At 35.0% G+C, this 71,200-nt stretch overlaps 8 protein-coding genes across 8 annotated transcripts; 6 read left to right on the top strand and 2 right to left on the bottom strand.

Moving 5' to 3' along the window:
* The first annotated feature begins 5,117 nt into the window (after positions 1-5,117).
* On the top strand, positions 5,118-9,744 carry LOC115698355 (uncharacterized). The gene is made up of 13 exons (XM_030625547.2): positions 5,118-5,457; positions 5,587-5,677; positions 5,745-5,937; positions 6,046-6,136; positions 6,497-6,532; positions 6,641-6,739; positions 6,834-6,964; positions 7,063-7,111; positions 7,207-7,296; positions 7,375-7,428; positions 7,663-7,728; positions 9,154-9,251; positions 9,343-9,744. Exons 1-13 carry the CDS (start codon positions 5,380-5,382, stop codon positions 9,407-9,409), a joined length of 1,143 nt encoding a protein of 380 aa, XP_030481407.1. The 5' UTR covers positions 5,118-5,379; the 3' UTR covers positions 9,410-9,744.
* Positions 9,745-14,418: 4,674 nt separating this feature from the next.
* LOC115698324 (tubulin beta-1 chain) lies at positions 14,419-17,941 on the top strand. Its single transcript, XM_030625544.2, has 3 exons — positions 14,419-15,038; positions 16,656-16,925; positions 17,025-17,941. The coding sequence occupies exons 1-3, from the start codon at positions 14,639-14,641 to the stop codon at positions 17,705-17,707; spliced, it is 1,353 nt and encodes a 450-aa protein (XP_030481404.1). The 5' UTR covers positions 14,419-14,638; the 3' UTR covers positions 17,708-17,941.
* Positions 17,942-20,943: 3,002 nt separating this feature from the next.
* Positions 20,944-24,714, top strand: LOC133032375 (uncharacterized). The gene is made up of 3 exons (XM_061106299.1): positions 20,944-21,663; positions 23,571-24,023; positions 24,106-24,714. The coding sequence occupies exons 1-3, from the start codon at positions 20,944-20,946 to the stop codon at positions 24,712-24,714; spliced, it is 1,782 nt and encodes a 593-aa protein (XP_060962282.1).
* A 19-nt stretch (positions 24,715-24,733) lies between these two features.
* Positions 24,734-26,849, bottom strand: LOC115698339 (uncharacterized). The gene is made up of 4 exons (XM_030625546.2): positions 26,141-26,849; positions 25,903-26,043; positions 25,724-25,794; positions 24,734-25,337 (listed from the first exon to the last, which is right to left on the bottom strand). The coding sequence occupies exons 1-4, from the start codon at positions 26,543-26,545 to the stop codon at positions 25,049-25,051; spliced, it is 906 nt and encodes a 301-aa protein (XP_030481406.1). The 5' UTR covers positions 26,546-26,849; the 3' UTR covers positions 24,734-25,048.
* Positions 26,850-36,189: 9,340 nt separating this feature from the next.
* Positions 36,190-38,733, top strand: LOC115698313 (uncharacterized). Its single transcript, XM_030625535.2, has 5 exons — positions 36,190-36,678; positions 36,784-36,895; positions 37,461-37,522; positions 37,619-38,134; positions 38,351-38,733. Exons 1-5 carry the CDS (start codon positions 36,469-36,471, stop codon positions 38,471-38,473), a joined length of 1,023 nt encoding a protein of 340 aa, XP_030481395.1. The 5' UTR covers positions 36,190-36,468; the 3' UTR covers positions 38,474-38,733.
* A 589-nt stretch (positions 38,734-39,322) lies between these two features.
* LOC115695505 (uncharacterized) lies at positions 39,323-39,745 on the bottom strand. The gene has a single exon (XM_030622567.1). It carries the CDS (start codon positions 39,743-39,745, stop codon positions 39,323-39,325), a length of 423 nt encoding a protein of 140 aa, XP_030478427.1.
* Positions 39,746-47,346: 7,601 nt separating this feature from the next.
* On the top strand, positions 47,347-49,026 carry LOC133032374 (uncharacterized). The gene has a single exon (XM_061106297.1). It carries the CDS (start codon positions 47,347-47,349, stop codon positions 49,024-49,026), a length of 1,680 nt encoding a protein of 559 aa, XP_060962280.1.
* An 8,117-nt stretch (positions 49,027-57,143) lies between these two features.
* LOC115698296 (probable alkaline/neutral invertase F) lies at positions 57,144-62,239 on the top strand. The gene is made up of 4 exons (XM_030625514.2): positions 57,144-57,763; positions 58,402-58,833; positions 60,612-61,185; positions 61,759-62,239. Exons 1-4 carry the CDS (start codon positions 57,314-57,316, stop codon positions 62,052-62,054), a joined length of 1,752 nt encoding a protein of 583 aa, XP_030481374.2. The 5' UTR covers positions 57,144-57,313; the 3' UTR covers positions 62,055-62,239.
* The last annotated feature ends 8,961 nt before the right edge of the window (positions 62,240-71,200 follow it).

Here is a 71,200-nt window from a genome sequence, read left to right as displayed (position 1 = left end):
AAAATACATAATATTGAAGATGAAAAAGACATATTTTTGATAGAAAAATCCATGAACTTTATAGCACAAATGGGAAATCAACATACAAACATAAACACTATCTAGTTACATTTTGCTTCATCATCATCTTAATAATCTTGAAAAAAGATTAGAAGCTCATAACTAGATAAAAATTACAAAAGATAAACATACTTGACATGCTCTTCAAAGTGTAAAAATGGTAGAAAGAAAAATGGTAAAAATGAAGAGTGTGGAATGGAGAAGTGTTTTGGGTTGAAGAGGTGTTTAGGAGGTGAAGAGATGTCCCTTGAAATGGTCTTCCAACACCATATTTATAGGCAAAATTTAGAGAATTAAATTAATCAAAATAAATAAATAAAATGATTAATTTAATTAGTGTTGGGAAGAGAATGGATAAATAGAGTATGTGTAAGAGTATTGGAAAAAATAAATGTTTGTTTGGATGGAAAAATAGTGAAAAGATAGGGTAAAAATAAATTAGGAATGTTTATTTAGGTGGAATAAATTGGGAAGAGTAAATAGGTATTTATGTGTAATGTGTGGGAGAAAATATTGGCATTTTGGCATTTTCTAATCTTTTTTTGGGCTGAGAGAAAAGCAAAATAAAAATTCAATTTTTTCTTCTTCTTTTTCTTATGCAGGCGGACACTTGGCAGGTTGCGGTTGGTGGGCTGGAGCTGACGTGCGTGAGGTGGCGCTTGCTGGTTGGCTGGGAAGGCTGACGTCGGGACCCACGCGTGCAGGCTGGGGAGAAGGATTCCAGGCGTCACTTGCGCCTGCCTGGGGGTGAGTTGCACTCGCCCATCTGGGCCGTCCGATCAGTCAAAGAACGGCTCAGATTGGGTCAACTCTCTGACCGTGAGTGGGCTTCTTCTTGGGCTGATTTGATTTTGCTTTTAAAATTGCATTTTGACCCCAATTTCTTCACATCTTCTTCAAATTAATCCATACTTTATCCACCAAATACACCTAAAGATTCATAAAATTAATTAGAAAACTAAAATAAAATTAAAAATAAATACTACATAACATATTATAATAAAATAATTATAAAAACACACAAAAACATATAAAATTACAATAAAGCTAATAAATTCAAAAATAATTAAAAACTTACTAAATTAATTAAAAACTTAAGAACTAAACCAATTTTTAGTTAAAAAAAATGTGAAAAATAACTCTAATTTCTAGAGTTATCATAGAACACCAAAATGAACCCCAAACTGCAAACCAAACAGCCCAGACAGTACCCCAATCTGAAGCTGAGTTTGAAATGCATGAGGAGGAGTACAATGGTGAACCAGATGTGGAGTTGAATGAGAATGTGGAACCTCAAGATTGTGGCTGGTGGGGAAGGCACACTGAATTGGTGCATGATAATGCTGATGACAGTGATATTGGTGATGAAGTTGAAATGGGGAGTGTGCACAGTGATGAAGAGAATGAAGCAGCCACCCCTTACAAGATTCCATTTAACCCTGAGACAAACATAGAGGATGTGGAATTCAAATGTTACATGGAATTTGCAACAATTGACTTGCTAAGGAAGACTATTAGGGAACACTTCATTCACAACAACAAGGAGTACATACTATTGGCTAATGACAGACATAAATTCAGGGTGAAATGTAAGGCAGAAGGATGCCCTTGGATGTTGTATTCACATGTCAAACAAGATGGGACAACATTCAGGGTTAACAAAGTTAAGCAGCCACATGAGAATTGTGGTATTGTCCTGGATAACAAGCATATTAATGCACAGTGGCTAGCAACTCACTTCAAATACCAGTTCAGATTACATCCAAACATGGATTACAAGGCATTTCAGGAGGTCAAATTACAAAGGACACCAAATATTCTAAGTGCAGTTATTGGCAGTCTTACAGAGCTAAAGACCAAGTGAGAAAGGAACTGGAAGGCTCAGTCATTGAGCAATATGCTATGCTGGAGGACTACTTCAAGCAAGTTTTGGACACCAATCCAGGTAGCACTGCTAAGCTGAAATGTGAGATGCAAGGTGACCATAGAATCTTTCAAAGGTGTTATGTGTGTCTACATGCTTGTAAAGAAGGTTTTAAACAAGGATGCATGCCACTTATAGGGCTGGATGGGTGCTTTCTTAAAGGATACAGTAAAGGTATCTTACTTGCTGCAATTGGGATTGATGCATCAAATTCCATCTTCCCAGTAGCCTATGCCATCACTGAGAAAGAGACAACCAACAACTGGACTTGGTTTTTAGAGTTGCTGAAGGATGACTTGAATCCCATTCAGCCACAGTCATTTACTTTTATGAGTGACAGGCAGAAGGGGCTTCAAAATGCAGTGGAGACAGTTTTCAACAGTCCTGACAGTAGGTTTTGTGTCAGACTTATGCATGAAAATTTCAAAAAATAGTTTCCTGGTCTACTGCTAAAACAACTTGTCTGGAATGCTGCAAGAGCTACTATTCCTGCAGAGTTTGATAGGAGGATGGATGAGATAAAGAAAATCAATACAAGTGCATACAATTGGCTGGCAGCAAAGAACCCATCAGAATGGACAAAAGCACACTTCAAAGAGGGGGTTAAATGTGATATGTTGCTGAACAATATTTGTGAAAGTTTCAACAAAGCAATCATTGATGCAAGGGACAAACCAATAATTACTCTTCTAGAGTCTATCAGGTAACATTTTCAGTGATTTCTAAGTAATGGTAGTCATTAATTAATTGTTTTAATTTTTGCATTCTCACTTAGTCATGCTATTTTTGCAGGCACTGGTTAATGTGTCGTTTTACCAAAGAAAAAGGAGAGTTTGCCTAGATGGAGACATACTATACACACAAACATCATCAAGATTATTGCAAAGGAAACAAAAGTTGCTAAACGGTGTGGAGTGTCAAGAGCAAATGCAACTATGTTTCAGATTCAGACGAATCCAGGAGGTTGCTTCACTGTGGACTTAGAGAAGAAAACATGCACCTGTAGGAAGTTTCAGTTAACATGCATACCTTGTGGACATGCCTTAGCTGCAATTTGGATGTGCAACCATAATTCACATCTCTGTGTACACCCTTATTACAACAAAGAGGCTTTCGAAAAGAGTTATGCACACACAGTTTTCCCAATCCCAAGTCTTGACAAGTGGCCAAAAATAGGACAAAACCCAATCCTTCCTCCTGGAGAAAACATTTTGCCAGGCAGGCCCAAGAAAAAAAGAAGAATAAGTGTTGATGAGCCACCACCTCCAGCTACCACAACTGCTAGAAGAACTGGTGCAATTATGCATTGTGGAAAATGCAGGCAACTTGGACACAATAGGAGGTATTGCCCAAATGATGCAGCACCTCAGCCACAGGTATGAATTTGTCTAAAGCTTACTTTGTTGGTTTTGGTATTAGTTTTTACTTGGCAATAATGATTCAATACTTCTGTTTTTTAGGGTCCAAAAAAAAAAGGAGGCAGGCCACCCATCCAAAATCCAACCAAGGAAACTCTAAAGAGAAGGAAAAGAATGGCAAAGGAAAAAGCTAGGAAGGCTGCACAAGGTGATGGAGCTGGGCTATCTGCTCCACCAAACAATGCAGGAGGGTCTAATGCATAGGATGCACCACTTTGATGTAGTATTTTGAATTAGTATTTTGACTTAGTCTTTAGTAATGTATTAGGTATGCAAAAACAATTAGTGCACAAGATGTTGTATTTTGAATTAGTGCACTTGATGGTTTGAATTGCAGAAACAATTAACTGTTAACCCTAATTTATGTTCAATTAGGTATTTTATATTACACTGTCATGTTTGGTGCAGAAGTATGCACATAATATGAACATCTGATAATTATTTATGGAAAAGGAGATTATATTAAAGCAAAAATGACTACATTTCATACTCTTTCATTGATCAACAACAGTCACGCTTACTTATGCTTTCAGTTACACATCATTGTTCATGATTTGAAAAAATAAAATAACATACATATTACAATACATATTACAAAACATCTAATATTTCCACTCCTTTGATATTCACAGGTTTGCCTTGCATTTGGATAGCCATCCATGGTGGGAGTGGTTTCATGACAACTCTCCACACATTCAGTTTGTTCTTTGTTGTTAATATAGTTCTCCACAGATTCATGCTGTTACAAGCTTCAGATAAATTGGAAACTTCCATCTCCAAATTTCGAATCTTCCTTAGCAGTCCAGGAATGACAACCGAGGATCGTTCACACATGGGTGGGTCATACCACATCCAAAAATTACACCCTTGTTCTTGCTGCCACAACCAAAAAAAGAATTCTGACCAGAAGAAAAAAAAAGAAGAAAGAACACAAAAATTAGGGCAAATAATTAAAGCAATAGGATCTCACCTGATGGAATGGGCATCTAACGAACCTTCGTCAGGGATTCTTATTCGTCCAAAATGTTTTCATCTCTGCAACCCTAGGGGGATCACATCGGCAGAGGTGAGGCCCCGTGGACATATTCAGTAGCTTTGTTCTTCCCCTTCGACAATGGAGGATGAATCTAGGTAGGAGTACCCCAACCCTTCGAATTTATATTCTTAATCTTCTTCTTTGATTTCGACCCCCTTCTCTCGATTTCCTTTGATTTAAAACGAAAATGGGTGTGACATCTGGGTTTTGGGTTCTTATTCTGGTAAAGTGGATTTGTGTTTAATGGGGTATTTGATTTTATTTAGTTATTATTATAAATTAATTTTAATTTTCAGTTATAAACCCAAGTTTTAAATGGTACAATGCCACGTAATATGGATTTTGTTGACTGGGCACTTGGGCTACCCAGCCACATAAGCAAAAAACGGGGTCAGTTAGACGGGGGAGTGTATTTGCTAACAAAATAGTGGTCTAGGTAGTTTTACCACCAAAATTTTAGATTAGGGGGTTAGTTGCAAAAACCTGCCCACTTTAGGAGATTTTGCCGCAAATAACTCAAAAAAAAAATCAGCCTTTAGTACTCTGTAAAGATAAGATGGCAAAATCTTCATCCAAACTAGCTCACTATTGACACTTAAATGCGTTCACAACTAATTTATGAACAACTTTATCATAACCAGATTATATAAATGAGAGAAAATTTATCACAATATAATCATGTCAAAAAAAAAAAAATATATGAATTTTGTAAAATGTATTTTTTTTTTGCTGTGACTGCTTACATATCTAACCCAAATTTTTTTCCCAATCACAGACACACACACAAACAAACACACTCCCCCAAACCTTTGTCTCTCTTTCTCCTATTACTTCAATTCGAATCTGCAACGAACGAAGACTAATCGACAAGAAAAGAGTGGCTGGTTGTTCTGAGTTTCCAGTACACCGGACCTAAACCAGAACTCACTCTCCGACCAAACATGTCTTCTGAGAATGTTCATCCTTTCATCGCTGCTCAGCTCAATTACCTCGTAACTCATTTTCCTCTTTCCATTAAGGTAAACCCTCTCTTTTTTCCCCTTTCTTTAATTCAACTTCAAAGTAAACAAATCTCGTTTCATTTTCTCGGGAAAGAAAAAAGAAAATCACTGCTTCATTATGGGTCTGGGAATAATTTGATTTTACAGATTGAGCAGATGTGGTCTGGTAGCAAATACTACCCTGGAACGCTTGATCGGTTCACTCTAGCTATACCCTATTGTCTAGACTTTCTCAAATGTGAGTATTGTATAATTATATATTACTTTATCGGTTTCGTTTTCATAACGAGTTCAATTTATTTTAGGGGATATTATATTTGATGCGGAGTCTCCGTTTTCTGCTCCTGATGTAATATTTGGACCTGAGGACGAAACTTTTAATCTATTTCTTCTAATGGATGGTGATGGAGAAGGTTACTTAAAGTCTCCAAAGAACTGCTTCAGTGATTGGAATAGCAAAGACCCTACTCGGCTTATGATTCTTGTTCAACAACTCAGGTAAGGAGCTTACTGCAATGGGTTTTGGTTTCTATTTAGAGTTTTCTTGAGGACAATGTGGTTCATGGATAATACATGGCTGTTGATAATATTTACTTATTTGATTAGGGATCAATACAAGTCCTACCAGAACAGGCGTGTTGGGGAGGTTGATGATGATAGGTTGAAATTTGAAGTTGGCACAATGTTACCTAGAGAGGTAATAATTAACTAGATTTTGTGGTTCCATAATAAGTTAGGATGCTGATTGAACTAAGTCGCTAGTACGTGACACTTTTGATTGTAACTGAATAACTGATATTCATGAATTGGGGTGAATCTTATAGTGTAATACCATAAAAAATGATGTCTTCTGGTGACGTAGTGATGGTTCGTTATAGTTATTTGACATATCAAATAATCATATGTCATGTTCATTGACTGAAGCATATCTGTATCGCGAGACAATGCAGATTTATGTTAATGATATTTGGATTGTTTAATGCATATGTTAAGGATATTTGGATTAAACAATGGTTCCTATGACGGATTGTTTTAATCGCTGTTTACTTTGCATCAGGGGATCGAAATGCATACGGTATCCGGGGTTGAAAAGGTATTTTCCAAAGCAGAATGTACGTTTTCAATTTAAATGTAGGAGCTCTATAATGCTGGATATGCCTTTTCATTATGTGTGGTTTTTACACCTTTGAATGTAGCGTAGCCAGAAGAAGTCAAATTTGCAATACCTCTAATGGACATGGACATAAATAAAATGGTTCCTGGATGCCCTTGGAGACTTCCACAGAAGATATACTTACAGGTCAAAATTGTCTCCTCGATTCTCTCCCATTTCCACATTTCTTCGATGTTCCCTCTCTCATTTTTGTTAATAACAGTGTTATATGACTCTGCAGGTCATATATCCTGTTGGGAAAAAAGTTGTTTCTACTCCTTCAGCTCCTCGGGTGAAATTATTTTCCACATCTGAGTTGAAGGCACTGTTTCTCATTGAAGATGTTAAACTTCCTGTGTGGGTGGATGGAATGTAGGTCTCTCATGCCGTCATACATTATATGTGCCCAATCTATCTGACTTCTGGTTTTTATTGGCTGTTCTGTTTCTAATAATTTTCTTCTCTCACAGGTGCATGGCTGAATATCTTCCCCATTTGGAAGAATCTCTGGCGAAACAGGTCAACTGCATAAGCTATGCTTCATTTCTTTTTGGTAATAACTTGAAGCATGAATTTTTAATATGATTAGAACTTTATTTGATTTGCTTTTTAAGGTCTCGGAGGCTGTTATCTCCATTGATGTTAGAAGACAATTTATCGAGGCATTAGCTGTTGTGTTTGGAAGACCTCTAGAAGCTGATTCAGTAAGCATCTAAGCCAAGTATTATTTACAAAGTAAATATAACTTCAAGTAATCAGCCTAAGAAATACTTTTTTGACAGGTTTTCTGTAGAAGGGCAACATTCCTCGCTTGCTCTGGAGTATTTACATTCATGGTATTATATGGCATATTAGTTATTGTTTGTTTTTGTTTTATTCTGTTCACGTCCTTTGTTATTTGGAGTAGTGACAAATTCAGATTAACTTCGGAGTTAATTTTTCACTATTTTGTAATAAACGTGTGTGTTACTGGTTCGGGTTTAAGTCATTGTAAATGTCTATCTCTTTTTCTGCATATCTTTACTCTCAGGTTGCTGCTGATCACTCCTTCCTGTATTTTGTTGTTGTAGGTTCACTTTCTTATTTCAACCCAGTTTCCAAGGCAACATCCAATTCTGATACTTCAAAGTTCCCAGGTAACAATGTTCTTTTACTAATCTTGAATTGTTTATACGTGTTGCAAAAATTTTACAAATAATGGGCTAAACTAAACTGTTCATTAAATCATAAATCAAGAATTGTAATACAATACAATACCCTATAGTTTGCTCCTACAAGGTCTGAGGTTCAGCCCCTCATGGGGTATGAATAGCAATTGCTTTCTTAGTTTCTAAATATTGTAGGGCTAGGTGGAGATCTTAGTTTCAAAATAAATAACTGAATAAAAAATCATAATAATAGGTCCACCTCAACCCTTATAAATAAGAAAACTAGCCACTCATGATGTGGTTCATAATCTCAATATATTGTCAAAATTCAGAAAATAAAAAAGAAATAATGAAGAATGAACGAAAACGATTGAAAACTCGTCAATTGGCTTCAATTCACGTCTTAAATCTCAACGTTTGTTTCTTCTCTCGTCAATATTTGTGTTTTAGTCATGCCCCCCTCGCTAGCCCCTAAACACGCCCTTTGGCCGTTCCAATTTAAATTTGAGTAAATGAAAATTGTGTGGGCAATTAGATATCCCGCAATTGGTGGCACAAAAGATGACGCGTCACGGCGTAACAGGCAACATGTCACATCACAACAAATAACGTGTTGCTCGTTGCAATTCTTTAGCGTTACAAGGACCGGTGACACGTTGCCAAGTAGCTGGCAACATGTCAGCAGCAGTATTCTCAGGTCTCACCATACATTTTTGTCCCTTTTTTCATATTTTGGTGATTTGTCGCTCAAGAAGAAGCGACGTAATGCATACTTCATTGCCTTGAACATCCAATGTGACCCAAAAGTCATCCATTTAAACTATTACTACACACACGAAGGAAACACTTTAAATCCACCCTAAAATGGAAGAAAAGCCAAAACAAGAGGAAATAATTGTAAATAAATGCATCAAATACGCACTCATCAGTACACATGCAATTTTGTTACGAGCTTGCTAGTAACCTGGTTGGATGACATCCCAACCAGTTCTTTTTTCTATATTCTGCAACTATGTAGTTACCCCAGCTTTGAATGGAAGGGATTTAGTTAAGCAACATAGTTATGATCAAGTATTTAGTTAGTGGTTCTTCGGTAACATTTTTGCTTTTTGTAATATTACTTTAAAAGGTTATAGTTTCTTCACTGTTTTTGATTACTTAATCAGAAAATTGTTTTTTTTTAATTGTTACCGAACAAGCACTTAATAAATTGCTTCAACAAGTCATATTATTAGACTGAACAACTGCTATTTTTGTTTATTATAATAATATTTTCAGCTATGCTATTACAGAACTATGCTTATTAACAGTTAATTAAAAAAAAAAATTTGAATGAAAAAAAAAAAAAAAAATTAGATGGCCTGTTGTTAGATGTCTGATACTCACAATAGGTATATTAATGTGATAATGCAGCATTTCAACTCTCAAGGAGCACCAATTAAGTCACATCATCTGGTGGACTATCCTTGGAGTCCAAGATGGGAGCCGTCACTAATGGCAGCAAGGATTTTGTGAGTGCATTAACAAGCACATGTTTTTAGCTCGAACACCACTTTTTTTTTCTTTATAAAAGTTTGCTGATGTGATTTATCTTTTAATTAGTGAATATTTGGTGGACGAGGCTTTGAACTTCAAGAGATACTGCAATGAGGTTCACCTCCAGCACTAATGTAATTGGCGGGTGTTACAATCGTGTAAAGAAGCTATGGGCCGTGGAAAACTTTTGTTTGTTGTTGAATATGATTGTGTTTCAAAAAATTAGCCAGTCACTTGTGTATTTTGTCCTGGTTTTTTGATATGTTAATATTTTTAGCCTAGTAGAAAAGTTAGCAACTGAACTCGGATACTAACTTAAAATACTCTGAAGCAAAAATGCTAACTGGAAACCGATGTTTGTTAGTTTACTACCTGCTCTTTTGAGTTGAAAACTTCAAATCGAACAAGCCTTTAGGCTTTAGCCCAAAATGTTTAATTAATACATTTAAAATGTAGGGTGTTTATACATTTGGTACTTTGTGTTTATTTAAATACAAGTTAGGTATTTTGTATTTTTAATAATGCTTATTCTGTACTGTAATTTGAAATCATACATTTTTGGTACTTTAAATTCAATTTTTTTTGATAAAATTTTATCAATACAATCAAACTGTTTAATATGAATTCTGAATTCAAATTTAATTATTTGATTACATATAATTGAGAATTGTTTGGTTAAATTTATAAAATTGTTTTTATTAAATTTTACTTTAAGGTATTAAATATGTATAATTTGAAAATATAAGATACTAATTAAGTATTATTAAAAATACAAGGTACCAAATATGTTTTTCATAAAAATAAAAAATACTAAATAAGTATATTCCCTAAAATATAACATACACAAACTCACAAAATTGCAGTTTCTAAAGGCTAAAGTAGATGTGGTTGTAGATATAATTTATTGGTATTTGTCCTAATAAGAAGACTAAATTGTAGATTATTTTTTATGTCATCTTTCTGGGATAGGCGTTGTGGGAGTAAGGGCTAAGGCTAGGAAATAAGAACGTAGGGTAGTTTGGTACAGGAGGCAGTTTTATTGATGTTCATAAAACTAGGATTGTAGTTCTTGTTATCGTATTGTATTTGTGTTAATACGATAAATGTAAACACGTTAGAATTATTAAGGTGGTGTTTGGTAATACTTGCTTTTAAATTTTTTAATCACAAAAATAAAAGTAAAATTTTTATTTTTTAAAAACAAAAATACGTTCTATAATCACTTTTGTTTTTCAATTTTAAAAACAAAAAACAAAAGTGTGTTCAGTAAATTTTATTTTCATTTGTTGATTTTGTTTAAGTCAAATTTGGGGCTAGGGTCAGAAGCTGGGACCGGGGCTGGGGTCGGGGTTGGATCTAGGTCCAAATCTGGTGCTGGGGACGGGTCCAGGGGCGTGGTTTGGGTCTAGGGTTCGGGGTCTAGGATTGGGATCGGGGTCTGAGTTCGGGGCTAGGGTTTGAGGTGGGGGTCTGGGTTGGGGTCGAGGTCTATGTTCGAGTTTGGATCGGGGTCCAGGACTGGGGTCCAAGGTCGGACTCTAGGGTCCAGGGTCCTAATCCAAGTCGGGGTTGGGTTCATGGTCGGGGTTTGGGTTCGAGGTTCGGGTCCTGGTCGGGGTCTAGGGTTGGTTTCGAGTTCGGGGCCAGGTTTGGGTCTGAGGTCGGGGGTTCGGGTCCCTGTCCAGGGTTTAGGTCTAGGTCGGTTCAGGGTCTTAGGTTTGGGTCTAGGGTCGGGGCTAAGGTCCAAGTCGAGGTTGGTGTCGGATGTCTATGTCAAGGTTTGTGTCCAGTGTTTGGGTCCGAGGTTTGGGTCTAGGTTGGGGTTTGGGTCCTGGGTAGGGTGTCAGGTTGGGATTTAGGTCGGAGTTCAAGTTTGGTTCCGGGTCGGGGTCAGGTGCGTGTCCAAGTTCTAAGGTCTAGGTTGGGATCGGAGTCTAAAATATTGATTAAAAAGTGAAAACAGTTTTATAAAACATAATTTTAAAAAATATTTCACTTTTCTAATTTAAAAAACAAAATATTAATTAATTTTTTTTTACCAATCGTACTTGAAATATATCAAAATTTTAAATACAAATATAAAATGATCTTTTTAATAGGTTACATAACGCAACACAACATGTACATATTTAATAGACGTGTCATGTGACCTAAACTCAATACTATCACGATTAATGGATTATGATACAATATAAAATTGACATAATCAAACATAACTACATAAAAAAATTATGAAATTATCACACAAACAGACATAATAAATAGTTTTAATCTAGATCATGGTAAGTTAAAAAATTTAGTACAAGTTGATTCAATTTTGTTTTTGAAAGAAGTTGATTCAATTTGAAGTTGACCATTCATGATTTTATGTCATGTCAAAAATTAACAATCCGATCTTTTTTTATTCCCAAATATTATAGGGTTAGGCGGTAATTCTAGTTTCGTGTTTTTTTTTTTTTTTTTTAATTTTTTTAAACAACAATCCAATCTAAAACGTACTTGAAATTAATTGATTATGGAAATATACATTTTTTTTTAAAGGAAATAACTATGAGATGTTGTTAAATTACACGTTTGCCATGCTATGTACAAAAATCCTTTTAACGGCTATATTTTTGGAATGGAAGGCATTTTTGCCATAAGTGAGAAGTGACTAATCAAATTAAAAAAAAGTAGATATGTTGTTTTTTGGAAAGGAAATTAAAAGTAGATTGATTACATTAAATTAATGTCAAATGGATCCAATCAAGTAAACATTGGATCCTGACAATTATAGTGTTCTTCTATACCCATTTAATAGGTTCACCTACTGAACAATAGATCCACAAACAGCAAAGATTTCACATGCAAAAAAATAAAAAAAGGATAAGAAAAAGGGAAAAAGAAGGGAAGAATTTTGTTTTTGAAAAAATAAAATAAAAATTTAAAGCTTGATTGACAGCACTGCAGTCACATGCTTTTTCCGACAATGGTGTTGGTGTGATTTGATCCAAAATCATCAAACAGAAACTAAGCCCAACCCAGCCCAGCCCATATTAGAGTGGCTGGCTGTAGAGTAAAATCAAAACGGCAACGTTTCATCCAATGCCTTTATGGGTTGCGTTTGAGGTTTCTTGAAAACGAAAGATAAACAGACGTGCCCGAAATGAAGGCAAAACGTTACGTTGTGTGGGGGCACACCGTCTTAACGTGGGCACCCATGACAGCGGTTAGTTGCCTAGTTGGCGTTGATGTCCGTACTCGCTTGCTGTCACACCCAACCCAGCTCAAAAAAATAGAAAATAAAAAATTATTAATGAAATTAATTAAAAATGTGAGAAATTTATAGTATCGTAAAGTGTTTTGATATATGTTTATTTATTTTTAAATAGGTATTTATGGGAGTATTTTTTTCATAATTACATATGTCTTAATTTTTTAACATCACTTGTAATTTTTTTATATATTAAATAATTTACAATTCCAAAATAAAAATTCAATTAATTTGAGTACGGTAAAGTATTTAGAATTTTCTAAGAATACTCACAATAATTTTTCTAAAATGGAGAATAGTTAAAATTTTTAAAGAACTATACTAAAAATATACTACAATAAATGCTCTAAATTCTTTTATTTTAAAACTTTTTTAAACATATTTGATTAATTATTTTAAATTTTAATAATTATTTTTGTATGATGATATGTGTATGTTAATATGTTAATATTATATATTTAAAATTAAATAAATATATTAAAATTTAAAAAAGTGAGATTTTGGTGATATATTTTAAAGAAACTTATGTATAATGTAAGAGCACTCATAAGAGTCTCTATAATAGAGATTTTCTAATTCTTTTAGCTAAATATGATTAAAAAAATTACTTATATCAACTCCTTTAAATCATATATGTATAATAGAGATACAATAAAGCTAATGCAACTTACATGTAGAGAACGAATAATGCACTCTTTAAACTTATTTTAATAATATCTAATAATATTTTATTTATGTATATAGTATATATGTTTAAAATTTATTATTTTAATAGTGTAGAAAATAAAAATAATATTAATTCAATGATGTAGGAAAAAACATAAAAAAAATTGATGTATGATATAATATAAAAATATAGTATAAAATAGAAAAAATAGAGTTTTGATTATGTATTTTAAATAATAAAGTAGAGAGGCAATAAAATTGTGTTGTAAAATTAAAAAAAAATAAATAAATAACATTTTACTAATGTATTTTAAGTGATAGTATTGACAAGTTGTTGGAAGTGCTCCTACCAAAAACTAAGATGTAGATTTGAGATAGCAGTGTATTGAAACTTCCAAATATATATGAAAAATTCTACAATATAGTCTCTTAAATTAGGTACATGCACCCTTATTTTTTTAGTTGTATATGTTGTACTTGTAGTTATTTAAAATATTTGATAAAATTTTAAAAAATTTGGAAAAATTTAACACGCAAAAAATAGAGTTTAGAGAGTATGTTACACACGTGATATTTTTATTTTATACGAATGTGAAATAAACAGTAGGTGCCGTTTGGTAATACTTTTGTTTTTTAATTTTTTAATCACAAAATGAAAGTAAAACTTTTGTTTTTAAAAAAATTATTTTTAAAAAACAAAAATGCGTTCTGTAATCACTTTTGTTTTTCAATTTTAAAAACAAAAAACAAAAATGTGTTCTGTAAAGTTCATTTTTATTTTTATTTTTTGATTTTATTTAAGTCGGGTCTAGGTCCGGGATCGGATTCAGGTTCAAGTCAAAAGCCGGGTTCAACGCCAGGGCCGTTGGGAGGGGATTTGGGTCCGGGTCTGGTCGTAATCCAAAAGATTGATTAAGAAAAAAAACTGTTTAAAAAAATATTGAAAGTGATTTTTTTTTGTTTTTAAAATTTTGATTTCTAATTATAAAATTGAAAAGTAAAAATAGTTTTATAGAACATGTTTTTAAAAAATATTTTCACTTTTCTACTTTTAAAAACAAAAAACTGATTAAAAAAATATTACCAAACGGTACTTAAATTTCTTAAAAATTTACACTGTGTTTTAAATAACTATAACATATATTATTATAAAAATAGACTAGATTAATTTTTTTTTTTTTTATAAATGACAAAATAATAAGGGGTTGTATCAATTTAGTGGGGAGTATTATATTAATGAAATTAATTAAAAATTTAAATAAAAAGAAATGCTTTAAAAATATCCCGCTCTAGGTTAGGTTATTACAATCTTAACCTCGGCATCTCCCTCCCACCATCAAACTCTCACACTTCTTATATTTCTCTTCTCTCTTCTTCATTTCTCCGCCTCTCTTCACAGATTTTCTCTCTGAACCCTAAACCTTTGAATCGTTATCTTCGACAATGAGGGAAATCTTGCATATTCAAGGAGGTCAATGTGGTAACCAAATCGGTTCCAAGTTCTGGGAAGTAATCTGTAACGAGCATGGTGTAGACCCTACCGGGAGGTACCAGAGCGATGGTGCTGCTGATCTTCAGTTGGAGAGGATTAATGTCTACTACAATGAGGCTTCTGGAGGAAGGTACGTTCCTCGGGCTGTTCTTATGGATCTCGAACCTGGAACTATGGATAGCATCAGATCGGGTCCTTATGGACAGATCTTTCGCCCTGATAACTTCGTTTTCGGCCAGTCCGGTGCTGGAAACAATTGGGCCAAAGGTCACTACACCGAAGGCGCTGAGTTGATCGATTCGGTACTTGATGTTGTTCGTAAAGAGGCTGAAAACTGTGACTGTCTTCAAGGTAATGTTGGATCTGAGATTTTTTTTAGTTGGATCCGTTCATTTGTGTGATTATAGGAATCTAGTTTGAGTAGTTTGGCGCATTAGAATCTTATTTTTAAGAGTATCGACTTATTAAAAGGATTAGTTTAATGTGTAGATAACTTATTCGATTGGTTTGATTTGTGGAAACAAATATTTGATGTGATTTGTAAATTTTAAGTAATTAATATTTTCTCTTTACCTTTTCATATATTTTTTTGTTCTAAATTACTTGCAATTGAATATTATACTAACGCGATGCTGCATGTGACAAAATTAATCTATAGATTTGAGGCATTTTAGCAAAATTTAGACTTATAGAGTTCGCAGTTCTGTTTTTTCTGCTATGTTTTATGTAAAAAAAAAAAAACTATGAGCACCATTTATGCGTTATTTGAACTGATTTGCTTTTGTTTATAAAGAATACGTCTTTAGCTTTGTTTTGTTGGATTGGATCTTAGTCGTGACTTAAATAATTGGATGGGATAGATATAGTAATGGGTCTTCATAAGCTATATTATTGACCTTGATGAGATCGAAATGGGCAGGTTCTTTGTTTTTTGTGCCTGTTACAGAGCAGTAAATCCGATCTCAATAGATAATGTAACCTCAAAGTTAGTTGATATGTTTCTTTCTTTATGTTTGTACTACTGTTTCTTCAGCTCTTTATCAGTGTTTGATACTTGGATCTGTTATCTCACATGTGCATTGCATCTTACCACGGTAAGATTTGTTGTGTACATATTTTTCTTTTCTATAGTCCGTGTTGAATTTGTCAAAGTAGTATTAAGTAATATAAGGCCTGATGATGCGACATTAATTTATAAGACAGTACTCCATGCTACACATTTATTGTATTTTTTTTTTGACTGTGTCTTCACTCTTTAGTATAAAAATATAAGATCTAGTTACTTTAATGGTAGGTAAAAATCATTTGTTGCTTTGTCAGTGTGCTGGTATGTAAACTTGGAGACTAGGCTTAACGCTTATTTTGTTTCTGGATTTGGATTGGGGTTAGAGACACATAATCATATAATACATGCCGGCTGAGTTGTTTGCAGGCCCCATTTTTGTCTGGCGTGGTGACAGTCATCATAGAATCTTATACTATCTTTCAAGATATATAATATATTTCTTTAATTTTTACAAACAAATAAAATATTTTAATATCCGTTTTCTGTCATTATTTGATGGCCCAACCATTCCGGGTATATATATACGCACCGACATATTTTTAATATTAATATTTTAACCAATGTACATGGCAGTGAATAAAATTGATCAAACCCAGGGCCAGGATTGATTGGTCCTGTTTCGCCGGCATGTCCTCTACAGTGACTTTACTAGTTCTTTACTCATGGAAATAATTTATTTGTACTACAATTTAGTCTTTAATTGTGACGACACTGAATAATATCAACGACACAAAAAGCTCGGAACATTTTGAGATAGAAGTATATAATGTCAATTGGATAATAGAATGTAATAGCCTTTTGATTCTCAGTACATCCTTTCTTATTATGGATAGTAAAGATCGTTGCTTTTATTTATTATTATCATCATTAATGTTATTAAACCCTTTCTTGCTTTGGATCAGGTTTTCAGGTATGTCACTCACTTGGAGGAGGGACTGGTTCTGGTATGGGAACACTTCTCATATCAAAGATCAGAGAGGAATATCCAGACAGAATGATGCTCACATTCTCAGTTTTCCCTTCTCCAAAGGTCTCTGACACAGTTGTGGAACCATACAATGCCACCCTCTCGGTGCATCAACTGGTTGAAAACGCTGATGAGTGCATGGTTCTTGATAATGAAGCACTTTATGATATTTGCTTCAGGACTCTAAAACTCAGCACACCAAGTTGTAAGTATTAATTTGTGTGTACTTCTTCCATTAACTGTAACACCATTTAGCATGACAATCTTCACAGTGTCTGATTTTGCTGTTTCTCCCAATTTGCAGTTGGCGACTTGAACCATTTGATATCTGCAACTATGAGTGGTGTAACTTGCTGCCTGAGGTTCCCTGGGCAACTCAACTCGGACCTTCGTAAGCTGGCTGTTAATTTGATTCCATTCCCGCGACTTCACTTCTTCATGGTGGGGTTTGCACCTCTGACTTCTCGTGGATCCCAACAGTACATCTCCCTCACTGTGCCAGAGCTTACTCAGCAAATGTGGGATGCCAAGAACATGATGTGCGCAGCTGACCCTCGCCATGGCCGATACCTGACTGCCTCGGCTATGTTCAGGGGTAAGATGAGTACTAAAGAGGTGGATGAACAGATGATCAATGTGCAAAATAAGAACTCATCTTACTTTGTTGAGTGGATCCCAAACAACGTGAAATCAAGTGTTTGTGATATTCCACCATTGGGGCTTAAAATGGCGTCTACCTTTGTTGGTAACTCAACATCGATCCAGGAGATGTTCAGGAGGGTGAGCGAGCAGTTCACAGCTATGTTCCGTCGCAAGGCCTTTTTGCATTGGTACACAGGAGAAGGAATGGACGAGATGGAGTTCACAGAGGCAGAGAGTAACATGAATGATTTGGTCGCTGAGTATCAACAGTACCAGGACGCCACTGCTGATGAGGAAGGTGAATATGAAGAAGAAGAAGAAGGTGATGAGATCTATGAGAACTAAAATCTCGGATTTTAACTGAAGTGTCTAAGCTTTGGAGGATTGTGGATCATGTGCCAATATTTTCTTTCTCAACCACCTGCTTATATGTTTTGCTTAGATAAATATCAGCCTGTTTTTGTTTGCTCTCTACTCAGTTGTTGTTTGTTACCTTTCATTTTTAAAAGACAACCATCTGTTGCTGTTTTTGCTTTCCTCCAATTGTTTGAATAAATATTATATCATTATTCGAGGAAATGACGTGTTAGGTTCCCGTGCATTTTGCTATTAAGATGTTTTCTCTCTTTTGGGGTTTATTAATTCTTGATTAAATTTACTTTCCTTCATATTATTAGAATTGTAATATGCAGGGTAGTGCTATTGGCACCGGTTTCTAACATTTTTTTTAGTTGGCGGTCTTATGATTTTCTTAAACTATATGAGACTTAATATTTAATTATACTAACAGTGTTATGACACTAAGGAGATACTAGACACCAATTGATATTGAGAATAGTCCATACATTTTATATATGGTATTTAGTTTTTACATATTATGAATGTTGGACTCTATAACATTCTTTTTAAGATTGTGGTTATTTTTTTCTCACTAATCTTCCATAATTCAATCAAAAGTGGTCTTTTTGACTCAAAGTGGACTGATTCTCAAGGCGCCATGCCTCAATGCATGTTGGCAGGCCCTCGAGACAAACCACCAAACTAGCAGCACATGTTAGATCTCTATCTCTTTCCAGCATGGTACATCCGTCCCATGCGCGTCTGCAAACTAGCCCACGAATGACTACTTGTGTCATCTCGTGTTGAGACTCGTGGCCAAGGCGCACCACAACGTCTCTTGGAGGTTTGGACCACGTCTCGTGCAAGCGGCATACCGACAAGCTAATGGAAACGTACTCGTTAACCTTTGGCAGCTTCTTAGACGCACTACTCGGTCGGCACGATAATGTCCATGAGTACTCCAACTCATGGAGACATATGAGTCCCCTCGTGGTCCTTATATGCCCGCCCTACTAGTCCCACTGACTAGCAGTAGCTCACTTAACACCAAGGTGTCAGTGGGTGGTGGAGAGCTGACACCAATGTCCCCCTTAAAGAGCATTCTAAGTTTTTAGCCTTCTACCAGTAACATACATGATTTTGGCTCTGTAGACATACGACCAAACCATATACAAAATCATAGAGTTACTCAAATCCAATGGCGTCATTGTATTCGTAGACCCAAAGAAATGGCAAATACCAAGTCCTGTCCCAATCCGGACAATATTGAAGATATTTACGAAAATGTCACTATCATACAAACTAAGCATCAACATGCTCCCAGCATGCACAACAACATGCGCCACCACTTGACCACCACTTGGCCAACTTGTGGGCATCACCTAGCTTGTAACGTGCTATCTTGGCATGCACGTTACATTTAGCAAAGCATGCCTTAAATGTTAAGGCTTCAAATTTATGGGATGTTCCAAAAGAAAAAAACTACTACGAGAATATGTTAAAGGTATTTTCACATTGAATAATTTTCCCAATTCATATTTTTTTTTCACATTTTTATTAGGGATATTGGCGGCTAAATCCAAAATTTTGGCAGCATAACTACCTAAACCCTGGTTCCGTTTTGCTCTGCACACCTCCGTCCAAAAATCACACGTAATATTAGTTTTAAAAAATAATTATAATATTTAAAAAAATTAAAAAACCAGAAAAAAAATATTAATTTTTTTTTCTTTTTTACTTTTTTTAATTTAAAAAAATTAATTTTTTTTTTCTTTTTTCTTCTTCTTTCTTCTTCTTCTTCTTTTTCTGCAGAAACCCTCCCAGCCCACAAGAACAAAAATACATATTAACACTCTATTTAATACATAACAAACCCTCCCAGCCCATTAATTGCTTCTCGCTCGCTCCGTTTACCGCTAACGCTAGAGACCGTACTGTTCGGTGACGAAACACCGGCTTCGTGTTCGACATCCACCGTCTACGACAACCAGTTCACGTCGATTCCACAGAGAAAAGTCCGAGTCTCAACTCGGCACGACTCAGAATTCTGATCTAAACCAAAACACCATGAATTAGCTCAAGCAAAAATTTCGGAACAATTTTAATGAGATTTGACTCAGTGATGTTGTCGTCTAAAAAGATCTCAGTTAATACAAAATATATTATATACATGTATACACCAATCGAAAAGTAAAGAAAAAAAATAAAATTTTACAAAGGCTTAGATTTGAAAGATACCTATGCATTTGTAAAGAGGAAAAGGGGAAAGGAAAAAATCATGAAAAGAGAAACAAATATTATAGTATTAGGCGTGAAAAAGAAAAAGTTAAAAGGATGTTTGTTATGTATTAAATAGAGTGTTAATATGTATTTTTGTTCTTGTAGGCTGGGAGGGTTTCTGTAGAAAAAGAAAAAAAAAATAATTTTTTAATTCTTTTAAATTAAAAAAGTAAAAAAGAAAAAATTAATATTTTTTTATTTTTTAATTTTTTTTTAAATATTTATAATTATTTTTTAAAATTAATATTACGTGGACCACTAAAAATTTGCCACGTATACAAGTGTGTACATGTGGACAGTCCACCGTGGCACTTAATTGTGATTTTTGGACGGAGGTGTGCAGAGCAAAACGGAACCATGATTTAGGTAGTTATGCCGCCAAAATTTTGGATTTTGTGGTTAAGTGTTACAAAACGTAAAATTCAAGTGGTTTAGCCGCCAATATCTCTTTTAATTACAAAGGGATTTTGTTGTTGGACAGTTTTTACCTCATAAGTAATATCAGATGGGATTATGTCGATTGATTTGATAAACAAAATCCAAAAAGTTATGTCGATTTGAGCTCTAGGCGTTTTACTTTAAAGAATTCTTCAAATTTTAAAGAACCAGCCTTAGAAACAAAAACTCTTCCATAGTAGATGTACATTCATTTTAGAGAATGTGCACATAAAATATATACACCAAAATACATTACAAGTAGATACAAAATTAGCACATTAGGTTCAGGCGATAACCCACGGCTTGTCGAGATCAACCAGTTGGATATGTGGGTTCAATTGCACAACTTACAATCAGGTAACATGACCCTGAGTGTAGTTACAACGCTTGAGAATTTCATCGGTACATTCATTGAATCAGATCCTAACAACTTTGTGGGTGTTTGGCGTGATTTCCTCGAGTTCGGATCAATGTCGACAAACCAATAAAGCGGAGGATGAAAGTTAGTTCGTATATGTACTTTGATGCGGATTCAAGAAGCAGGAGAAGATAACATGTATTTGAGGCTCCCAAGTATAGTTGGTCGCAACAAGAATGCTGTTTTGGGGTTTCTTAAAGAGAGAATGAGGAAGAGGATCAATGGTTGGGAGGGTAGATTTCTGTCTCGGGCTGGGAAAGAGGTTCTTTTTAAGACTGTGGTTCAATCTCTCCCATCGTACGCTATAAATGTCTTTCTATTCCCCATCGGCACTTGTAAAGAAATTGAGAGGATGATGGCAAGCTTTTGGTGGAAGTCGAATAATACCAATAGCAATGGCAGTGGCATTACTTGGATGAGTTGGGATAGAATGACCAAGCATAAGTTTGATGGCAGTATGGGCTTTCGTAGCTTGAGGGATTTCAACTTAGCCATGCTTGGTAAACAAGGTTGGCGGCTTTTATTTAATGTCGATTCCTTAGCTAGCAAAGTTTTCAAAGCTAGATATTACCCACATGGTGACTATCTAAATTCGGAGCTTGGGTCGAATCCGAGCTTTATATGGAGTAGTATCTTTGCTGCAAAAGATACCGTTAAACTTGGTCTGAGGAGAAGAATCGGGTCTGGTACAACTGTGCAAATAACAACTGATCCATGGCTTCCTGTTTTTGATAACCCAATACCAGCCCCTGTGGTCGACGGACTTGATAACTTCACTGTCAACAGCCTTTTTGAAGTTAATAATCGAAGATGGGATGAAGATATTGTTGGGTTTTATGCCCTAAATAAAACTCATTTCAATATAATCAGATTTACTTATTAATATAGATCAGAAATAACATTTAATGTTGCATGGTTCACATGATTTATTTCATGATTATATGTACATAATGTATGAATTCATCTGAAACCCTTTTCACATACTTGATCCTGTTTATTGTGTTGTCAGCACATTGGAAAGTAAACATGACTATGTGAATAAAGTCTCCTAGATTTATCAGACATAGGGTTTTACTGATATGATAATCTACAACAGAGTTTACTTGCATTTGGAGAAATGCTATGTTCTTTCCAGAGCATTGGTTAAAGTAAAGCTCAAGTTGGATGCATGGAGTATGCATCGGAAGGGACCGATATTGAACTTTGACTTAGATTTATTAAACTTATCGTAATATCTATTCAAGTCAATATCGCCTAGTTGATCCTAGATCAAATGATCTTAATCCTGTTATGATTAGGCTCGATCTCGAGAGGCTATTCGTGTTCTTTGATTTGTTAGTTAAGCCTACTTTTGGGTTAGGGTGATACGCACATTTTGAGAACACGGTAGTGCAATTGAGTGGGAGCGCTAACATAAACATGGAATCTATAGCTTCTATCTGGCGAATAGTAAGTAAAGGATGATCTCCTTCGAGCTTGACCAAACGAAAATAAATGGTGGAGATCTCATTTCACATAAGTTGAAATATCATTTATACGGGGTTAAGTGTTTTAAGGATAAAATACATTGTAGGGTGTAACAGTAATCTAATCCCTTTACAGTGTAGATCATTCATATAGAGGATCATTGATCAAATTAGGATTATAACAATAGATAACTAATGATGTGTCTATATGGTGGAACATATAGAGCATTCTATATACTGCGAGTGCAATTCTAAGTTCTATGTGTGGATTCAACGAAGAATTAATAAGTCAGTGAATTTAGGTTATAAATTCTTGATCTGCTTATTGGAAGCTCGGTTATATAGACCCATGGTCCCCCCACTAGTTGAGATAATATTGCTTTTAAGACTCATATAATTGGTTTTGATTAATCAATTATAATTCTCAAATTAGACTATGTCTATTTGTGAATTTTTCACTAAGTAAGGGCGAAATTGTAAAGAAAGAGTTTTAGGGGCATATTTGTTAATTATGATACTTTGTATGGTTCAATTAATAAATATGATAAATGACAATATTATTTAATAATTATTTATAGTTATTAAATAGTTAGAATTTGTATTTAAATGGTTGAATTAGAAAATTGGCGTTTTTGAGAAAATCAGATGCAGAAAAGATAAAACTGCAAAATTGCAAAAAGTGAGGCCCAAATCCACATTGCATGGCCGACCACTTTTGTAGGGTTTTCCCTCTGATATTTTCATTATTTTAATGCCAAATAATTCAAACCTAACCCTAGTGGAATGCTATAAATAGATAGTGAAGGCTTCAGGAAATTTACACTAAAATTTCACACTTTTCATTCAGAAAAAACTGAGCCTCTCTCTCTCCCTATCTTTGGCCGACCACTCCCTCTCTCTCTCTTCTTCCTTAAGATTTCAAAATTCTTAGTGTTAGAGTAGTGCCCACACACAACAAGTGATACCTCAATCATAGTGAGGAAGATCGTGAAGAAAGACTTTCAGCAAGGAGGAGTTTCAGCACTAAAGATTTAGAGAAAGAGATCCAGGTTCAGATATTGATAATGCTCTGCTACAGAAAGGAATCAAGGGCTAGATATCTGAACGGAAGGAGTCATATTATTCCGCTGCACCCAATGTAAGGTTTACTAAACTTTATATGTGTTTATTTCATCGTTTTAGAAAGTTCATATTTAGGGTGTTAATCAACATACTTGTGAGTAGATCTAAGATCCTGGTAAAATAATATCCAACAGACATTGTGAAGGATCTGTTTGCCCCTGAGATTGCTGCTATTATCCTTGGCATTCCCTTAAATCAATCTGGTGGAGTCGACTCTTGGTATTGGATTGCAGAAAAGAATGGGTTTTATTCAGTCCGAAGTGCGTACAATTTGCTTCAAAAGCTTAAACATCATTCGGATGACTCAGAGGTCATTGTATTCTGGAAGAAATTATGGTCTCTCAAAGTGCCTCCCAAGGCCAAGGATCTCGTGTGGAGGGCGGCTTCAAACTGTCTCGCCACCAAAAGGAACTTGTGCATAAATAAGGTTTTGTCTGATAGTACTTGTCCTATGTGTGGTGTTTTTGCTGAATCGGAATGGCACATCTTGGTGTCTTGCAATTTTGCTTGGTCATGCTTCGGTTATGCTGGTCTTGCTGCTGTTGAGAGAGACTCGTTCTCTTCTTTGCTGGTGTGGTTGGAAGCTACTGCTAACCGGGTTAGCAGTGTTGAGTTAGGCAAAGTGGTGATGCTATGGTGGGCCATTTGGGCTGCGAGAAACGATTTTTGTGTTGCAGCAGCGTGCGAGAAGTGTGAGTGCTGTGGTGGCTTTTGCTACATCGAGTCTTGATCAATGGTCGAATGCTCAAGGAAAGGGTAATATTCCCTTGATGTCTCCTCTCAAAGTTGAAGATGGTTTAGAGCGGTGGGTTAAACCGATTTCAAGAATCAAACCCAATGTAGATGCTACCCTTTTTGCTTCTCTTCATAAACACGGCTATGGATGTGTGGTTAGGAACTCTGTTGGTGACCTGGTGTCAGTTTTTGCGGGGGTTAAGTCCGGTTCTGTGGCTCCCGAATTGGCTGAAATAATGGACATTCGGGAAGCCTTGAGTTGGCTCAAGAACAACCCGTATTCAAAGGCCACTATTGAGACGGATAGTCTTGTGTGTGCAGCAGCTATTAGAAGTGCAGAAACCTTTGCTTCTGCTTTCGGCTTGGTGGTGGATGAGTGCAAAAATAGTTTTAAAAGTTTGTCCAATGTTTCTATTGTGTTTGTTAAACGTTTTGTGAATCGTGTCGCGCACTTTGTTGCCCGGCACTCTATTTCTCTAGCTGAACATATATTTCCTATTAACAGTGTTCCTTCGGACTTATTGTCTATTCTTGTGAGCGATTGCTCGGTTTAATAATAAAGAACACTTATTCAAAAAAAAAAAAAGGGTACTCATTTAATTAGATTACCAAGCCTTAGAAACATTTGGCTAGGGATGACATACATTAGACATACATGATATAGCTACTTCAAACACTAAAAGGAAAGTTTTTTTTTGCCAGTAGTTGTTAATAAATCTCAATTAAAGGTGGAATAACCTCTGTCAAAGTGTCAAGATACATAAAATGAGAGGAACTGAAGATTTAGTTAGAGCCAAATCATGATCTAAAATACCACTATTTGACAAGTAAAATAATTTTAATGTTGGAATTGAATAGGTTCATGAGAAGCACACATAGTTATGCTGCTCACTTTTTCTTCATCGACCTGTTAACAATGAAATCATCATCGGAAGTGTCATCTGAGCTTCCGTTTCCAATCTTCCGCTTCTTTGTTTGCTTCGGAGGAGCTTTAGGTTCTGTTTCCTTCTTCTTAATGGAAGAGATTGGGGTCTTTTTAGTCACATTACCAGCAGCAGATCCAGTATTCTTAGTAGGTTTTGTTTGGGAGCTAGTCTTTTGGTGCTGAGTTTTGTTTTGCTTCTTCTCAAAAGCTTTCTTAGCCTCCTCTTTTGAAAGCAAGCCAGACTCCATCATCCTACAATTAAATTAAATATATACATTGTTTCAAGAATGAAAAAATAAAAAAGAAAAAGAATTCGTGAATAAAGTGCAAATTAGAAAACTGACCAAAGATTTCTATTGCTTGGCACTAAAACAAAAAGATAGTAATCTACATTGCACAATACATGACTGACACTGAAAACTGACCAAAGATTTCTTAGCATATACAATTTGAAAACCCCAAATGTTAAATCTGTATAACATCAGAAATTATTAGCTACAAGAATAAAAAGAAAAACTTTACACATTTTTATCTCAACACCCGGAAGAACCGAATTCAAGGTATAAGTAAATTTGCAGGAGTTAACCAAATAAGCTGAAAGGTTTTCGAACAAAACAAGCTATCTCATATCAACTAACCAGAACAGTGCCATTTCGCTATTAGGATTTTGTTTGAACAGAGTTTCATAAAAAATCCTCAACGGGTCCCTCTGAAAGAGAAAATAAAAAGGTCCAAAATTCAAAGCAGAATTAGTCAAACTACAAAATTTAATTATGTATACAAGCATTGGCAGAAGAAAGAAAGAGAAATACTATACCTCCTCAGGAGGGTCTCGCTTCTGACCAGGCAAATCATAAACCTTCTTCACTTTCTTCTTCAGGTCCGTATTATCCACTGTCACTTTCTTCTTCTGGTCCGTATTAGCCATCGTCACCTTCTTCTTCTTCTTCTTCAAATCCTTCATTACACAAAGAAATGACCATATACCGTTACTCTCATTGTTCATACAAATGAAATCTATTCAGCATTTCTATATAAAAAAGGGTGAGAGAAACCTTATCAGGCTTATTGGTGGAGACCCTCCTGAGAGGCTTCTCTTCATCGTCATAGTCGTCGTCGTCGTCGTCGTCGTCCTCGTCCTTCTCCTCGACATTCTTTTCCTTAGTCACTTTAGCTCCCTTTATAACCCTATTCAAACAAAGCTCGCCATCGCCATCGTCCTCCTCCTTCTCCTCCACATTCTCTTTCTTTGTAACCCTAATTGATTTATCAGAACCATAAGAGTGGGGAACATCTTTCTTCACTTTATCTTGGGGTTTGACAGCACAAGTTCCATTGTTACTGCTAACGGGTTTTCTCTTTTTGAAGCCCATCGAGCTCAAGCATATTTCGTCGTCATCGTCTTCTTTGCATTCCATTTCCTCTTTCTTCATTACGGTCTTCGAATCCTCAGAGGGCATACTTCCGATTACCAACAAAAGAAAAAAAGAAAAAAAAACTCAATCTTTTTCGGACAAGAAATGTGAAAATGTGAAGATAAATAACTGAGAAACAAGGGTTCAAGTAAGCCTTGGTTGTGAGGTTGGGAGTGCCGTTGTTTGTTTTGATTTGTTCTGTTCTGAGGAACCCTAAACGAGAGAGTAGGAAGGAGATTGAAGGCCAGGGTAGCTAGCTAGCCATGGTTTCTGCGTTTGTTCAGATACCAAAGAACCAGTAAGCTTGAAGCTTCGTTCCCATTGGTCCTTTTGTAGGCTGAGTCGAACTACTTGCCAGTTTGCCCAATTGAACAATAACATGTCAAATGGGTCCATTTTAAGAAATAATTGGGCTGGGCTTCTTTTTAATTAGCTTCATTCAGTTAAAACTCGAGAAATTTACACTTTTTTTTTTTTGGATTATTTCAAAAAACATAAAAAAAAAAAAAAATTACAAAAATACGGTTTCAAAGAATTTTAAATATTTTTACGATTTTTTAAATTTTATTTACAGAAAATACGGTCTTTTTATGTTGTAATCTTGTTAATTTTTTGTTATCTGTATCTTATTTTTTGTTGTTATTTTGATGTTATTTTCATGTTACTTTTATGTAGTTTTCTTGTTGATTTTATGTTGTTTTCGTGTTATTTTTTAGAAAACTGTAAAAATATATATAAAAAAAACATTCTTTAAACGTAAAAATGTAATTATTTTATAAAAAATAGTGCATTATGTAATTATTCTTTTCTTTTATAATTACACAAAATATTATTCTTTTGAAAAAAAATTACGTTGAATTTTTTTTTTGTTTGTAAATTTTCTTAAGGTATTTCATAAAAATAATAAAAAAATTACATAAAAATAAAGTAGATAAATGATGAAGTTAATACCCTAGTTTATATCCATCAAATAAATAATATAGTCTTCTTCTTCGTGAAGCTTCCTACAAACCCGTTCTGTTGCTTTCTAGGTGTATACATTTTACCTTCTACTTGCCACTTGTTATTTGCTCTTTCATTCAAATCTTTCTGACAAACCGTGTTGTTTTCTCTTAATCGTTCGTTTTTTGTCTTTCTCATTTATGGCTCCCAACCATCCTATAATAAATGCCCTAATCAGGGTCGGGCCTGACTTTTAGTGGGCCACAGAAAAAAAAAAATAGTTTGGGCCCTTATTTAGAAAAAAATATGGTATTTTTCAAAATTAGTAAAAAAAATAGTATAATTTTAAAAGGTAAATATTTTTTTTTGGGCCCCTGAGATAGGTGGGCCCTAGGCACAGGCCTAGCCCGCCTATGCCCAGGGCCGGGCCTGGCCCTAATGTCATCCAAAATTCCCATGATTACCACCCTAATCTTTCAATCTCAGATGTTATTCAATACACTCTCTTTCTCTCTCTCTCTCTCTCTCTCTCTCTCTCTCTCTCTCTCTCTCTCTCTCTCTCTCTCTCTCTCTCTCTCTCTCTCTCTCTCTCTCTCTCTCTCTCTCTCACACAACTCCATTTAATTTTGACGGCTCAAGTTCTATCAAAATTAATACAAACCCAATTTTTTCATGATCATTTCCCCTTCCACCACACCCAGAACAGTCACACAACTGCCATATCTCACTTCTCCAGGTGTTGCAAACGAATAATCATTTCCCCTCCTGACCTCTACCAACTAGCTCTACGAGGATCTGAAGAGATGCTGAAGCGATCTTCTCAATCTCCAAGGCGACCCTTAATCTCCAAGTATTTCTTATGTCTTTCGTCTATTTTCTTTTCCTATTTAAGCTATTGTATCCAACCACAAAATCCTCAACCCCCGCATACTCATCTCCATCGTCTTAGTATTCACAATCCCCTGACTTCTTCATCTAACGCCTCCCAAACTCTCACTTCCCTTACTGATGAAGAAAACCTAATCCACGAGTTTGATCATATATCTCTCAATCATGCTGATGATTCTATCTTGTTCTGCCTGGTTTTTAAAGTCCTAGCACCCAAATCTGTCAAGCCTACTTGGATCGAAAAGGCCATGACTGAGGCTTGGACTCTTAGATTTCCTGTTGAAATCTCTGAATATCTCTCTGGTATGTTCCTCGCTACCTTCCAGTGTGAAGGGGACTGCCGTCGGGTCTTGGAGGATCAGTCGTGGCACTTTGATAAGTTCCTGATGATCTTTGCCAACCCTGACGGACTCGATACTCTCACACTAGATCAACTTCGCTATGTCCCCTTTTGGGTGCAAGCGCATAACATCCCTTTTGGGCATAAAAGCCTCCAACTGGCCCAATTCATTGCTGATGAACTGGGTGATCTTATTGAAATCCATCCTCTGTCGCTTTTGGAAAGCTTTGGTCCCTATCTACGCATTTGTGTTTTTTTGGATGTCACTAAACCTTTGAGAAGAGGTATGAACATCTGCTTTCGAACCTTGGCTCACACCAAACAGATCAACTTCAAGTTTGAAAGGCTCCAAAACTTCTGCATTTTTGTGGTTTACAGGATCACACTTACAACAAGTGTGGGAAGTATCTGCTCCGATGTGATAATTTTCCAATTCCTCTTGAGTTGGGTTATAAGGATTATCTCCGAGCCCCTGCAAAAAGTAACCTTAAGAAGAACCCTTTTGAACTTTCAAATTCCAGGCTTATTGAAGAATATTTCCCTCGTAACACCAACTCGAATCAGGGCCTCCAACAGGCGGTTGATCAATTTCTAAATATGGAACCTGAATTTTTACCCTTGCTTTTAACAACAATCATCCCATTAGCTCATCTGACCCACCTCTACAACAATCCAACATGCACTAAGCAAGCCAACCAGTTATCCCACAACCCATTATGGTCACTTCGACTATAACACACATTGACAAGGGCAAGGGTATTTCCATTCCTGAATCCCACTCTCCCCACCCAATTGCCAGCAATGCAACTAGAAATAAAAGCCTCACCATCAAGGAACCCATTACTACTCCCACCACTGCTGCCATTTCAGGGTCTAAACGCCCATTCACTCGACAAACTGCCCATGTTGGTGGTTCTATTAGGAGTATGCTTAAGAGGGCTCGAGCTTCTTCGAGTGAAGACGTGGTTGTCCCTTCTCTATCTGACAATGAACAAACGACAGGTGTTGCTCTGTAACCCCGCCGAGGAAAATGAGTCTCCTCAGTTGGAATGCTCGAGATTTGGGGAGCCTCAAGCATTCAGAAATCTCTCCCTGTTGGTCAAGCAACATCGGCCCACTTTGTTTTTTGTTATGGAAACCAAGCTCCAGGCTGGCCGTGGAACGTATCTTAAGAATTGGCTTCATTTTGACTGTGTTTTTGAAGTGCCAAGGAGTGGTTTAGGGGGAGGACTTTCACTTTTTTGGAACAATAGTATTGATGTTAATGTTATTACTTACTCCCTCAATCATATAGACTGTATTTGTAAATGTTTTTAATGATATGAAATGGCATTTTACTGGTTATTATGGTTCTCCTTATCCTTCTACTAAACATGTTACTTGGACTCTCCTTAATAGACTCCATGACACTGCCCTCTCTTGCCTTGGTTACTTATGGGGGATTTTAATGACTATCTTTCAATTAGTGACAAAACTCCACTTCCAATCCTACCACTCATGCTATGCACAACTTCCGTTCTTTCCTGCATAAATTTAATCTTTTGCCTCTCATTCACACTGGAAATAAATACAGTTAGAGGCACGGTCACCTTCTTGAACGCATTGACTGATGCACTGCTAATCAATCTTGGAACTCTCTATTTCCCTCTGCTTGTCTTTCTCACTTGGGTTTTTATGGGTCTGATCACAGAGCCCTTAAAGTCCAATTAGAGGATAAGTTGAAAATTTCTCAGAGAAGTTCCCGTTTTGTTTTCGAGAATCACTGGCTTACGAATGACTCTTTTTCCTCTACTGTCCATTCCTCCTGGACATCCACCAATTCGGTCATTCCTCATTCTCCTCTCAAAACTTTTCTATCCAAACAATCCACTTGCATTAATGCAATTAAACGCTGGAGTTGGTCTCAAGATCCGATAAAGGAGCAAATTGCTCGTACTCAAAAGGACTTAGACCTGTTGCTCAACACGAATCAGCCTAATAGACATACTCTGTCACATGCCAACTCTGTGCAATCCAAATTGGATGCTCTTCTTCACAAGGATGAAATTTATTGGAAGCAAAGAGCTCGGGTGGATTGGCTTAAGGCTGGTGATAAGAACACAAAGTTCTTCCACCACAAGGCTTCCATCTAGAAAAAAACCAACCTTATTAGAAGCATCACTCTACCGGATGAGTCTAAGGCTAGTGACACCCCAAAATTCTTTCCCATTTCTTAAGCTTTTACTCTAACCTTTTTCATTCTCAAGGAGCTGATCAGAATGCCATCACCAATATTCTCTAAGGAGTTCCAAATCATCTCTCCCCTGTCCATATTTCTTTCTTGGATGAGCCTTTCACCACGGATGAGGTCAAAAAAGCCATGTTCAGCCTTTCTGGGGATAAAGCCCCTGGACCTGATGGCCTCAATTCTCTCTTTTACCAGAAGAATTGGCATACACTGGGACTCGACCTTTGTGCTACTTTCCTGGATATCTTAAATCACAGTAGGGATATTTCGACTATCAATGAAACCATCCTAGTCTTAATTCCGAGAAAGAAAAATGCATCAACTATGCGTGACTTTCGCCCTATCAGCCTCTGTAATACCATTTAAAAATGCATCTCTAAGGTTCTTTCCAATAGACTCAAAGATGTTCTCCACTATATCATTGCTCATAATCAAAGTGCTTTCTTGAGTGGAAGACAGATCTTTGATAACATTATTATTGCCAATGAGATTATCCATTCTATCCACTCTAGGAAAAAGGGGAAAATTGGTTGGGTAGCTATCAAGCTTGACATGGAAAAAGCTTTTGACAGGGTTGAGTGGCCTTTCCTTAAAAACCTCCTAGCTCATGTGGGTTTTCCCTCTAGGTTCACTTCTCTTATCGTGAGTTGTCTATCCCTTGTTACTTATCGCATATCTCTTAATGGCAGCCTCTCAGACACCTTTTCTTCGACTAGAGGAATCTGGCAGGGTGACCCTTTGTCCCCATATCTCTTCCTCTTAGTAGTTTAAGGACTCTCAGCTGCTATTAGGATAAAGGAGATGGCTAATGATTTCTCTGGAGTTAAAATTTGCAGAGGAGTTTCTTCCATGTCCCATCTCTTATTTGTTGATGATAGTATGTTGTTCACCCCTATTCCTCCTGACACCACTATAGATTCGTAATTGCACTTTTGATTACATTGAATGCTCTATATGTTCCAAATATAGGTACACTATGAATTATCTATTATAATCAAAGATCCTTTATAGATGATTTACATCAAGTAAGGAAAAATTTACTATTCTACCCTTAATGTATTTTATCCTTAAAACACTTAGCTTACTATAAATAATATTTCAGTAAACTAATATAATTACTGAAATAAGAGCTATTCTTTTTATGTCTATTAAGCCAATCTCAAAGGAAATTATCAGTTCACTTCTATATAGTTATAAAAGATATAGATTTTCTATCTATGATTAGCTCTCCCACTCATTTGCACTACCATATTCCCAAGATGTAAGTATTTATACTAACATGTTCCCAAGATGTAAGTATTGGGCTGATCCATTTGGTCAGCTTTAACAAACAAGTCAAAGAACACAAATAATACATTTAAGACAGAACCTAACCATCTCAAGATTAAGATCTATTGACCTAAGATCAACTAAGTGATATTGACTTAGAAAGATATAACAGTAAGTTTATGATACCTTTTCCACTGTCAATATCAGTCCAGTCCAATGTATATTCCATACATTCGGTACTAGCATACTTTGCTAATGCCCTAGAAAGAACATACCACATATACAAGTGTAAGTAAACTTTATCGTTGATTATCACGTCAGTGTAAATTCAACACACTAATAAATCATGTGACCAAATAATTTGAAGTATATAATCACAATTACTTTCTACTGTAATGTCATCACTGTAATTGTGAATAACAATATGTTCTGGATTAACAAAAATTGTATATTAAAACCCTAATCATAAAAACTACATGTAAATTTAAATGACTTCTAATCTTCTATTGATAGAAAATAAGATTATATTAAAATGAGTTTTATTTAGGGCATAAAATCCCAACAGTAGATACACCTGATGATTATCATCCAATCGATGTTAATGGGTGTACAAGAAGAAAAGAGGTACTGATAGACAAGTCGAAACTTTTAAAGCTAGACTTATAGCAAAGGGTTATACCCAAAGAGAAGGTGTGGACTACGAGGATATTTTTAGTCTAGTTTCCATGCTCAAATCCATTAAGATACTTGACGAGAAAATCTATATGGAGCAACCAGAAGGTTATAAACTTCCAGGACAAGAAGAGAAAGTTTGCAAGCTGAATAGGTCCATTTATGGACTTAAGCAGGCTTCTCGCCCTTAGAATAAAATGTTTGATGAAATTATCAAAACCTACGACTTTCACCAAAATAAAGATAAACCTTGTGTTTACCAACTCAAGGATAAGCAAGTGGTAGTATTCCTGGTCTTTTATGTTGATGGCATCTTAGTCATTGGTAACAATGTCAAGAAGATGACTGACGTAAAGGAATGGCTTAACACCCAGTTTAAAATGAAAGACTTGGGTGAAGCTAATTACATTCTCGGAATCCAAATTATTAGAGACCGGAAGAATAGACACTTGCTCTCTCGCAAGGAGCTTACATTGATAAGGTGCTAGAGTGTTTCTCAATGACCAACACCAAAGGGACAATTATGCCTTCTAGACATGGTTTGCAGCTATCTAAGGAACAATCCCCTACTGATCCCCAAGAGATAGAAGACATGAGAAAAATTCCTTATACTTCAGCAGTTGGAAGTATGTGTATTCTATGCTATGCACTAGACCATACATTTGCTATGCAGTGGGAATTGTGAGTAGGTATCAGTCCAACTCAGGAAAGGAACATTGGATGGCAGTTAAGCATATTCTAAAATACTTAAAGAGGACAAGGAATTATGTGTTAGTCTACAAGGGTGGTGCTTTGAATCCCTTAGGCTATACCAACTCAGATTTCTATGCTTGTCTTGATGACAGGAAGTCTACATCTAGGATGGTATTCACTCTTGGGGGTGGAGCAATTGTTTAGAGAAGTGTCAAGGAATCCGTAGTATCTGACTCTACCATGGAGGTTGAATACATAGCTGATGCTGAGGTTGCTAAGAAACTAGTCTGACTAAGAAAGTTCTTCACAAAGCTTGGTGTTATTCTATCTATGGAAAAACTATCGGTGTTACTTTGTGACAACACTGGTGCTATTGCCAACAGTAAAGAGCCTAGAAGCCATAACAAGAGTAAACACATTGAGAGGAAATATCACATCATCAGAGAATATTTAGCAAAAGGAGACGTACTGGTAGAAAATGTTGATACTGAAGATAACCTAGTCGTCCCATTCACCAAGACATTGACAGAGATTGTATTTGAAAAGCACAGAGAGCATCCATGATTAGTTAAAATGTACTGATTGTTTTATGTTAGTGCAAGTGAGAGTTTATTTCATGATCATTTGTTTGATATATAAATTCTATTAAGTCCTTATCACATTGTTATTCATGATTATTGTGTTGTATACACACTGGAAAATAATTAAGATTATGTGATTAAACTATTAGTCCCATGATTTATCAGTACACATGATTTACACTGATATGATAATCAATAATTTGGTTTACTTACACTTATGTAGTGGTATATCTTTTCCAAGGCATTAGTAAAGTAAGCTTGTATTGGATGTATGGTTATACATTGGATTGGACTGATATTCACAGTAGAAAAGATATCATAAACTTACTGTAATATCTTTTCTAAGTAAATATCACTTAATTGATCTTAGATTAATGATCTTAATTCTGAGATAGTTAGGTTTTGGTTTAAGTGTATTATTAGTGTTCCTTGACTTGTTCATTAAAGCTGACCAATTGGATCGACCCAATACTTACATATTGGGAACACGATAGTACAATTGAGTGGGAGCACTAATCATAGATACAAAATCTATAGCTTCTATATATAAAAGTGAAACGATTATTTCCTTCGAGCTTGACTAAATGAGATTAAATGGTGGAGTACTCATTTCAGTAATTATATTAGTTTTATGAAATATCATTTACAAGTAGCTAATTGTTTTAAGGATAAAATACATTGAAAGGTAGAACGGTAAATTTGCCCCTACTCGATGTAGATTATCAGTAGAGGATCATTGATTATTTAGATTGAAACAATGGATAATTTATAGCATATCTATATTTGAAACATATAGAGCGTTCTATATAATAAGGAGTGCAATTCTAAATCTATAGTTAAGTCAGGAGGAATTAATAAGATAGAGACTCGGTAAGTTTTAGAACTACTTATTGGGAGCTTGATTATATAGGCACATGGTCCTGACACTAGTTGAGATAATATTGTCTTGTAGACTCAGTTAATTGGTTTTAATTAATCAATTAGAATTCTAAATTAGACTGTCTTATTTATGAATTTTCACTAAGCAAGGGCTTAATAATGTTTGGAATTTTTTTTTAAAAAATATTAAGAGTAATTTTTAAAAATTATTTAAGTTTATTTTTTAAATAATAGAGTATACTTATTATTTTATGGGGTGTAAATAAAACCCCCTTTCAATTTAAGAAGAATATAATTATATAGGGTAAATAGCGGTATATATAATTACCCAAAGTTTCAAGTTTGTAAGTGGTATTAACTCAATGTTTATTTTTAGCGGCATAAGTACCTAATGTTTGTAAAACTATAATTTTTCTTTAATTTCGTCTTATTTTCTTAAACAGGGTACATATAAAGCACAAATTATAGATTATTTGGTTTAGATAGAAACATGTAATATCAATTACTTCTAAATGTTCTTTTAATTAATTTAAAATGGAGCCTGTATTGCCGAAATTGAAAGAAAATTACAGTTTTACAAATATTAAATACTTATGTTGCTAAAAAAAATTTGAGTTTATGCCACTTACAAACTTAAAACTTTATACTTATACCCTTATTATTATGTTTTTTCTTGGGAAATTTTATTTACATCCCAAAATTTTTTAAAGGCACCTATTTTAATAATTTTTATTTTATATAAAATTTATATCTTTAATTGTACTAAATTTTTTTAACCTTTTTTTTTCCAATTCATATTCTTAAAAAATATACCTATCAAACAAAAATAAATTATATTTTAAATATTATGAGAAAAAAATTAAAATAAAAAATTATATAAAATTTTCTTAGAAAAAATTAAAAAAAAATATACATGAGTTAGAAAAAATTATGAAAATAAAATCAAAATAAGTATTGAAATTAACATAAAATAATGTGAGAAAAAATTTTTAAAAAAATATTAAGAGTAATTTTTAAAAATTATTTAAGTTTATATTTTTTTTAATAATAAGGTGTACTTATCATTTTGTGGGGTGTAAATAGAACTCCCCTTTTTCTTTTGATAAGTTTACACTTTTATGCCACTTATACCCTCGTACGATTTACAAACTTGAAACTTTATACTTATACCCTTGTTTACCTAATTATATGTTACCCCGTATACAACCAAACACAATGTAAGTTTACACCACTCCCCTTTTAATAATTCTCTTATCCAAACACAGCAATTTCACAGAGCTTAGCGAAACGGGGCATATATAAAAGAGCTAGTAGTTGAAACGTTAAATCTTCGCACGGAAAGTCGACTGTTAAATTTGAATTTCATCTACAACGCTCCAACGGTCCTTTTTTTCCATTCCTGCTTTCTTTACTATCGCTCACCGAGAATTCCTGTTCTCCTTCTCCTTCTTCTTCTTGACCTTACTGTAATTTCATAATGGGCACGGCTAGAACTAGAAGGCCTAAAGCTCCCTCCGATCAGCAAAATTGGCAAAATATCTTTAACGCTTTGGTGGAGATGTTGCAGACCCAGCAGATTCAACTTGAGTGGCTCGCCAAAGAGCGCAAAATCCTCGAAGATCGTATCATAATGCAACAAGACCGATGGGTCTCCGATATTCGCCTCTTGGAAGACCAAATTTCTCAGGTAATTTATGTTTAGGGTTTTCCGGTTCTTGGGATTTCTTTTATAGGATAAAAATCGGGCCTTTTTTTTTTGAAAAAATATATTCTCTCGTTACCTCGTGTGCAGGCGAGGCGGGATTTGTTAGTTCATGATATGACAGGCTCGCTTGAATTGGCCAAGGCTGAATTGGTTATGGGTTTGAAGCATAGGGATGCGCATATTCACAAACTAAGATTAGGTTGGTTGCTCTTTCTTTCTTCAGTACCAAAAACCTCTTCTTTATAATACTTGTAATGTGCTTAGTTTTCTTGCCTTAGTATGTTATTGTTCACTTTTTTTTTTTTGGTGTGATTTGTTCTGGATGGGAATAAGGGTGAATTTGAAGTTTATTTCCTCCCCCAAATTTGTTTAATCTCCAATAAAGCTAGTAGCTAAGATTTACATTTCAAGAAAGCTCGATAAGAAGGAAGAGAATTGGCATTTGTGAGCAAAGCATCTGGGAGCTAAGGAACTGAATAGAATAGAATAACACATCACCTAACACTCAAAAGTTCTTTGGTCTGTTTGTGCGTTTTATGTATTCTACTGTCACTATGAGACTCTTCCTCTTTGGCATGGCTAAATTTTGTTTTTCACGTATAAAATTTGCTTTTCTTTTGTTAGCCCACATTCACCTAATTTCATGAGGTTCCAACTTTATACTAGATGAGTTTGTAATGTTTTATTATTAGCAGAGACCATGCAATACTTTATTTGAGTTTCTGCTTTTAGCTTTATAACCTTAGAGCGCTCTATCACTGCAGAGTATACACAAACTGAGTTGGAAGCTTTTAAGGTGTTTAAATTGAAGTGCTCTGAGCCAGAGGTACGTCTTCGTAATTGGTCTTTATTCTTTGTGATACTTTATATACTATTTTTGCTGTTAATGGTTACACGCTGATAATCTCTCTGGTCTTTACAGAGTGGAGTCAGAGAGAGAAATACAAAGACTTTGGGAAATAGTAAGAGTGAAGAACATCGATATGAAAAGTTGGAAAGTGAAGTAAGAAGTTTAAAGCAGGAATATGATAAACTTTATTTGGAAAAACAATCTGAGGTATCTGCACTATTGGCAGAGAAGACATTTGTGTGGAATCAGTACAATATTTTGGAGACAAATTTAAGGAGTAAGAATTCTGAAATTGAACAAGCAGATGAGAAACTAAAGAATCTTATATCAGGCATGGAGCAATTACAGTCATCTAATAATTGTAAGGATGAATGTATTGCCAGATTAACAAGTGAGTTAAATAAAATGAAGAAAGAATCTAGCAAGTTAAAGGCAGAAACTGGCAGACTCTCACAGGAAGTAGATCTTCTGAGAAAGTCTAGAAGTGCTTCAATTACCCCTGTACTGACTCGTTGCACAAGTAGAACAAAAACTTCTAATTTGTGGGGCAAGACGAGTGATACTGATTCTACAGATGTCTCTGAAAAGGTATGAAATTAAACTGTTCTGTTGTGCTTTTCAAAATCTGCTCATCCTGTATGTAAAAGATAATTCTTGACAAAAAGTTGAACATATTAGTTTTTATGATCTTTTCAATATTATGTCTGAATGAGCCTAGTATGTTTAATTCCTTTGAAAATTTGAGTTAAAACATATGTATTTTAATCTATATAAATTGATGTTATGATATTTTCTTGCGATCAGGGTAGCAAAAGATCGAAGAGAAAGGCAGATGACGATGTTGTGCCCACGTCAGTGACTCCAAAACTGTTTTCAGCCACATTCAAAGTTCCCAAGTTGAAGAACTCACATCCTTTGTGTGATTAGAAAACTTTTTTATATTGTGATTTTCATGTAAATTATGTATTTCGGTTAGTTAAGGAGTAGGCACCAATTATTTGGTTGAAACATTTGTTTGGGAATGGGGTGGATTGGTGTGGAACTAGATACCTTGCTAGAGTAAGAGTTGTTGTGTAGCCATGTTCTTCTGCCTAATGCTAATGATCACCTCTACATGTTTCAGTAACTATTCATAAAGTAAATTTTTGAGCTATTTTAGCTCATTTATTGTATGTATTTTTTTGACATTTTTTTTTAACTCTTAGTTATTTTTAACCTTTGTAGTTATTATACATTAGCTGTTGTGGGTGCTTTAAGGACTACAAGTCCCACTGACTATTATGTATAGGGTTGGACCTTTCTCCCATACTATTATGAGAAATTCATGGCAAAGTTGGTTTTTCAAATCAAAATTCACGATTTAATTCAAGCACTTTTTTCAATACTATAAGCCAAAGGGAAGTTGAAACCTAACTTCCTGTGTCGATTTGCCCACGACTACACGAAAAATGTTAAAGGTCGGGCATCAGTAGTGTTTAACATTCTTCAAGTTATAATATCGCTCTTGGTAGAATTAAAGTATCGGATTCCATATAATTTAATTTGATAACTATTATAAAATATCGTTAACTAATATCAATTTTTCTTCTTGTTCTCCCAAAGTATAAATTTGACATAAGAATACAATTAATTAAGAATTTGATCAACTTGAACTAGTGAAGTAATTGATAATATAGAAAAAAGATTATTTGCTTCAGATATATATATAAAAAAAAACTATAAATTATTATTACAATTTTATTTAATGTAATAGATGAGGGGAATATGGTGAGAAAACTAGTAGGATCCCCAAATTGGAGGCCACCACTTAGAATGAAAATAAGACTTATAAGAGATCAAAAGCATAAGTAGAACAAGTAGCATGGCCACACCCCAAGGAGAATTATTATTCTTCCCACCTTCAGAAGAATACTCTCGCTTTGTCCTTGGAGTAATGACGAAAACGGTGCCGTATTTGGCGACAGAGTTTGCCAATAAAATCAAGAGCAAAGGCAAGAATAAGAGGAATATCTTAAAGGCGATCTTGGTTTGGTGCATGTGTGACCTGTAATTGGCGTACGACGAAACGGAGAGTAAAACGACAACAATTCCCACTATTGCCAACAATGGAAGAGGAGGAAAGCTTAACGATGCAAGTGTTCTTTCTGTCCACCCTACTTTCCATGATGAACTGCTCCCTTCTCTTACAAACCAACCCATTTTAATTTTCTTCTCTCTCTGTCTTCGACTCTGGGAATATATATGAATGTGTTGTCACATATATATATATATATATATATATATATTTATAGCAAGTGATGCTCATGAGTCCTGTAAGTCTGTAACATATATATGCACATTTTATTAATATGTAGTAGTGTTAATTTGCTTTGGCATAAATTCGAACCAGTTGGGATTGATAGTGCAACGCGTATATATATATACAATTAATAAATAATGTAAGTGTAAAAGAGGCACCAAAGAGGAGTGGAGAGAATATATTCTTGTTCCATGCAAATTTTCATAGATCGACTAGCATTTTTTATTTGTTTATTTTATTATAGTTGCATATGAATATGATCATATGTACAGTACGGTGTCTCCATCACTGTAAAATTATGTATATGACGGTAGACTAAATAAAAAATCTCTTTTCCAAATAAATAAGCTCTGTAATCGTTGGCATCTTATCTTTTACTTACACTTATAGTATTAATACATTAAATAAATGATAATTTTTAATTATATACAAGTGAATTAATTATATTACAAAAAAACATGCAAAAAAAAAAAAAATAATATATATATATAATTACACAATTTTATACAATTTTATAAATATTTACAATTATGATCATATTCACATTGTATAATAAAAATAAACATAAATATTTACAATTTTAACATGTGAATTATTTTTAATTAATTTTCTGAAAATAAAAACGTATAAAATTAAATATAAAAATACATAAGTCAATATTTATATTTTGATATATTACTAAAATTATACAAACATTAAAATTTTGTTTATATTTTATAAACATATATGCATGTTTATTAAATATTTAATTATTATTAATATTTATAATACTATTATTGATCTAAATGTTTATTATGATAATATTTCAATAGAATTAATATAATTTATTTATTAAAAGTTCATAAATAAATTTAAAAATAAAACATTTGTGTTTATTTTGTTTTAAGAAAGAAAACTATATATAACCAAATGTGAAATTATGTATAAACATTATGTTTATATTTTATATTGATAATGTTTATAAATTATTATAATCTAATATATTTAATGGGGTTTTTTTATTTTTACACTTTAAAATAGTTTTTTTTTTTTTTTTTTTTTTTTTTATATTTTTACGAAATTCTACATAAAAATCCCTATTGCAACTAGAGTTGCAACTTAAATTGCAACAAAAAATCGTATAGAAACCCCTATTGCAACTAGCGCTGCAACCACTTTAGAAACCGAAACCGTAAATTTGAAAAAAAAAATTAAAAAAATAGTATATATGAAGTAATTCACTTATATTTAATATATAGTTTTATAAACAAAATATGTATATTTATTTTATTTTACTTTTTGTTGTTGTGAGGAAAAATATGCATGTTTATTGTTTTTTTTTGAATAATATTTAGAAAAAATTAATTACTTTAAATAGATTGTATAGAAAGTTAAAATTATGTTTATGCATGTAATATAGAATATATAATTAAATATAAATAAAATATTTTATATTTAATAAAATTATATAATATATACAAAATTATAAATTATTTTCCTTAAATAAATAAGTTAAAAGACATATGGAAAAAAGTCTTGTCATATGACATGGTTGTGTACACTCCCTTTGGGTGATTTTGTTTTCTGTTTGTAAAGTTTGTTTTTGTTTGCGGTAAAGTGAGTTTTTGGGAGTTTCTGTTATGGATTCTAGTAGTCGTCAGGGATTGAGGGATGAGGAGGACGGTTCGAACATATGGCTAGAAGAAGAATCAGATGCAGTATTGGCGTATGATACCAGAGATCAAACTGAGAAAGATTATGATGATAGGTTTGTTGGGAGGTTTTTTGACTGAGAGATCAATTGATTTTGATGCTATGCAACACCTTTTGGCGTCTCTATGGCAACCTGGAAAAGGTATGTATGTGAAAGAATTGGAGACTAATCGATTTTTATTTCAGTTCTATCATGAGATCGATATTCAAAGTGTCATTGATCGTAGTCCGTGGACCATTAATAAATTCCTTCTGGTTTTTTTGAGATTGAAATCAGGGGAGAATCCAAGATTAGTGGATTTAAATGAGGTGGATTTGTGGGTTCAATTGCATGACTTGAGGTCAGGTTTTAGAACGGCTACTGTGGCTAAAGACGTTGCCAATTACATTGGCAAATTTGTTGAGTCTGATGAGAAGAATTTTTTGGGGCTCTGGAGGGATTTTCTTCGAGTTAGAGTCACTATCAATGTTACTAAGCCTCTCAAAAGACGTATGAGACTACAGAATACGGCTGGAATTGAGTTTTGGACAAACTTCAAATATGAACATCTTCCCACATTTTGCTTTATATGTGGGATCATGGGTTACTCTGATAGATTTTGTCCTCAGAGGTTTGATGCTACAGATGGAAAGTTGGCTAAACCATATGGAGACTGGATGAAAGTTCAGCCTAGACGCACCAGCCATATGATTGGGAAGAAGTGGCTAAAATAGTTCAGGGTGGCAATGGAAGAGTGTCAGATGCAGAGTAACCAACCAGAATCAGGCCATGACACCAAAGGAACTCCGGTGGATCAATTAATGTCACCAGCTATTTTGAATCAGATTGATGTGATCAAGGAGAAAATCGGGGGTCAACGTCCAGCAAATGGAGAGGGAGTTAATGGACATAATGGTGATTCTACGATTGGAGAGAAATGATGCATGATTGATTCTGATTGTGAGGGATTTAATGCTTTTAATGAAGATGAAGATTGTTTGATGATAGTTGATTCATAGAGAAGGAGAACTGAGTTGGGCCTTGGTGTGGATTTAGAAGACATTCTAGATGGGAGGAGTTCGGCCCAAGTTCAAAGAGATTCAAAAAATGTGGATTTGGTGGGTCCTGGTGTCCAGCCCCACCTACCATTATGAGTCTTTTATCATGGAATTGCCATGGGCTTGGGAACCCATGGACTGTCCAATTCCTAAAGGATATAGTAATTCAAAAGAAGCCCAGCTTTGTGTTTCTTTGTGAGACACTTTGTAGACGTGAACAAGTTGAGAAGGTGAGAGATTGCTGTTCTTCTTTGGAGACATGAAGATGAGGTTTCTCTTATTCAGTTTGCTGATAACTATATAGACGTGGAAGTTAATGTTGTGGGACATATGAAATGGAGGTTTACAGGTCTATATGGTGAACCAAACCGCAATAAAAGGAAAGCAACTTGGGATCGGCTCCGCAATTTAGCTGCTACATCAAACCTCCCCTGGTGCGTTATGGGAGATTTAAATAATGTTGTGTCGCATGATGATAAACAAGGAGGCAACCGGTATCCAGAATTTTTGATTCAAGGATTTCAGCAAGCTCTTGCTGAGAGTGGGCTTCAGGATATGGATTTATGCAGCTATCCATTCACTTGGGAAAGGGGTAGAGGAACTGAAAGTTGGATTGAAGTGCACCTTGACAGAGGGTTGGTTAATCAATCTTGGTTGGACATGTTTAATGCAGCTAAACTTTATAATCTTGAAGTGTCAACATCTGACCATTGCCCGATCTTCATGGATTTAACTTCTGAGTTAATGACTCCTTCACTTCGAAGATTTAGATTCGAGAATGCATGGCTTCGAGAACCTTTGTGTATTCAGATTGTTAAGGAGAGTTGGGATGGTTCTGTTGGCAGTGATATCCAACGTAAAGTGGCTGTGTGTAGTAGACAGTTGCAAAATTGGGGTAAGGAGTATACTGGTAAATTCAAGGAGAGAATTGGAAGATGGAAAAAGGAGATGAATAGATGGAAATCTGGGCGTGATGAATCCTCTATTATGAATTTCAAACAGGCGAAAAAAAACCTGGTTGAAACTTATGCACAACGTGAAGTGTTTTGGCGCCAAAGATCCAAACAACTTTGGCTTTAAGATGGAGACAATAGCAGCAAGTTTTTTCATGCCTCAGCTTCTGCTTGTCGACGAAACAATTCTATCCAGAGACTGAAAAATCCTGCTGGTAATTGGGTTGATTGGAAAAATGGTTTACCCGATGTCATGATAAATTATTTCAGCGATTTTTTTGCCTCTGCTCAAACGAATTAGATTGAGGTCACTGCTACAGTTCAATCCCGTGTAACTGATACTCAGAACGAAGACTTGATGCAGCCTATTTCGGTTGAGGAGGTTCGTAAGGCTCTCTTCCAAATGCACCCAGACAAATCTCCGGGACCCGACGGTATGACCCCAGGTTTTTTCCAAAGATGTTGGACTGTAGTTGGTACTGATATCTTTAACCTTGTCAAGTCTTTTTTTGATTCTGGCTGTTTTCCTATTGGTTTAAATGCTACTAACCTGGTTTTGATTCCCAGAAAGAAGCAACCCCAAGACATGGGAGATTTTCGACCAATAGCCCTATGCAATGTCCTATACAAGATAATATCTAAAGTTATTGCTAATAGACTCAAAAAAGTCCTTCCTACTATTGTATCCGAGACGCAAAGTGCCTTCTTGCAAGGCGACTAATTTATGATAATATCATGATCTCTTATGAGATTATGCATTATTTGAAGAGAAAGAGAAGAGGAAGAGATGGGTTTATGGCTCTAAAATTAGACATGAGTAAAGCTTATGATAGATTGGAATGGGGTTATATCAGAGCCATGTTAGAAAGGATGGGATTCGATGGCAGGTGGATTAATTTGGTGATGTTTTGTGTTAGTTCAGTGTCATTCTCCATTGTTCATGGAGGCCAAGAAATGGGCCCTATTGTTGCTTCTCGTGGGATCAGACACGGAGATCCATTATCTCATTATCTGTTTATTCTTTGTGCGGAAGGGTTCTCGTCACTTTTACGTAGTTATGAGCAAAGTGGACTACTTACGGGGTGTAGGATTGCTCGCCATGCTCCAAATATTTCCCACATGTTGTTCGCAGATGATAGCTACATATATTGTAAAGCGACGGAGGAGGAAGCTTACAATATCAAGGAGCTGCTTCATACATTCGAATTGGCATCTGGCCAGAAGATAAACTTCTTAAAGTCATCTGTTTTTTATAGCTGCAACACTGCTGTTAGGTTTCGGGATACAATTTGTGACTTGTTGGGGATATTCAAAGCAGATGAAAATGGTTCATACTTGGGCCTTCCATACTCGATTGGTAAAAATAAAAATGCAAGGTTTTCTTAAAGACAAGCTAAGGAGGAAGAGAATTAATGGTTGGGAAGGGAGGATGCTATCAAGGGCTGGTAAAGAGGTTTTGTTAAAATCTGTTGCTCAAGCACTTCCTAGTTATGCTATGAATGTATTTTTACTCCCAGTTGATACTTGCAAAGAGCTTGAAAGACTAATGGCCAAGTTTTGGTGGAGTACGGGTTCATCTCAAACAAAAGGTAAAAGTTGGATGAGTTGGAGTCGTATGTGTCGTCATAAACATGCAGGGGGTTTGGGATTCCGGGACCTACGAGATTTTAATTTGGCTCTTCTTGGGAAGCAGGGTTGGAGGCTGCTAACTCATAACTCTTCTCTTGTGGGACGTGTGTTTAAAGCCAAATATTACCCTGCAACAACATTTCTGAAAGCTGAATTGGGTGATAACCCAAGTTTTGTGTGGCGTAGTATAGTTGAAGCTAAGGATTTGTTGGCATCTAGTGTTGGACGATCGATTGGAACAGGGGAATTTGTCTCTATTCTAAATGATCCTTGGCTTCCTGCTGAAAATCCATTTGTTATCTCCAATCATTCTGCTTTAATTAACCAACCTGTTAGCAGTCTTATGAGAATTGACTCTAGAGGGTGGAATGAAGATATCATTCGTGATCTTTTCCAGGACAGAGATTAGGCTCTTATTCTTTCAATTCAGCTTAGTGACAATACTTTGGAGGATCGATGGTGCTGGAAGTTTGAGAAACATGGGGAATACACGGTTAACAATGCGTATAAACATCTCCAAGTGCTCAAGGGAGCTTGGCCTGCTGTACAACCATCGAACTTATGGCGTACTATATGGGATCTTAAAGTGCCCCTTAAGGTCTGTAATTTCTTGTGGAGGGATGCTTCTGGTTGTTTGCTGAGCTGTATTCAACTACAAAAGAGACATGTCCCTATTAGTGTTATCTCTCATGTTTGCAAAGTGGACAATGAAACTATTTTTCATGCACTTGTGGCTTGTCCTGTTGCGAGATCTTGCTGGAACAGATCGTTGGTCGATGTTGGCAGTATAACTGATGATGATTTTTATAATTGGCTCCAGGGGGCAGTATATCGTGGGAAGGTTGCTGAATTGGAGGAGTTAGCGATGGTGGCGTGGGCGATTTGGCGAGCCCGTAATGAAGTTGTTTGGTAACAGAAAGTCTCTAATGCAGCAAGTATTGTTGCATCTGCAAGATCATGCCTAGATCAATATAAGATTGCTCAAGAACGTAGATGATTTTTTCTATCTCATCTTGCTACGGATGGGGTTAAATCTGAGCAATGGGAGAGACCCAATGGGAATAAGATCAAGGTAAATGTAGATGGAGCATTGTTTGCTCAAAAAGGACGTTTTGGTTTGGGATGCATAGACAGGGACAATACTGGGCGAATGATTGAAGCTTTTACTTTAGGAAAGACAGGTCTGGTCCAACCTGAAGTGGCGGAAATTATTGGTATCAAGGAGGCTTTGAGTTGGATTGATAGACACTGTAAGTGTCGTGTTTTGTGTGGCAAATTAGATATTACTGTTGTTTGGTAATTCTGAAACTGCATTTGCTTTTCTAACATCTTCTCTGTAGTTAGTTGCATCTGTCTTCACTAATTTCATTTTAGTGCCATGTCAGCTTTCTGCAAGGTTGTTAGTTTGTGCCAGCTGTACCTTGCTGGTTGTTTAGTTAGTTAGGTTTATTATCTTCAGCATATAAATACTGTGAGATCTGTCATACTAACTAACTCTCTTCTGTTAGAATCTTCTATTGGATTCTTGCTCTGCTAGGGCTTCTTTTTCTGTGTTTGTTTCTTGAATGTGCAGATTGTTATTTCGAAGATCTTCTTGAGGTCGAAGATGGAGATAGAATCTGCCTGATCTGAAGAGAGTTCAGATCAATCAGCTGAATGTGATTCAGCTGTCTGAATATTCAGAGTTCGTGTTTACAGAGATCTTTTGGTGATTAGATCTTGATACTTGAGTGTGTTCAAGTATTAGGTAACATTGTATAAAAGTCAATTTAGATTACATTGTTTGATTTGTAGAATCAGAACTGGTATTTGTAATTGAATTGATTTTATAGTGGATGTTACTTTACCCGGTTCAAGGGAACCCAAGCACTACTCGGTTGGAATGCGTTTCCAATGCAGAGGAAGCTTGTAAATTCTGTGTTCTTTGATTTACTCTTCGTTTAATTCACAGAAATAATCAATTTAGGTAATTTGTACTAAATCAGTAGTAATTAGGACTTTCATTTGGTATCAGAGCTAACTTTTCATGTAAAGAAATTGTGATCTTGGTTGTGTCCTAATTTCTAATCTTCATTTTCCTTCTTCTGTCAATCTGTATCTTCTGTGATTTTCTGGAAAACTGACCCACTGCGAGTCTCATCTCGTTGTGCATCATAGTTTCTTGTTAAGTGTGTGCAGATCAACAGGGTATGGAAATGTTCAGAGAAGGAGGATCAACTTCCAGACCTCCCATGCTAGAGGGGTCTAACTATCCCTACTGGAAAACAAAGATGAGGGCTTTCTTGAAAGCAGTGGATGAAAGGGTCTGGATGGCTGTTGCTGAAGGTTGGTCACCCCCTACTGTTGTTGACGAGGAAGGAGATAAGGTCAAGAAATCAAGTGAATGGACTACTGATGAGATGGAACGATCAAATTTCAACTCCAAAGCTTTGCATGCTCTATTCAATGCTATCTCCACCAATCAATTAAAAGTGATCTCGAATTGTGAAGTTGCTAAAGATGCTTGGGAAAAGTTGAAAATCAAGAATGAGGGAACTGATGCTGTTAAAAAGGCTCGTCTTCGGTCGTTAGCTAAATCCTTTGAGAATCTGTCAATGGAGGAAGATGAATCCGTCTCAGAATTTCATGCTAAGCTGTGCGACATCTCGAATGAATCGTATGCTCTTGGTAAGACTTACTCTAACAAGAAACTTGTGAGGAAGCTTCTTGGTGTTCTTCCAAAGAGATTCATGTCCAAAGTGACTTCGATCGAAGAAAGTAGAGATATTGAAGCTCTTGATCTAGATGAATTGATTGGGTCTCTCCAAAATTATGAGTTAACTCTTGAAAGATGGGAAAAAGGAAAGAAACTCAAGAGCTCTGAGAAAGAGAAAACCGAGATGGGTGTTGCTTTCATTCATAAGGAAGAGATCTCTAAAGATATTGATTTGTCCGAGTCCTTTTCAGACACTAATCTGGCCCTTCTTGCAAAGAATTATGCTCGTTTCCTAAAAAAGAACTTCAAGAGATCTAATCCAGGCAATAAAGAGAACTTTTCGGGGAGGAATTCCACTGGTCCTAACAGACAGTCTCAACAAAATGAAAAGAAAGGGAAGGGAATACAATGTCACGAATGTTCGGGTTTTGGCCACATTCAGGCAGAATGTGCTAATACTCTTAAGAAAAAGAAGGCCTTGGCTGTTACCTGGAGTGACAGTGAAGAAGAAGAGACTAGTGATGAATCCAAGGAGGATAAGTCAGTGATGACTTTTATGGCTAGGGAGTCTGTCCCTGAAGATTCTGAGGGTGAGGAACTTAATTCAGATACTGAATCCACTACTGATGAAAAGAATAAGGCCTATGAGGAGATGTTTGCACAATGGACCTATATGGCTAGGAGAGTGAAGGAATTACAGGATTTGAACAAAACTCTTGATGACAGCAAATGTGAACTTGAAGATAAATTGAAGAAACTCACGTTGGAGTTGTGCTCTAAAGATAGTGAGATATACAAGTTAACTACAGAACTTGTGAGAGCCAAGCAATCCCTTTCCCATGTGCCCTCGGGTACTGCTGCCTTGAATCAAGCTCTTCAAAATCAGAAACCTTATGGAGACAGAACCTCTATAAGATACAAACTGCTATACAATCAAGGCCATGACCTGTCTATTGATGATAACTCTGCCCCGTCCTCTAGTGACAAAATAAAGTTTGTATCTGCATCATCAACTGCCAAGAATGATCAACCTGAGAAAGAATCAGATGAACCTAAGACTCATCTCACTAAAAGAGGTCCAGTCCGTGAAAAGTTAGGTGTCAAGCAAGCTGATCGATTTGTCCCAATATGTCACTTCTGTAATAAAAAGGGTCATATCAGGCCAAGATGCTAAAAGCTTCGAACTTACTTGACCAACATCATCAACAAGAAATCTGGCCAGAATAAATTCCCATTTATCCCTCAACATGGACCTACGAAGAAGAAAAAAACCAAACGTGAAAATCTTGCTCTTGTTGCTCACACCTCCTTGTCTGCCATGAAAGATAATTGCTGGTATTTTGATAGTGGATGCTCTCGTCACATGACAGGTTCCTGCAATGGTCTACGTAACTTCCATTCCTCCAAAGAAGGATTTGTCACTTTTGGTGATGGTAATAAAGGGGAAATAATGGGACAAGGTGACCTGGATCTCTCTGAGTGTTTTCCCCTAACTGGAGTTCTATTTGTAAAAGGTCTAAAAGCTAACTTAATCAGCATCAGCCAACTCTGTGATGCCAACTATGATGTGAGCTTCACCAAGACTCAATGTTTAGTCTCATCTGAAGGAAAATCAGTTCTCACAGGAAATAGAACTGCTGACCATTGCTATGTACTAACCAACCAAGTGAAATGTCACAGAGTTTTCTTGGATAAACCAGACCTATGGCACTACAGACTTGGGCATCTCAACTACAGAGATTTAAAGAAAATTGTCTCCATCAAAGCTGTTCGAGGGATACCAGAGTTCAGACTGGGAAAAGATCGGGTGTGTGGTCCATGTCAACGAGGTAAACAAATCAAGGCTTCTCATCCTCCTATTAATGCTCTACTCACATCCAAGGTGCTTGAGCTATTGCATGTCGATTTGATGGGTCCTATGCAAACAGCAAGCATTGCTGGAAAAAGATATGTCATGGTATGTGTAGATGATTTCTCCAGATTTACCTGGGTAAATTTTCTTAAAGAAAAATCTGACACCTTTGGGGCTTTCTCCTCTCTCTGTCTAAAGCTCCAGAACGAAAAGGATGCCACCATAGGTAAGGTTTATCGAGTCAGAAGTGACCATGGGAAGGAATTCGAAAATGAGATTTTTGCTCAATTTTGTGATAAAATGGGCATTAGTCATGAGTTCTCTGCACCAAAGACTCCACAGCAAAATGGGATAGTGGAACAAAAAAATAGAACCCTTCAGGAGATGGCTAGAGTTATGCTGTGTGCAAAGGGGGTTGCAATTCGTTTTTGGGCCGAAGCTGTGAATACTGCATGCTATATTTGTAATCGGGTTCATTTGAGAACTGGTGCTACTCAAACTCCATATGAACTGTGGAAAGGCAAGACTCCTAATCTGAGCCATGTACATATCTTTGGATGTATCTGCTATATCCTAAATGATCGTGATCATCTTGGGAAATTTGATGCTCGGAGTGATGAAGGGGTCTTTCTTGGATACTCAACTAACAGTCGAGCATATCGAGTGTACAACAAACGAACTTTCACAGTCATGGAATCAATGAACGTTAAGTTTGATGACTTGGAAGTGTCAGACAATGGATCTGGTTCTGGAGAGGAAGAATCTCAGGACCCATGTAGTATGTCAATTCCCTCGACTCCATTGAAACAACATAATCCTGAGATAACTTCATCTGAAGATCAACCAGACTCATCTGAGAATGAAACTTCACCCTCTGCAGAATTAATTGAAGATGAGGTCATCTCCGTCCCTCAGTCTACTAGCAAAGACACAGTGTCCTCTCCTCACTCTCGGTTATACAAGAAAGGTCCACCATCTTGGATTCAAAAAGCTCATCCTCCTACCATTGTCATTGGAGACCCAAATGCTACTATGGTCACTCGTCACAAAGTGTTAAATGTCATTGCTTTTGCATGCTATGTGTCTCTGGTAGAACCTCAAAATGTAACAGAAGCTCTTCTGGATGAGTTCTGGAATAATGCTATGCAGGATGAAATGGGACAGTTCAAAAGAAACAAGGTGTGGATCCTAGTTCCTAAACCTGATGGAGTAAACATCATTGGAACTAAATGGCTCTTCAAGAATAAATCAGATGAGTTTGGGACAGTGGTTCGAAATAAAGCCAGACTAGTGGCCCAAGGCTATAATCAAGTCGAAGGAGTTGATTTTGAAGAAACTTTTGCCCCCGTGGCCAGACTTGAATCAATTCGACTGCTGTTGGCCGTGGCTTGTTTTCTGAAGTTCAAGCTTCACCAAATGGATGTCAAAAGTGCATTTCTCAATTGACTACTGCAAGAGGAGGTATATGTGAAACAACCAAAAGGATTTGAGGACCCAAAGTTTCCTGATCATGTCTATAAACTCAAGAAAGCCTTATATGGGCTTAAGCAAGCTCCGAGAGCATGGTATGACAGGTTAACTTCATTCCTTCTCGACAATGGCTTTGCCAGAGGTACTGCTGACAACACTCTCTTTATTAAACTCCTGCAACCAGGTATCTTTGTAGCTCAAATTTATGTTGATGACATCATTTTTGGGTCAACTTGTGAAAAAGAAGTTGTCAATTTTGTTGACCTTATGACTAGTGAATTTGAAATGAGTCTTATAGGGGATCTGAGTTTTTTTCTAAGCTTACAGATTAAGCAAACTGATCAGGGTATTTTTATCTCTCAGTCCAAATATGTTCGAAAAATGCTTGAGAAGTTTGGCTTAGATCATACTAAACATGCACCTACCCCGCTAAGTACTACTACCAAACTTAGCAAAGACGAGTCTGGTGAGTCAGTTGACCCCACCCTGTATAGAGGAATGATAGGTAGTCTTCTCTACTTAACAGCCAGTAGACCCGATATTTGCTTTAGTGTAGGGTTGTGTGCTCGATATCAAGCTAATCCCAAACAGTCTCATCTGTCAGCTGTTAAGCGTATTTTTAAATACCTATCTGGCACTTCAGAATTTGGGTTGTGGTATTCCAGAGATACCAACATGTCCATTGTTGGATACAGTGACTCTGATTGGGCTGGGAGTCTTGATGATAGGAAAAGTACCTCGGGAGGGTGTTTTTACCTGGGAAATAATCTTGTGTCATGGTTAAGCAAAAAACAAAATTCAATTTCCCTTTCTACTGCAGAAGCTGAGTATATAGCAGCTGGTAGCTGTTGTACTCAACTGATCTGGCTTAATAAGATGGTTACTGATTATGGATTTCCCCAAAACTCCTTGGTCCTTTACTGTGATAGCACAAGTGCCATTAACATTTCCAAAAACCCAGTTCAGCACTCACGTACCAAACACATAGACATACGGTATCATTTTATTCGACATATGGTTGAATATAAACTGCTGACTGTTACTCATGTGTCTACAGGTGCTCAACTAGCTGATTTGTTCACTAAGGCTCTGGATGCTCACACCTTTGCCCATCTTCGCAACTCCATTGGAGTGTGCACTATCTGATCCTATGAAAGTTGCATCTTACAAGAGGCAACTGCCTTTGGCTGTGGTAAGTTAGTCAATATTATATGTACAAGGAGTTCATATATAGTTTGGATCATTGTTGTATGTGATTAGGGATGAATCCTCAGTTACCCCAGTTGAAAAAGCTACCTTTCATGGATGCAATGGGAAGAGCTATCCTTGTACCTTTGAGTGTCTAGAAAAGTTTGCTCCTTTTTGAGTCACTCTCAGAGAAAAATCCAAAGGATGACGGCTACATCTCCCTGAAAGAGTGAAAGCTTTAACTGGTTGGCAAAACCCAGAGAGTGTTGATTTATCAGAAAAAGGGAAGTCTTTCCATATTTGAATAAATAAAAAAAAAAACAGAAAGGGGGGAAGTCAATTGTCCTCTTCAATTCATGTTGTTTTTTTTAGATGAGTGAAGCGCCTTGATTAATCTCTTGGTGCTTCACATGAGGTCACATCACACACAAATGGTAGCTTATTGATTCATCCTTGATCATGTGTCAATTATAGTCCCTTCTAGCATATGACTTTGCTCCTTGATGTTCTCACATTTTAATTGACTATCTTATCTGTGCCAAGAGTATTGTTGTCTTGTGTAGTGCCTTTCTCAGACTATTTTTGCACTGGTGTGTGTCCATTAAGCATATAATTTTTTTTCTTTCTTTCTTCACTGTTGAGCTCGTGTAGTCCATGTCGTATATTCACATTTTTATAATTACCATATTTGTTCTCGTATTGTTTGTGTTAAGTTTGTGCTACTGGGTTTTTAAATCTGCTAATGGGCTTGGGCTTTTCACGTTGGACCCAAAGGGTAGTTTGGTCTTTTCCATTTATCGGTAATAAAAATCTTGTTTTACCATCATTTGAATTTCACCTACCCTGTCAGTGGCACTATTCATCTTCTCCCAGCTCTGTTTTCGTTCGAGTGACTGTTCCTCACCGTGAGCCTTCTTCAGCCTCGCTTGGTTGTGCTAGGCCGTGTCAATATGGGCAAACGGGCTAATCGTCGTGTTAAAACCTCAGCCTTGATTGGAGATGATTCTCCGTCTCGCATGCAGTCGGAGGAACCAAGTGGGTCTCCAACCAGGATTGTCACTCCTCCATGTCCACCACGATCAGGTACACCTCCTTCCCCTTCTACTGTACCTAGGCGGTTTACTAGGTCTATGTCAATCCCATTTGCCTCGCCTAAGGTCTCTACTCCCACTGTGTCTGACTCGTCCCAACCCCAAGTGTCTACGCATTCACCTAAAAGAAAAAGGGGTTCCTCTGATGATCCTCCTTTGTCTGGGTCTAAGAAAACTAAAATCCCTCCACCTTGTGCGTCTGAGTCAACCACCTCTAACGCACCATTTTACTCAAATGATAAGCTTCTTAGGTTTCAGGAAAATGTGTGTCGTCGTCCCTTGTGGCCTGAATATCGGGTTAAACTCAAGTATTTTCCCAAAATACAAGAGTTGATTGAACGTCGTGGGTGGTCATTATCAGTTACTCACCTCCAAACCCCAAATGAGAACCTGGTTAGGGAATTTTATGCCAACTTAGATGAAAGCATTCTGAACAAGAAAAGTCAGTTTCTTTATCTTGCATATATTAGAGGCAACAGGTTTAGGTTTGCTCCCTCCACCATTAGTTGTGTCCTAAAAATCAAAACCATCTCACACCCTACATTTAATGATGAGTATAAGCATGAGTTTAAGGAAGTTGGTATTGAGATTACTGGCAATCCCAACTTTGTGTGGAATGGGAAGGAGTTACCTGTCACTGTACTATCAGAATTCTACAGAGTCCTCCATAAAATAGCTATGTCCAACTGGTGGGCTAATTCACATATCTCCACGATCTACTACAACACATCTCGATTTCTGTATGCCTTGGGAACTGGTGTGAGTATTGATCTCCCAACTCTTATGTATGATCGGATTATGAGCTCTGCCTCTGCCAAGAGTATCAAGCATACTCTGCCTTATCCCAGCTTGATCAACAGACTAGTTAAACGGGGTTCTCCAGTTGTTTATGAACAAGACAAAATCCTGCCTGTCCCATCCATTGGTAAATCCTTCAATCCAGTGCATAGCAAACCACTTCCCTTGTCAGTAATGGATGTCTCTGCTGTTGGGGCATCACTTATGGAAGATTTACCATCTGCATCAACTGGTCCTTCATCCTCTCGAGATGGTGCTGCTTCAACTCCTTGGCAATCTCAATTGCTCACCACAGTTACTGATCTGGCCATCTCCTATGCTCGTGATCAACTCAGGCAACGTCGATTTGAAAAATCAGTCATTGATGTTCTCACTACTATGGCCAATGTCCTCAAGGAATCTGAAGTTTCTCCAGCTGTTAATTCCCAAGGGACTGTGTCTAGCTCTTCTGCAGATGGCTCTGATCAGCATAAGGCCTCTCCTGCTGTCTCTCCATCTAATGCAGCAGTAGATCCATTTGCCGCACACAGTCAGCCACAGATGTCTGCAGCTCCTCCTGTACCATTACCTACTGAGGGTCCCAGTGCTCAAGTCCCTTCTCCATCAGCTGGCATTGACAAGGAGATTGATTCTTGGTTTCAGCAAGGCGAGATTATTGGGGCTGCTATTCAGGGGGAGACTTTACATTCTGCTGCAGTCCAGGGGGAGACTTCACAATCTGCTGCAGTCCAGGGGGAGCCTTCACATGTGGCAGTTGTTCAGGGGGAGATTTCCACTGTAGCTCCGTCCTCTGCTCCTGATGGTGGTGACTCAAGGGTTATTGGTTCCTGTGTTCCCTTGGTCTCGTATTCTAGCAGTGATTGATTATGATCATCGAGGGGGAGTGATTTTACCTTTTGATAAACTTTGTACACAGTTAATTTTTTTTTTTTGGATCTTTTTATTTGCGGTTTGTCTAAACTTTTGGTGATTTCAATTTGGGTTGTCGTTGATCATAATTTGCCAAGGGGGAGATTGTAAGTGTCGTGTTTTGTGTGGCAAATTAGATATTACTGTTGTTTGGTAATTCTGAAACTACATTTGCTTTTCTAACATCTTCTCTGTAGTTAGTTGCATCTGTCTTCACTAATTTCATTTTAGTGCCATGTCAGCTTTCTGCAAGGTTGTTAGTTTGTGCCAGCTGTACCTTGCTGGTTGTTTAGTTAGTTAGGTTTATTATCTTCAGCATATAAATACTGTGAGATCTGTCATACTAACTAACTCTCTTCTGTTAGAATCTTCTATTGGATTCTTGCTCTGCTAGGGCTTCTTTTTCTGTGTTTGTTTCTTGAATGTGCAGATTGTTATTTCGAAGATCTTCTTGAGGTCGAAGATGGAGATAGAATCGCTGATGCGAAGAGAGTTCGGATCAATCGGTGAATGTGATTCGGTTCGAATATTCAGAGTTCGTGTTTACAGAGATCTTTTGGTGATTAGATCTTGATACTTGAGTGTGTTCAAGTATTAGGTAACATTGTATAAAAGTCAATTTAGATTACATTGTTTGATTTGTAGAATCAGAACTGGTATTTGTAATTGAATTGATTTTATAGTGGATGTTACTTTACCTGGTTCAAGGGAACCCAAGCACTACTCGGTTGGAATGCGTTTCCAATGCAGATGAAGCTTGTAAATTCTGTGTTCTTTGATTTACTCTTCGTTTAATTCACAGAAATAATCAATTTAGGTAATTTGTACTAAATCAGTAGTAATTAGGACTTTCAAACACGATTGGCAAAGTGTTGTTCTTGAAGCCGATAGTCTACTGTGGGTTCAAGCGATAAAGAGTAACACTCCTATGTTGTCTCAATTTAGATTGCTAGTGATTGATGTGCGTGATTTATTATTGTCTTTGAATTACATTGATATTTGTTATGTTAAACGATCTGCAAACAAAACAGCTCACTGTCTTGTCAGGAGTTCTTGTTTCTCTTCAAGTCGTGCACTTCAGTATGAAGATTGTTCTGCTGAAGTGTGTTCAATTGCTATCATTAATAAAAGTTGCTATTTTATTCAAAAAAAAAAAAAAAAAAAAGTTAAAAGACATCGTTGCTAAAAAGATTAACTTCTTGATTACTTTTACGCCAACACCAAATATGATATAATGTATACATAAATGACACACAAATTTAAAACATTCATGTCACAAAGAATTTTAACCAATTATCTTTAACTATGAATGCTTCCACTTATATAATTTATTACATAAATAATCAAGTTTGTGTGATCATCCTATTTATTTACATTACTTTTGGTGGAGGAAAACTATGAGAGAAAACTTTGGAAGCGTAAAATGGCCATCAATCAACTCTTTCAAATGCTTCTTCATTTTAAACGACCCTTTAAATCTTTAGCTATATGTAGAGATAGAATAAAGCAATTTTGAAAAATTATTTTATTACTTTCTCTTTGATTCTTTTAACAAAATAATCATTTATTTCTTTTTTTTATAGCTTATTTATTATTATTTTAATTAATAAAAAAATTAAATATTATATTTAAATAATGTGGAAAGAAAAATAGAAAAGTTGATGTATGTCATAAAGGTTTTGATCATGTATTTTGAAAGATATAGTAGAAAAATTTATTAGAGTAATTTAATAAGAGCACGGAGCTTTTGAGGATCAAGTTGAGATATATTAATTTCAGTAAATTTATAAATAAATAAATGAATATATAAAAATTGTAGAATATTATTTCAGAACAAGTAGTTAAATATCCCATATCTCAAGGTCTTGGCAAAGAATATTATATTATATCGTTTAGAACAATGAAAAGTGTAATAAGGCTTGGCAAATGGCAAATGCATGCGTACTATCTAACACATATATACAGCCAACACAAATATTAGACGACCTTGCTTTAGTCCGGTATTCCCAAAGAAATTATTACAAAATGTAACAAAGCTAACTACGAGATCGAGCAACATAAATATCTTCCTTCCCACTATATATATAGTAGAGTTTCTCAGTGTTTCTTATTCAATATTTTCACCTTTTTATTTGTTCGTTTGGCAAGTGAAAATGTCTCCAACGAAGGACTATTCTCACCAAAATGGAAGACTTATGACGTGTCGTGATCAGACGGTGGCCGCAGATACGAATGAGAGTGAAGACTATGATGATCTTTTACGATTATTGAATAGAAGTAGGCCCTTAAATATAGAGAGGAATATATCATTGGTTGAAATAAGGCCTTTCTTCGGTGAAATGTCATCCACCACAAACACTAGTACCCAATATTATTATAATAATTGTCATCACAACAGAAATAATAACCATCATCATCATGTATCTTCTCCTGTGAGAAGATCTGGTTTTAGTATCCCCAGATCCAACGGTTACTATGAGTCACATCCCATTATTGCCGATGCCTGGGAAAACTTGAGGAGATCATTGGTTCACTTCCGTGGTCAACCTGTTGGAACTCTTGCTGCTCTTGACCATTCCAAAGACGAACTTAACTATGATCAGGTTACTTATATTATAATTCTCTTTTTTAATTACCAAATATATTAATTAATGTTGGAATCAATTTTACTATATAGACTTTGTTCTTTGTTTATTTGTTTTAATTTCCACTAAAACATGTTTATTTTTTTTTTTATTAAAGAATTCTAACTTAGAATTTTCTAATTAGAATCTTGCTATGTAACAAAAGTACATACAACATCAAATTAATTATTCATATAATAAACCCAATGTGGGTGGATTTTTACGAGTTCAATTCTGCTGAGCAAATTTTGATAAAATAATTAATTATGTTCTAACAAATTATTGTAAAACCTAGAAAATTAATAAGCAATTATTTGTAAACAGAGGATATTGAGCAAAGATTTGTTTTGTAAACAGAGCAACCGCCCATCTTTAGACATTCCATTTTTTTTTATATCACGTGTTAAATGTTACTTTTTTTATTTAAATATTATTTTGGAATTTGTATTTTGCAAAAATTATCCCTAAGACTTTTATTTGTTACTAAATTTCTTAAACCACAATAGTACATAACAATTTTTGTCAATTTTATTTATTATTTTCATAAAAAAAAAACTTGAATATAAGCAATTAGTTCTATTATCAAATATTAAACGAATGACCATGTTTAAACATAGGTGTTTGTTAGAGATTTTGTGCCAAGTGCATTGGCGTTTCTGATGAATGGAGAGGAAGAAGTAGTGAGAAATTTTCTTCTAAAGACACTAAGGCTCCAATCATGGGAGAAAATAGTGGACCAGTTCAAGTTAGGAGAAGGAGTAATGCCAGCAAGTTTCAAAGTGTTACATGATCCTGTAAGAAACTCTGAGACTATATTTGCTGATTTTGGTGAGAGTGCAATAGGAAGAGTGGCCCCAATTGATTCTGGATTTTGGTGGATTATATTACTTCGTGCTTACACAAAATCCACAGGAGACTCCTCCTTGGCTGATATGCCACAGTGCCAAAATGGTATTCGCCTTATTCTAAGCATATGCTTATCAGAAGGCTTCGACACTTTTCCAACTCTCTTATGCGCGGATGGATGTTGTATGATTGATCGCAGAATGGTACGTATATAAGTTATATCATATATGGCGGTATTCATTATAATTAGAGTACGCTTGCTTTTTATACGTCTTCAAAAAATTTGCAATAAGTTTGGATTTTGTTTTCAACACCACAAACTATTCCATTTTTTGTAAAAATATATATTGTATATATATGTTTGCTAGCTACAACAAACACTATCATCACTTAAAAAAACTTTTTAAATAGGAGCTAGCGTACAGTCGCACAGTAGATTCACACAAAAAAATACATATTTTTTATCGTGGGCCTATTATGAATTTAGAAAATTTCTAAAACACATCAATAGTGCTTATTGAACAATATTGTCCACATTAATTGAATGTAAAAATATTAAACTATTAATTATTTTATTTATTACTCATTTATTTTGAGTTGGAATCTATAATTTTTGTGATGGAATTAGAGTGATACTTGATTCAAGTACTAGTAAAATATATATTGGGCTTTTTTCATAAATGTACAACAAAAATAAAATAATTACAAAAAATGTGCAAAAAAAAATTATTTTAAAAATTTATACATTTTGAAAACTTATTACATGAAACCATACATTTTTAATATGTTTATTAAACCTCAAAATAAACAATTTCGTAAAATTAATTAAACAGATTTATAAAAATAAACAAGTTAAATATTTTTTTATTAAAAGATAAATGTTTATTATCTATTTTAGTATGAATTATTATAATTTAATAAGATTTTTTTTAATAAAATACAATATCAAAATTATAAACATTAATTTATATAAATATAAATCAATACTTAAAATCACTAAAAATAAACATGACACGTAGAGTGATATAATAAACATATGTGAATACTATTATTTTGTTTATTAAAGTAGTATGTTTAATAAATAGATTACAAAATAAACATATATATACAAAGTATTTTATATTATTAGTATGTTTATTATAATTGTAAACATAAAAATAGACATAATCAATTTATACTATACTAAAATAAGTATATTTTCTTTCTGTTGTTTCTATACATTGATTATTTTCTAATGAGTTAGTAAACGAGTTTTCTATTGAAGTATAATTCTTACATCAAAAAATAAATAAACAAACATAACTTTATAAATTCCAAAAATTATTTAATTAAAAAAAATAAACACGACACAATTAATAAACAAAGAAAAAGATAAAGATAAATAATTTTTTTTTATATATATATTATTTATTTTCTAAAAAATTACTAAAAAAATAAACATAACACACGTAGAGTGATATAATAAACTTATGTGAATATTAATATTTTGTTTATTAAATTAGTATGTTTAATTAATAGAAAATAAAATAAACACATATATAAAATATTTTATATTATTAGTATGTTTATTATAATTGTAAACATAGCCAATAAATACATATATAAAATGTTTTATATTATTAGTATGTTTATTATTATTGTAAACATAAAAATAAACATAACCAATATTACCATATATATACTAATCAATAATTATTACCATATATATATTATAAAAAAAATTGAAAAAAAGTTTTTAATTATATATAAAAGTGTATGAGAAAATGATAATAAGTTTTTTTGCACATATTTTGTAATTAATTAAAATAATGTATACAAAATTGTAAAATGCCCATATATAGTAATTAGTATCACACATTTTTGTTTAATAATTATTATGAAAAAATGGTCAACACCCGCCAAACTTAACTTTGTAAAGTGTTGGATATTAGTAGTTTTAATTTGTACAAATTATATATCTAATATAACATGTTTTTTTTAGGGTATTTATGGTTACCCAATAGAAATACAAGCATTATTTTTCATGGCATTAAGATGTGCTCAAGTTTTGCTTAAGCAAGACGATGATCATGTAGTAGTGGGGAATAAAGAGTTTGTGAAACTAATAGGTGATCGTCTCCAAGCATTGAGTTACCATATAAGGAGTTACTTTTGGTTGGACCTTAAGCAACTTAACGATATATATCGATACAAAACAGAGGAGTACTCCCACACAGCTGTAAACAAATTCAATGTGATGCCCGATTCTCTTCCTGACTGGGTTTTTGATTTCATGCCTACACGTGGTGGTTACTTCATTGGGAATGTAAGCCCTGCTAGAATGGATTTTCGTTGGTTTTGTTTAGGCAATTGTGTTGCTATTATTTCTTCTTTGGCTACTCTTCACCAAGCTTCAGCTATTATGGATCTTATTGAAGCCCGTTGGGAAGAGTTGGTTGGAGAAATGCCACTTAAAATATGTTATCCTGCTATTGAAGGTCATGAATGGCAAATAGTAACTGGTTGTGATCCTAAGAACACAAGATGGAGTTATCACAATGCCGGTTCTTGGCCAGGTAACATTATTATTATTATTATGTAGTATTGTGGTTTAAGAAATTTAGTAACAATAAAAAACAAGAAAAAAATAGCGAGTACTCTTAATACAATACTCAAGTAAAACTATTCCATTAAGTGGGTAGGGTGTTGTTGTAGACGAATATTAAGTGGGAAAGTGTTAAAGCGAATTTAAAAGGGAAAATGAAACTTTTTGTAGACTAGAGTTTGATCAATGCCTCACCAAGTTTACTATCTTCATACTTTTCCAAAAACAAACACCCCTTTTAGCTCGATTTTACCTTTACTTTAGAAAGAGTATTCTTCCTTTCAGTTATTGATTTATGGTGCTAAATTAATGAAGTGATAGGATAATCTTATTGTCATCAACCATTAATAATAAATGATATATAGGAAGAGAAAAGAGTTGATGATCATGCGCTCCATCTGTAATTGTGTAAAGTCCTTTTTGGTAAATTTATTTTGACAAATATTTTTATAATTCTTGAATTTAATTGCCATTAATTAAGCTTTTTTTATTATTCGTAATAACAATAACAATAATATACTACTCTTTTGAGTACTGTACACAGTGCTTATATGGCTGTTAACGGCCGCGAGTATAAAGACCGGTCGTCCTCAGATAGCAAGGCGTGCAATTGAATTAGCCGAAAGCCGATTGTCGAAGGACCAGTGGCCGGAGTACTACGACGGTAAGGCTGGGAGGTACGTGGGAAAACAGGCTCGTAAGTTCCAAACATGGTCTATTGCAAGCTATTTGGTGGCTAAAATGATGCTTGAAGACCCTTCTCATTTGGGAATGATATCACTCGAAGAAGACAAGCAAATTAAACCTGGCCTTAAAAGATCAGCATCCTGGACATGTTGATACACACATATATAGATATATATATATACACCCTAGCTTTCTTGTTTAACTAGTATATGAAAATTTTATGGTGCACTGTGTATCCAAGTACTTCTTTCATCTTATTTATATTTAGATGATTTTAGTTTTAATATTTTTATATCACAGTGTATATCCCGTAATTATATATAACATCCTTTAAATTTTTAAGAAGTTTTAAATAATTTAACGCACTTAAATAAAACTTAAGAGTTTATTTGTAACGTCGTATTAGGTCGTATTGTATTGTATTTTATGTAATATTTTTATATAAAACTATATGTGGTATTAACTTTTATGGACACCTAAATATATAATATTTTAATATAAATTAAAGTTTAACATAGTAATTATATAAAAATATGATATATAATCCAATACAATACAATACGACCTAATACGACGTTCTAAACGAGCCCTAAACGAGCTATTACACGCACGTCTATTTTATTTTATATAGACAATTAGAATTTTATTATTTTATGTATTATAAATTATTTTGAATTTCTCAAAATATTACAAAATGTCATAAATAAATACAATATACACTATCATATAAAAAAAATTGAGATTAATACTATTAAGATATTAAAAACATGAAAGGGCTGCATTAGTGCACCTATTTTTGAGAGGGCCGACCCTAGGCTAAGGCGCACGGGCTAGGCCTGCGCCTAAGGCCCACCTTTATCAGGGGCCAAATGAATTTTTTTTTTTAATAAATATACATATTTTTTTAATAATTTTTAAAAATATTATTTATTTTTATAAAAAGGGCCCAAAAAAAATAAAGTGAAAATTACACAAAATATAAGATTCTATAAAAAAGTTTCATAAATATGATTTTTTTAACTTTACCACCCTTACATGGTATTTGTCAAACTTTAAAGTTTTTTATAGTATTTTCTTTGCCACATTTTTATAAATTTAATTTTAAATGCCATATTTAGGTAAAAAGAATCACAATCTCAAACACTAAACGCTACTTTCTCTCTCTCTCCAATCCAACTGAAACCGAAAGCCACACTGCTCAATCGATTGGTTTTCCTACAATCGCCCTTCATTGATTCCACTTCTAGAGAATTGCCGACCAAAGACGCAGAAGGGAGTAATTAGTTTTCACGTTTTAATTGTTATTGATTTGTTTGTTATACCATCTTGATCTTGATGACTACTGAAACCAAAGAGTATAAATTTATACTGTATATAATTGAAATCATCCAAATAGTTCATGTATATGGGTCAATTATTTATGCTCAATTATTTTTTAGAAGTAAGTTATTAACGGTGGCAAAATGAGTAAGATACGATAACACAATTTGAAATTCGTACGAAATGATGGGTTTTTAGATTTTCCTTATATGGTCTGGATCATTTTCGAGTTGACATGACTAACCCATTTATTAAATGGGTAATTTTCAAGTTAAACGCCTAACTCGAAAATGACACGAAAACTAATTTAAAAGTATGCACCATTTTTTTTGGTGAATGAGTAAGAAATTTATTGCACAAATTCAAACACTGCATACTACTATAAATTTAGGCTTTAAAGGCAATTTTTAAGGTCTTTCAGCGTCAATTTTGACAAAATTTGCTATAGATGCTGATCTAGGCGACCCTATAGGGTCAAATAAAACTGGCGCCATAGAGAGACTTTATGGCGTCAATTATTGTATAATAACTGACGACATAATGTCCATATGATGTCGGTTATTATACAATAACCGACGCCATAGGATATAACAACTGACGCCATATGTACAATAACCGACGACATAGGGTATAAAAATCAATTTATTTTTTCAATTTTAAAACCTAATATTATTTCACAAATTTAATTTATTTAAATTAAATATTAATTAACTTAAATTAATTTCATGGCTAACCAATATACTTAATTAATTTCATAGAAGCAATTAAAAAAATTACAATTATATTACACAAATATTTTAAAATTAGTCAAAGTGTTAACAAGTTAATATATCTAATTAAATATATAAAAATTACAAATTAACATAAAAAAGATAAGCCAGGGAAGAAAAATTCTTATACATTTCAGCTCAATCCAAGCCTTCGTGAATCACAGCTATCAATTGTTCTATCCATTGTCGCTGTAACGGTCACAATTCAGTTTTTGTATCGTATGTCTTCTTTTCCCCAAACTGTTAAAAAAGTAAATATTTAAATTAGTATATATATTACTTGTTAATATAATAAATAAGATAATTAATAATTAAAACTTACAGTTTTTTCGTTTAAATAATGGTTAGGGTTTGCACGTGCGACAATGTCACTCATGTTTCAATACATAAAAACCATATTCTTGATTTTTAGGTTATTTTGAATAATTTACTAGTGATATTCCTAACCACGCCCTAATAAATTCATTTGATCCCCCTAAAGTCTCGTGTGCACTGTTTTAAAAATTATATTAATATTTTAATTAATTAACATATACATATATATAAGTTAGTGAATTAAAATATTTGTTAGTAATTAAATTATTATATTTTCAACATCACATGAATTTATTGGGGAACTTTGTGGCCATATATAGGGTCTAAATAGATATTTTTTCCTGGTGCAACGACCTCTAGCATCCAATGGACAATAATATATATATATATATGTATATAAGATAGTGTAAAAATAACTTCAAGTTATAATAAATAAAACAATTTTAAATTATCTCTTAAGTAGTGTTTACCCCATATTCTAGGGAATAAAGAATATTTGGTGTATATCAATGATAACCCATGAGCCAATTTTTTAATGCAACTTTAAAGGACTCTTCCTTCTCGACATCATTTATACCGTGCACTGCGAGAAGCTATGAGCCGTGAAACTTGAAAATCTGTCTCAAATCATGTAACTCTCCCAAATATGCCTGGATTAAATTGTTAAGTATTAAAGTTTTATAATAATTTCATTAAAAATTGATATATAAGGTTAATTAGGTTAAAGAAGAGTATACATCATTCCAAAAAGTATTCCTTAGTTTCTGATGAAGTCACACAATGCCGCCTGCTGTAAATCTTCTCTAGATATCATGATCTAGGTACAAGGCGCTATGAATCCACGTGGTACCTGAATTGAAATTATAGCATTTTTCTCCTTTATTCTCAAAAATTCTTCAACCATCCATCTGATTTCCCTGGAGATTAGCGCCATGATCTCTAGAGTGAATAATAGACCAGCTTGATCACCACCACCTTTCGAAAAGGCATGGGACCTTTTCCCTTCGACACAGCACGTCTTGATGGTAGTTGTGCAAGTAGACAATATACAAAACACCATATAATACATCAGCATCAGAAACTTCCCTTTTCTTCCTATCAATAAATTTAGACGCCTTGCCAAGGAACCTACAAATAAATAAATAAAGTTAATGAATATTTATTCTGTCTAACTATTGAAATAATTAAAAAAAATTCAAGTACTAGCATACCCAGCCCTGACATGTCCAGGATGCTCTAGTGTCCCGAGAGCCTGCGTCAGAATGTCATTTTGGCCATGGACCTTAATTTATCCCTGACTAACTTGCTCCTCTAGTTGAGCCTAGTGCACATATTTAAGCAATTAGTATATGAATTTTATATATTAACTTATTATTACTTTATCAGCGATTAATACTTAGTATCTAATTGGCAATTTTCTTGTCGTAATCAGTGATAAGTTTTGTTTTCTTGGTCTGAGATTTGATCCAAATACGGTGGCGTGGGAGATCTTGAACCTCAAGTTCCTTTTTCTGCATTGTTTTACAAAACTTAAATGAGTACTACTACATTTTGATGCACATTGCTAGAAATTTATTATATTAATTACTTACCACATCTTCTTTTACGTTCACCATTCTACTTCGACCATTTTGATGTCTGAATTAGTTTTTTACCGATCGTTCCCTTTGTACTTTACTCAATTCTTACCATGCAAAAATAATATGTTAGCTACAAGTACTTATATTTAAAAGTTTATCTTAACATATATAATTAGTACTTGAAATTCAAGAGTTAGGCGACTTGTAACAAATTTCAACTAATCATTTTTGTCAATTTTATGATGTTTTTCAGGGACGTCAGCCAACCGTTACAAATCATTTTCTTCTAATACGGGCATAATGATGTCCTTGGTCATTCTGTTCTCGAAATCTTTCATTAACTGCCCGGCCATGTCCATGCAATCATATTTGAAATCATTCCAAACTATAAAACCCGTCTAGTTTTAAGGTAAGCAAACATTATTAGAGTTAATATTTGAATTAATCAAACACAAATCAAAATTATAACAAAGAACCAGTTACCTGTATAACTTTCCAAATTTTATTTTTAAATTCAGGGTTGACTTGCTTCCAATTTTTATAGAATAACCCAATTGTCATACGACATCCAACTCCTAAAGTCGATATTAGCTTTGTATAGTTTCTTCCATATTTTTGTAAGTGTTGGTTATTTTTTCTGATTAGGAACTCGATCTCCCGCTTCAAATTATTGCATTCATTTGCTCATGTCCTTTTTCATGGGAGAGGGTTTCATGTATGGCACCATATATAGACTGGGTAGTTGCATAGATTGTATCTATATCTTCTATTAAGACTGAGAAAGCAATGAATTTTGAGGTATTCTCCCTGGGATGTTGTTCGGGGTTACCGTTGAACTTGCTTTTTTCCCTATTGCCTTGTCTATTACTGTTGTTTGACCTTTTTCTATTTTGATTCGAACTATTGGGATGCTGTGAATTTTGGGCAGATGTAGCAGTTGTAGTGGTGTGTTATTGATTTTTCGTCTGTCGCACTGTGTCCACACGCTGTACTACCTCTTCGAGTTTAATGAATCCAAAAGCTTAATCTAGAAATTCTATCATTGATCCCACAATTAATCTCTTAATATCCTTCCACAGTTCTCCCAGTGGCTTAATGCCCCTCAGTATTGCAGCCAACCTTCCTTCCTCAGTCAGCCCCTTAACTTTTGTTGCTTCAGTCATGAACTTGCTAATGTAAGCCCTTACAGGTTCTCCTGCCATTTGTTTCACTTCCACCAGGATGAAAATTGTGCATGGAACTCAGATGAGAAGGAAATCCATGAATTAAACTTTCCTGGAGGTAACATGAAATGCCATTGTTGGGAAGCCTTTGCTGATGTGGCAAGAAAAATTCTGCACCGTACATTGCTTCTCACCCCTACAAATATATTTGCATCTCAAAGTATTTCAAATGATAAAGGATCTTCCTTCGCTATGTACATCTTCCATACTGACATTTTGAACTTTGGGGGTAGATCAAGAGCATTGAATTCAGGCGAGAAAGGTGATCCTCTTGCCCAGTCGAGTTCAAGATCTATGGGTTTTGGGCTGGTCATGCCTTGTATGAGGCTTTTAAGTTGATCTATTTATGCTTGCACAAGTGGATGAACTTGGCTAGGTTGTTGACCGACTTGTGTCACATTAAGATCTCTTTGAACTGGATTTTGGTCATAGATATTTGGTTGGACGACTGGTGGAATGTTTTGCCCAAGTCCCCTTCTGCAATTTAGATTATTTCTGAGGTCATGTACGGTACCTAACCGATCAAACACTAATGTACCAAGAGGTCTTTGGGTTTAATCAACTTGATTGAGAGGTTGACCAACCTGATAACTCTGTCGAAGTATGATTATTTAGCTGAGTATTTGCTCCCAATGGGCGGTTTGGTAGGATTTAGCCATCTACTGTTTGGCCCACAGTTTGAACCTGTGGCCTTGGATTAGACGGTTATTTCTTATACTCTTTTGACCAGCTCTAGGATCCCAAGGGGATGCTAGAATCAAATACTGGTTGTTGATCGGTAATTTAGTAGGCTCTTCTGATCAGCATGGTGGCTTTCCTAAAATAGTTGTCAATGGCTGCCTACTGACTCATGACTTCCATCTCCCAATCCATCCATTCTATGAATTGGCATCTTTGCTCATCAAAAGCCAAATTGATAGCTGTCTGGAGATCTTGTTGATCATGGTGCAACATGTTATTATGGTCTTGCATAAGTCCTAGCGCAGCTCGCAGGTTTTGAAGCTTAGTATCATTTCCAACCAGCCTTTAAGTGTTTGTGGTGGACGAGATCTCAGTGCTAGGAGTATTTTTTCGGTCGCTTTACCAGTATTCCTAGTTTTCTGTACTCTTGGAGTGAACCCAGCCAGGGGGAAGTCACTCCATGGCCTACCTTGGTGGTTGTGTATTAACCTATTCGGGGTTTGTCCCTGGTGGATCTCTTGCGTTTCTAGGAGTCTGGACGCTTGGATTAGTCACCATTGGATCGACTGGATCAGTCTAAATTCCCCCATGAGTTACAACCATCCGTTAACCTGTCAAGACTTTAAGACAAAAGCTCGTGTTTTTGCTCTTAATGAAAGCACCAAAATATTAACCTCCCTTCTAGCCAACAACAGAGAGTCAAAATAAAGCGATCAGATAAAATAAATAATAAAAAGCAAAAACAGTAAATAAAGAGAACTCCAAAATTTTTAGAGGTTCGGCCCCGTGAGAATGATAATAGCCTACACCCTTTTTTGTTGTATTGACTTGAGAGACAAAGAACAAAGTGTCTTCTCTCTAAAGCTCTTACAATGGATCTTTGAGTAATTCTCTCATAGATTACTATTTTTCTCTCGAGTGTTCCTTCTGAATCAATTTTGTGTCCCTGAATAGTGAGATTAAATCACTATTTATAGAGGCTTATTACTTGAAGAATTTTCCATTAATCTATAATAAATAAAATAAGAAACTAAGTTAATTCTATAATCACAATGCAAAGAATAAGAAACCTAGGCTTATTGCCTTTACTCTCAGAACTAATCTCACGAAAATAGGGATTATCTTCGCGTCTTGGAAGCAACAACCTCCATCTCTGAAATTGCCAACTCACATATCTTGTTCGGTACATGTGAGTTGATCACACAATCCAGCTTTGGTCAGATGTCTCCTTATGGTTCTACTCGGGCATCCTCCTATGTACGGTTGATATGGATTTCCTACCAATCTTTGAGGGTTGCTAAGAGTGTAACCTTCTGCCAAAGTAAGAAAATATGAGACACATGTCATTCAGCTACTTGCCACATCATAGTGCAAAAAAATAGGATAACAATAACCATATACAAAAGTCACCAGGAATCTATATTTTTTATTTGGAGTAACAACATATAGATGTATGAGCTGGCTTGCACATTTAAGAATACTTACATGAAACTATAAAGGGTTCCAAGAAACAATAATCCTACCACCTCTATGCCACACAATGTTTGATTTAAAACACCACCCCATGACCATGTGTTGGTATAAAGCTCTAAGTTTTGGAGCATTAACCCTTGTCTTGAGGAGACCAACTAAACCAACTTTTTGATTAGCAATGAATTGCTTAACTTCATTCTGTTTTTGTTGGCTACTGATCCCTCGCACATTCCAGCTTATTATCTTATCCATTGGAGAGAGTAAGTACTCCCTCCTTCTTGTGATGTACTGTTCATTCATCATTTGCTCCTTGTCTTTTTGTGCAGTCACACCAACTTGATTCTCTCCACTTGTTGATGGTATTGATAAGGCTTGGAACAAATTCAAAGTGGTAAGACATTCCATAGGTGCTTTAGCTTTGAACTTCCGCCCTTTGGTAATAAGTTGGAACTCATCTGAACCAGATGCCATAACATCTGGTTGATCCACCTCAGGCTTCTTGCTATCTTTTTTAACAATCCATTCTTGCTTTCGACCCTCCTTCCTGCGACAGTCCTTTTATTCATGATCCATTCCTTTGCAATCACTACAAATGATGGGTTTTCATTCATAATTAACTGCTACAGAAACATTACTTCTAAGTTCATCTTCAAAGTAGATAATATCTGAGAATTCTTGATGAAGTGTTACTTCAATTAGAACTCTCAGATAGTTAAGTTTGTCTCTCTCTTTGGTAACATCATCAACTATTAATGGTTCTCTAACTTAGCCAATAATCTTGAATAAAGACTTTTAACCCCAATATTTCAATTCGAAGTCATTCAACTGCACCTAAATTGGAATAGCTCGAATGTCCTCCTTCTTGAAATTAATGTTGGGAGCCAAAACTTTCATAACTACATGCCTCTTATTAAAGAAAGTATATTCCCCCTTAAGTATTCGATCTCTATCTTCAACACAATAAAAACAAATCAGGAAAATTCCATATGAGAGCATACCAACCTCATCAATTTTTTCTTTCTATAATTGCCTTGCAAAACCTTCCAGAGCAGAGAGGGGAGGATTGGCACCTAAAGAGGAATTCCAAAAAGAAATCTCCTCTTCAATGTCTTCTATTATGATTTTGATCTTGCTATCCTTACTTGAGTTCTCAAAAGATGTTGCCAGGTTCCTAACAACACTGTCAAACCTAAGAATAGGAGGTGTCGCAGAGAGACCTTTCGTTAAAGACTTCGAGCAATTCTAGTTAGCCCCTAGGAAGAAAGAATATTCAGCTCAAATATAATATTGTTGAATTAATTTCAGAGAAGACCTTGAAGATAGAGGTGCTTGAAATACATCTTGCAATATGGAGCCATTGAAGAATGTTTACCAGAACATTTATCTTCTTCTTCTGAGAATTTAAGAGGTTCAATACTGAGAACTTCTTCTATGGATTTTGTTTTCCTTACATCTGCAGTTGAATTAGGGCCTCGTTTCTTCTTCTTTGCAGTAACTTTTAGCTTCCCCTGTAATTTCACTCGTGTTTTTGCCATAGCACCAATTCGAAAGAACTGCAAGAGCAAGGAGAGAGAAAACTTTTACGTTTTTTTTTTTTTTTTTAAATATTTTTACATATATTGTCCCCTGGTTAAATTTTGGATTGGCTCCGCTATTGAATATAAATACAGTTAAATATTTATATATTATTTTTAGTGTTGAAAATTATTTAAAATTTTTAAAATTTTTTTAAAAATACAAAATATATAATATTACTATAATATTAATATACACTCACATAAAAAATAATTTATAGTTTCTTTAAATACTAAAAGAAAAAAACGTCCCATCAGAAAATGGAAGGTAGAATTTGGAAGGAAAAGTTAATTTGGAGAAGAAGAAAGGAAAGTCGGTCGCTTTGTTTTGTTTTGTTTTGTTATGTCATAATAGTGATGATA

The sequence above is a fragment of the Cannabis sativa genome, chromosome X, assembly GCF_029168945.1.
Source record: "Cannabis sativa cultivar Pink pepper isolate KNU-18-1 chromosome X, ASM2916894v1, whole genome shotgun sequence".
In the NCBI taxonomy this organism is placed as follows: Eukaryota; Viridiplantae; Streptophyta; class Magnoliopsida; order Rosales; family Cannabaceae; genus Cannabis; species Cannabis sativa.
This window is presented reverse-complemented; position numbering and strand designations above follow the sequence as displayed.

Coding starts and splice junctions, on each gene's coding strand:
- LOC115698355 (XM_030625547.2), top strand. CDS start 5,380: ATGTCTTCTGAGAATGTTCATCCTTTCATCGCTGCTCAGCTCAATTAC. Junction 5,678..5,744: donor TTGTCTAGACTTTCTCAAAT/GTGAGTATTGTA, acceptor AATTTATTTTAG/GGGATATTATATTTGATGCG. Junction 5,938..6,045: donor ATTCTTGTTCAACAACTCAG/GTAAGGAGCTTA, acceptor TTATTTGATTAG/GGATCAATACAAGTCCTACC.
- LOC115698324 (XM_030625544.2), top strand. CDS start 14,639: ATGAGGGAAATCTTGCATATTCAAGGAGGTCAATGTGGTAACCAAATC. Junction 15,039..16,655: donor AAACTGTGACTGTCTTCAAG/GTAATGTTGGAT, acceptor GCTTTGGATCAG/GTTTTCAGGTATGTCACTCA. Junction 16,926..17,024: donor AAAACTCAGCACACCAAGTT/GTAAGTATTAAT, acceptor CCCAATTTGCAG/TTGGCGACTTGAACCATTTG.
- LOC133032375 (XM_061106299.1), top strand. CDS start 20,944: ATGCGGATTCAAGAAGCAGGAGAAGATAACATGTATTTGAGGCTCCCA. Junction 21,664..23,570: donor GAAGATGGGATGAAGATATT/GTTGGGTTTTAT, acceptor GACATTGTGAAG/GATCTGTTTGCCCCTGAGAT. Junction 24,024..24,105: donor TGGAAGCTACTGCTAACCGG/GTTAGCAGTGTT, acceptor GTGTTGCAGCAG/CGTGCGAGAAGTGTGAGTGC.
- LOC115698339 (XM_030625546.2), bottom strand. CDS start 26,545: ATGCCCTCTGAGGATTCGAAGACCGTAATGAAGAAAGAGGAAATGGAA. Junction 25,795..25,902: donor AGCGAGACCCTCCTGAGGAG/GTATAGTATTTC, acceptor TTTCTCTTTCAG/AGGGACCCGTTGAGGATTTT. Junction 25,338..25,723: donor AGCGAAATGGCACTGTTCTG/GTTAGTTGATAT, acceptor ATTTAATTGTAG/GATGATGGAGTCTGGCTTGC.
- LOC115698313 (XM_030625535.2), top strand. CDS start 36,469: ATGGGCACGGCTAGAACTAGAAGGCCTAAAGCTCCCTCCGATCAGCAA. Junction 36,679..36,783: donor TGGAAGACCAAATTTCTCAG/GTAATTTATGTT, acceptor CCTCGTGTGCAG/GCGAGGCGGGATTTGTTAGT. Junction 37,523..37,618: donor TGAAGTGCTCTGAGCCAGAG/GTACGTCTTCGT, acceptor TGGTCTTTACAG/AGTGGAGTCAGAGAGAGAAA.
- LOC115695505 (XM_030622567.1), bottom strand. CDS start 39,745: ATGGGTTGGTTTGTAAGAGAAGGGAGCAGTTCATCATGGAAAGTAGGG.
- LOC133032374 (XM_061106297.1), top strand. CDS start 47,347: ATGGAAATGTTCAGAGAAGGAGGATCAACTTCCAGACCTCCCATGCTA.
- LOC115698296 (XM_030625514.2), top strand. CDS start 57,314: ATGTCTCCAACGAAGGACTATTCTCACCAAAATGGAAGACTTATGACG. Junction 57,764..58,401: donor ACGAACTTAACTATGATCAG/GTTACTTATATT, acceptor GTTTAAACATAG/GTGTTTGTTAGAGATTTTGT. Junction 58,834..60,611: donor GTATGATTGATCGCAGAATG/GTACGTATATAA, acceptor TGTTTTTTTTAG/GGTATTTATGGTTACCCAAT.